General features: G+C 45.9%; 1 pseudogene; it reads left to right on the forward strand.

The window, feature by feature from the left end:
- The first annotated feature begins 30,594 nt into the window (after positions 1–30,594).
- On the forward strand, positions 30,595–30,714 carry LOC136657770 (5S ribosomal RNA; annotated as a pseudogene).
- Positions 30,715–72,089: the final 41,375 nt, after the last annotated feature.

Genomic DNA, 72,089 nt, shown 5'->3' on the forward strand with positions numbered 1-72,089 from the left:
TATTTGCATGAATTGAATGCGAAACAAAATTTGAAGGGGCAATTGTCTAGGATGATGAAGGGGCAATTGTCTAGGAAGATGAAATGTATACATATTTGTTTTGATACAGAAACGAAATAGCATGTTATTTTACAGAAAAAAGTACTGTGAACCGTCATCTGTGGGCTTGGGGTCTACAGATCTGAGGGTTGCCTTTCAGACAAGACCAGTAGTCACTTCCAGTTCATGCCTGCAGCTTCTGGTCATGTTTGGGAAGTGTTCTGAGACCAGAGAAGGCCCGCAACCCACTCCACAGGCCTTCCTAAGCTTCAGAAGGCCTCCCGGATGTGACTGGAAGTCGTAGATGTGAACCAGAGTGACTTCTGGTCCCTTTTAGGAGCTGTTCTGGGACCCTGGGAGGCCTATGGAGCACGATATGGGCAGCCACAACCTCCAGAAGGTCCAGCACACCCATCAGATAAGCAATTGCATGCCAAGCTCCAGTATCTGTGGAATTTGGTGTCCACAAGGGGGCCTGGCACCAATTTGCTGTGGATCTCAAGAGACGACTATATATTAGCCATCACTTTAGTGTAGGAAGTAATTTACATTCTATATCACTTTACCCCACAATAGATTAGCCTCAAAGGAGAGTGCTGTGTCATTCTGTTGATACAAACAGTGAACAAGAGCAGTACTCTGCAACTGGATTCCAAGGACTTCTTCTGTGAGCAGAAGCCTGGCCACCTTCGGACGAAACCCAGTCATCCTGGGTTTTAGGCAGAAGGAAAGGGAGCGACTTGCCTACTGACAGATAGCCAGTACATCACTGAGTTAGATGATCAGGGGTGTCAAACTCATTCTATAAAGCAGGCTGAATAACATTCATGGCACCTGCTGAGGGCCTGAAGTGATGTCATTAAGCAGGAAGTGATGTCATTAAGCAGAAAGTGACATCATTAAGCAGATGATGGCCAGAAATGAGCACTTTGCTATCGCATAGAATCTCATTAACTGCAAATGACAGACAAGAAAATGTACAGATCTTGTTCATAATTTCAAGATATGAGAGAGCCCAATTATCACACTGGGAGAGTCCAATTATAACAGGGGGGTGGAGATATTGCTTCCGGGGGCCACATCCGGCCCACAGGCCTTATGTTTGACACCCTTGATCTAGAAGGCCAATATGCTGTCTGTGGTACAAGACTGTGCCCAGCATTTCAAGCAATTTTTCAAAGGTCCTGGAAAGGTTAAAGATGTCTCATTGCATCGTGAACTAGCCTGAAATGCCATGCACCATTTATTCTTCCCTCTAATACATTTAACACTCGCATGTTAGCCTCAAAGTGGAAGAGAGAGCCGCTTTCTGACCGTGTTCTCCTGCAACCATTTTTTACAATTTTGTGAATGCATTTATTGGCCTGAAGGCAAAACTACCCAGAGGTGATCAGGTGGTTTCTGCGGTTTGCTCAACCCTCTGCTTCTCTGCTTTCTCCAGAGAATGCTGTTTGGTTGTTCACAGAGAGATACCTTAATTGTTTCTGCATGTGCTGTTCCCGTGCCAGAACTGCTTGTGTTTTTTGGCTTGGCCGCGGTCTTCGTTTCGATTCAGAACTCCTGTCTTCTGCAAAACATGCCGGACGGAGCCAATGTCTTTTGCCGTCTTCTACAGATGTCTTTTATAAAGATTGGTGCTTTTCCAGGTCATCCCATTCAACAGTCCTGAAAAGACGAGGCCTGACTCTGAACGTTGCCAGAATTCTTTGGGTGCAAAAAAAAAAAAAAAAAAAAAAAAAAAAAGATCACTCCTGGAGAATGAGATAGGGTGAGAACTTTTATGGAACCATCTTTTCTCACATTATAGGGAATAGAAGAATTGGGTTTTCACACTGTCTGCAAAACATGAAGTCTTGTATTTGCTATTAGTAACAGAAGGTGGTTAATTAAAAAAAAATCTTTGAAACGAACATGGCTAATCTCAGCTCTGATGGCTAAGATTGGGCTTGATGTTTATGGCTTCTGTTTTTAAAAGCACCCCAAATCCCATTTTTGATTCAGCCTACAGCATAATTCTTCTCTGCTGCCGTAACAACTTTTCTTGATACCTTCTTCCATGTCCAATGCATTTCCGCTCATCGATTTTTCCTAACAGACTGGTTTAATAATAATAATAATAATAATAATAATAATAATAATAATAATAATAATAATAATAATACAGGTATTTATATACTGCCTTTCTTGGTTGTCAAATTTCTCCTCAGACTTTAATTCAAGGTGGTTTACATAGGCAGGCTGTTCTAAATCCCTGTAGGGATTTTTAGAATAGAAGAAAGGTTCTACCTTTCAAGAACCGCACATTTCAGATGGATCTTTCATGGTTTGGTGTCACATTCTGGCCTCCAGTTCCTCCCACACAGGCTGACAAGCAGCTCCTTCATCTCTCACTTGAAGGGCGGCCAAGACGCTTCTTCGCTCACACCAAAGAGCAGGTGGAATAACTCCACTCAGCTTGTCAGCTGCTTCAAGGTCTCGCCATTCATGGTGCCAGTGGCCTTGAACTGGCAATCTTCGGATGTTATCTTCAGGCAAATGGAGGCTCTACCCTCTAGACCAGACCTCCAGACCAGAATACCATAAGAACATAAGAAGAGCACTGCTGGATCTGGCCAAAGGTCCATCTAGTCCAGCTTCCAGCTAGTGACCCACAAAATGCTTCAGGGAACACACTAGACAACAGACACAACCTGCATCCTGGTGCCCTCCCCTGCATCTGGCAATCAGAGGCAGCCTACCTCTACCTTGCACATACCTACCATGACTTGTAACCTGTGATGAACTTTTCCTCCAGGAATTTGTCCAATCCCCTCTACCACTACAATGCAGCTCAGGTGTTCCAAAACCAGGCAACAGAGTACTTGAGTACAGTGAAATGGAAGCTCACCACCTACCCCCAAACTTCTGTGCTTCTCCCTCCAGCAAGCCACACTCTCAAATGTTTTGGAGTACAGGATCTATGTGCCATGGAAAATACTGTAGTAGGCAGTGGCAACATTAGGGTTTGCAACCCCCGCTGTGGGAGGCCAGTGTGTTACCCCCATGATGAACCTCCTCCCATGCAGTGGGCATGGCAACACAGGGTTGTGGGCGTGGCAATGCAGTATCATCCCACCCCCACTGGATTTTTGGTTATAACTTTTAATAGAATAGAGATACTTCAACATGGTTTGTTTCATTGCATTCTGCATGAAATAACACATCGAATGATATATAGCATGATGGTATTATTCCTAAAGACAGCGATTTTAATAATTTTGGTCAGTAGTGGTGTCACCCCCCACCCCTCTGCACATCACCCAGTGTGACCCCACACCCTGCAACCCCCTAGTGACGCCACTGGTACTGGGGAAGAGCTAGAGGATGTAAAGATCTAAAGATCAAGAAGTTGCCATTCAGGACAACAGCTCTTCACGTTTTTGTTTTTGTGGACGGAAAATCCTCCTCTAATCAGTGCTTTTGCTTTACGTGCCACATTCCGTGGGTTCCATCTGAACCCATTTGGTTGCATTTGAAGCGGTTTCCAAGCAATCCATTCAAGGCATCAAATAGTCACAGGATAAAAAGAAGAGTTTGTATGGTAGCTATTTTCATAATTGGGAATTTCAGACGGTTTTTACAACATGCAAGAAAGTGCAGCGTTTGTTTCTTTCTTTCTCTCCATGTCACTCTTTGATCTCCAAATTCATCCTTGGTTGTACTGCCTTTCGCATTCAGATACAGAGTCAGGCAGATCAAGTCACTCATAAAAGGGCTAGGAAATGCTTGCCAGGAATGTCTGATTCTGGCTGCACAATGATTTTCAAAACAATTTCATGTAAAACTGAGGTTACCTCAGTCCGTTAATGATTGCGCAGTTGTTTCTGTCAGGTTCAAAGGCTTTTCGTTTTTGATAGAGGCTGATGTCATTATTTTATATGAGGCACTCACAGGGGAATGTAACAAAATCACTTCAGATGTCAGTGGTCCTGCATTTACAAAGCAATTCAATAGCCACTTGGGCAGAAGCCAAACATGGGGGTCTTTCCCACAGAATCAACATACACATACACACGTCCAAATGGCGTAGTGACTCCATAGTTGGGAAATGCACCAAGTGGCTCTCACTTTCGTGGCATTGTCATTCTATCTATCTGTCTGTCTAAGCAGTGCCCAAACGTGTGACCATCGTGATCTGCAAATGCAATCCCTGTTCGAACCATGTCCAACTATTTGGCCCAGGCTCTGTGTGAACTTCCCTTCAATCGGTGGACAGAGACACTTTGGGTGGTTGCGTCTCCTGCCTAGCATCCCAGAAGGCCATGCAACAGGATGTCTGGGCAGACACAACTGCCCAGAGCGTTCCTGTCCTCTCATTGAAGGGAACTTTGCACATTGCTAGGGCAGATGGATCTACCCAAACTGGCGACGGGCCAGGGTTCAAGCAGCTCTGCTCTTGATCAACAATTTTCAACCAGTGTGCTATAGCACATTTGTGTGCCGCAAATGATCCTGGGGTATGCCATGGGAGTTGGGGGGGGGGTAGTCATTTATTGGTACGGCCATTGGGGGGATGTCAGCCACTGGCAGGGTGCCATGTCAATTGTCAAAAGACTGATAATGTGTCTTGAAAATCTAAGTACCTTGCCAGTGTGCCATGAGATGATAGAGGTTGAAAATTGCTGCATTATAGGTTTACAAGGATAGACATTTGTAGCTGCTATATTTCCAAAAATGCAATTTTAGCATAACAAGCTAAAACATGAACAGGAAGCAGGACAGGGGATACCTGTATAGGAATGTCACTCACTCACTCACTCACTCACTCACTCACTCACTCAGAGTTGGGAAAACAGGTGGGAAAATAAGTTTTAGGCTAAGACATGTGGCTATCTGATTTTTTGAAACATGTTCTATTACAATAATGTGCAGCATTTTGTGACATTAAAAGGCCACTTGGGAATGGATTTTTTCAGTTACATATTTAGTTTCGATCAATATTTCTATCCTTACCAAACTGAAATGAGCCTATAAATCTTTCTGAAGGTTGACCCTTTCAGGGTCCTGTCCAATCATGCGAGAAAAAGAGTTTACACCAAAAAGCAATTACAGGGTCACCTCGTTTGTCTGTCAGCCTCAGTGGGAATTAAAATCCCTGAAAAATGGCATTTACAAATCAATTATTTAAGCAGTGGGTAACACTCTGCAAGTATTTATTATTTTACAAGTGTCGGTAAACTGAAGGGCAACTGCAGTAACTGCCTGCTATCATGTCGGTATCCTTCCTTCTAACAGTACTGTGCTGAATCTAAATTTAAACCTGGATTTTATGAATCTGAATTTAAAGATTTAGTCCTAATTATTTCCTAGGATGCTTCCTCGCCTTCTGCTAATTTTTTCTATCATTCAAAAATACACACCGGTGCACTAGATATCACAAAAACTTGCCATAGGATGATATATGGCCATAATTAGATATCAGATCTGAGCAGTGACTGCATTTGTTATACATGCAAAAGGACATTTGTGTAGCACAGAGATGGGAACTGACAGGAAGAAGAAATTTTGTTTCTTGCAAGCGTGACAGAAGAGAGGAATGCCATACATTAAAATGGTTCCACACTAATGGCTGGCAACCTTCAGTCTCGAAAGACTATGGTATAAGCCTACAGCACATGGTATTCCCAGGTGGTCTCCCATCCAAGTACTAACCAGGCCTGACCCTGCTTAGCTTCCAAGATCATGGTATAAGCCTACAGCACCCGGTATTCCCATGCGGTCTCCCATCCAAGTACTAACCAGGCCTGACCCTGCTTAGCTTCCGAGATCATAAAGTAAGACTTATGGCCAGTGGTTTCAGTATGGGGGTCAACCAGGTGATGTGCATGGGGGGGAACCACTACTGACCAAAATTTTTTAAATCTTGGTATTTTTGGATAATGCCATCATGTTATATATCATTCGATGTGAAATTTCATGCAGAATGCAGTTAAACAAACCATGGGCGCAATCCTAACCCCTTATGTCAGTGCTTTCCAGCACTGGCATAGCGGTGCCAATGGGACATGTGCTGCATCCTGCAGTTGGGTGTCATTCACGGAAGCCTCCTCAAAGGAAGGGAATGTTTGTTCCCTTCCCTCGGAGCTGCATTGCCCTTAGGTCAGTGCTGGAAAGCACTGACATAAGGAGTTAGGATTGCACCCCATGTTGACATCTCTATTCTATCAAAAGGTATAGCTAAAAAATCAGAGGGGGCAGAGTGATGGGGCATCACCACACCCACTGCCCGGCGCATTGCCCTGCCCACTACATGGGAGAAGGTCAGTCATGGGGTCAAGCATGGGTTGCATGGGATGAACCAGGTGATGCAAACTCTAGTGATTCCACTGCTTATGGCACAAACCAAATCTACTCTTTATGCCACTGTACTGTAAAACACATTGCCACAGCGCACTATCTAGGCTCACTATCTATTTCAGAAATATATATTTACATTCTGTTATGCAGAATGTTTACAATGCTTCCATATGTGAACATATAATTCAATCTCTCATCCCCAGAATTATTTTATGCTGCAAGAGAGAAGAAAAAGTTAGTGAGCCAGTTGTCAAAATAACTGTGAAATTTTAAAAAAATCTTTTAAAAAATCATGGTGGTTTTAAATGAATTTGGAGTGTTGATTCCAAAAATGGAATCAGCTTTGCCCTATCATGTCTAGTTTGGGAGATATGGCATAGTGAATGGCACAAGCAGCTTCCTTGTGAAGAAGTTATTGTGTAGGCTTAAAGGTATCTAAGCCAGGTTTCATCACCACATCCTGTGGCAAGGAGGGCAGGACACAAGTTGAGTACTTCTACCCAATTTTTGCACGGCACTAACCAAAGCTGGGTGAAATGAATCTGACAGAGCAGCTTTTCCAAATGAAGTACATCAAAGGAGTACTTTCTGGAGAAATTTATTTTTCATACCACCCTTCCTCCAAGGAGCTCCAGGTGGTGTACATAGTTCCTCCCCTCCTTTTGTTCTCACGACAACCCTGTACATAAGAACATAAGAACAGCCCCACTGGATCAGGCCATAGGCCCATCTCGTCCTGCTTCCTGTATCTCACAGTGGCCCACCAAATGCCCCAGGGAGCACACCAGATAACAAGAGACCTCATCCTGGTGCCCTCCCCTACATCTGGCATTCTGACTTAACCCATTTCTAAAATCAGGAGGTTGCGCATACACATCATGGCTTGTACCCCATAATGGATTTTTCCTCCAGAAACTTGTCCAACCCCCTTTTAAAGGCGTCTAGGCTAGATGCCAGCACCACATCCTGCGGCAAGGAGTTCCACAGACCGACCACACGCTGAGTAAAGAAATATTTTCTTTTGTCTGTCCTAACCCGCCCAACACTCAATTTTAGTGGATGTCCCCTGGTTCTGGTATTATGTGAGAGTGTAAAGAGCATCTCCCTATCCACTCTGTCCATTCCCTGCATAATTTTGTATGTCTCAATCATGTCCCCCGTCAAGCGTCTCTTTTCTAGGCTGAAGAGGCCCAAACGCTGTAGCCTTTCCTCATAAGGAAGGTGCCCCAGCCCCGTAATCATCTTAGTCGCTCTCTTTTGCACCTTTTCCATTTCCACTATGTCTTTTTTGAGATGCGGCGACCAGAACTGGACACAATACTCCAGGTGTGGCCTTACCATCGATTTGTACAACGGCATTATAATACTAGCCGTTTTGTTCTCAATACCCTTCCTAATGATCCCAAGCATAGAATTGGCCTTCTTCACTGCCGCCGCACATTGGTTCGACACTTTCATCGACCTGTCCACCACCACCCCAAGATCTCTCTCCTGATCTGTCACAGACAGCTCAGAACCCATCAGCCTATATCTAAAGTTTTGATTTTTTGCCCCAATGTGCATGACTTTACACTTACTGACATTGAAGCGCATCTGCCATTTTGCTGCCCATTCTGCCAGTCTGGAGAGATCCTTCTGGAGCTCCTCACAATCACTTCTGGTCTTTACCACTTGGAAAAGTTTGGTGTCGTCTGCAAACTTAGCCACTTCACTGCTCAACCCTGTCTCCAGGTCATTTATGAAGAGGTTGAAAAGCACCGGTCCCAGGACAGATCCTGGGACAGATCCTGTGAGGTAGGCGAGGCTTAGAGAGAATGCTTGGCCCAAGGCAATTCAAGATATTTCATAGCTGAGCGGGGATTTGAATGTGGATGTTCCAGGTCAAAGTCTGACCACTACATCATCCTGGCTCTCAAAAATGGTGACTTGTTCATGGAACAGTGGATTCATTAACTGCTGATGCTCGGACAGAGGAACACTGCTCTGTAGAACTACCTTTTTTTGCCTTCTTCTTCTTCTTATGTCCGTGGTATTGATGGAGTACTCCCAGCTGCCTGCCTCGTCTGCCTTTTATCTTAGGAAAGAGGAAGCTTTCAGGGAACCTGTTGGCTGATCAGAGCACATTTCCTCCTAAGGGTCATGTGTAAAATGTAGGTGTCATGCTGCTATTGTAAACATTCTAGTGAAGTCATCAGGGATGTTCAAAACAGGCTGGCCTTCTGCAGCTGCTTCTCCTCCCATTGTTCCTTCTTTGATACTCGCAGCTCGAGTGCCAAGAGGTTTCGTTCGTGTCGACCAAGCTGCTTTGCGCTACGCTTCGGCAAGAAGCTGAAAGGAAACAGCTCCAGGACGTGGTTGATATCAGTGATGCTCTCATCTTCCTTGGGTCCTGCTATAATTAGATTTTTCCCCAGGATGAGTTTTCTGTCTCTTTTTTTCCTGCTCTGTATGTTGTGTGTGTGTGTGGGGGGGGGGGGGGAGGATGGAATATTTATCAAGCAAAACAATTGGTTTTGTCAGATGTCTCCACAACTTCTCTGCTGCCATTCCATCATTATATTCAAAGGTTTCCAAAAACTAGAATGAATATTGTTTTGTAGCTGGGATGATGACGCTGGAATATAAACAAAAATCAGACATCCAAGCTGAATAGCAGCCAGTTTGCATGCAGTGTAAGGCAGGCAGGGGCTTTAGGTTGCTTTTCTTTATATTCTTCATGGAGCACAAACCCCATTGATTTACCCCCAAATTAGTAATATTCAGAGAATTTCAGAGAATTCAGAGAATTTCAGTCTCATAAGAACATAAGAACAGCCCAACTGGATCAGGCCATAGGCTCATCCAGCTTCCTGTATGTCACAGCAGCCCACCAAATGCCCCAGGGAGCAAACCAGATAACAAGAGACCTCATCCTGGTGCCCTCCCTTGCATCTGGCATTCTGACATAGCCCATTTCTAAAATCAGGAGGTTGCACATACACATCATGGCTTGTAACCCAGAATGGAGACCATTGGCAATTTTTCCTCCAGAAACTTGTCTAATCCCCTTTTAAAGGTGTCCAGGCCAGATGCCATCACCACATCCTGTGGCAAGGAGTTTCACAGACCAACCAGACACCAAGTAAAGAAATATTTTCTTTTGTCTGTCCTAACTCTCCCAACACTCAATTTTAGTGGAAGTCCCCTGGTTCTGGTGTTATGTGAGAGTGTAAAGAGCATCTCTCTATCTACTCTGTCCATCCCCTGCATAATTTTGTATGTCTCAATCATGTCCCCAATCAGGTGTCTCTTTTCTGGGCTGAAGAGGCCCAAACGCCATAGCCTTTCTTCATAAGGAAGGTGCCCCAGCCCAGTAATCATCTTAGTCGCTCTCTTTTGCACCTTTTCCATTTCCACTATGTCTTTTTTGAGATGCGGTGACCAGAACTGGACACAATAGTCCAGGTGTGGCCTTACCATATATTTGTACAACAGTCTCAGAACGTTAGGGCAATTTATACAATCAATGGTCACAGTAACATGTCACAATGGTAATGTCATCATAAAATACAGGTGTTTTCCCCCACCCCATATCCACACGGGATAAGTTTCCATTCCCCACCCCCGGATATAGAAACCATTGATACAAGAGAATCCCACAATTTGTCCGAAGGTGTATGCCATATCCTGTACTGCTCTGAACGTTGCTTCCAAAATGCAGGATTGGGTTGTATGTGAGCTGGCATGACAGAGCTGTTAGACTGTTGGATGAAGGGTGAGAAGACCCTTGTTCAAACCTTCACTCAGCCATGGGTCACTAAGGGCCAGTTGCAATCTATCACCCTGACCAAAGTAACACGGCTGTCATCAAGACAAAATGATGGTGAAAATCATAAGCTGGAGGTAATCATAGATGTTGCCCTGAGCTACTTAGTGAAAGGGTAGAATATAAGAATCAAACACACATCAAATGGCATTACAAGCATTACAGAAGACCCCAAGACACTCCTTAGAAAGCACCCAAGACACTCCCAGTTACTGTATAGGTCTCAGTATTGCATACTAGGACTGCCTCTTTTTTAGATTGTGAGCCCTTTTGGGACAGGGAGCCATTAGATATTTGATTTTCTCTGTAAACTGCTCTGTGAACTTTTTGTTGAAAAGCGGTATATAAATACTGTTGTTGTTGTTGTTGTTACCTCGGGAAAGCGGGGAACAAAACCACTCTGTTTAGACCAGGGGTGTCAAACATAAGTCCTGGGGGCCGAATGTGGCCAGCGTACGCTTTTTATCCGGCCCTCAGACTCTCAGCGGTTGAGCAGTGCTGAGATGTTACTGCTATAAGGGCAGCCCACATGAAAATTGGCTCTCCCATGTCTTGAATAATGACATCACTTTCTGCTTAATGACATCACTTCCAGCCCTCAGCAGGCATCTCAAATGTTGTTCAGCCCTTGGTATGAAACTAGTTTGGCACCCCTGGTTTAGACTTTCAAACTCATAATTCTTTCCCTCCCTAAAGGTTCTGAAGGATTTGATGGAGAATAATACCAAGTCACACACAGAAGACCTAGGAAGAGTCACACTGTACCTGGCAGCCACCAGAACTTCCACACTCAAAATCAATCTGAGCTCCTGATTGAAATGGGTGAAGATCATCAGTTTCCCCCATACTTTGCTCCCCCCTGTGAGAATTCCACTCCAACCCCGCCCCTGACAATAACAGCCCTTCTCCCTCAACGTGTTAGCTGTTGGGTTTTCTCGGCCGCACTCAAAACCGCTTTTGAAACAGCTCTCTGAGTTGCAAAGCAGCTTGGGGTGCCACCATGGTGGTCACCATTAACGGGGAAAAAAAATGGCCTGCTGCGTTGACCGAGGTCGTTGTGTCACTAGATGGTGGTCGTCGTAGGCACAGACTTCAAATTTCATAGCAACAGTGTCCAAGCATGCTTAAGAGAGGCGAACCCTTGCAAAATTCAAGCCTGAAACCCGGTGTAAGCATTTAAGAGGGCTCTGGCAAACACAGATTGAAAACAGAATGTGTTCTTCCTTTTAAATGGCACCCCAAGCATCTAACTCCCAGCCTTCTGCGCAGTGACTGGAATGGAGAATTAAATGCAAATGTTCTCCTTACAGCTTTATCACTCCTTCCTTTTCAAACGGTTCCGTTGTTGCTTTTACATACTCCCCCCCCCCAAAAAAAAAAGTCTATCTAGAGGCATCATGTTAAAGCATGTTTTTTAAAAACCCGCAAGATAAAAGATATAACCATTGTTCTTGGCTGATTTACGTTAGTCCCATTTATTTTTCACAGAGCTACTCTGGTGTTGATAGGCAGAAAATCATCCTTTTGTGCCGGCTGCGAATGTTCACTTCGAGGCCTGGAGACAAAACAGATTCGACAACAGAATGCTTGGAAATGTTTTCCATTAAATACATATTAATTAAAACAAATAGCAGATGTTTTCGTTCCTCCTGCTTTTTGCTCAAGCAATTTGGGCAATCAACCTTTGTTCCATGAAAATGTGTATGAATCTGAATTCAGTTCCTGCCTATACCGCACATCCATTCCCAGTTTCACAGTGGGGCTAATTGTCAAGAGCGGCACAAAAGTGGAAAGAACACGTTGTCGAATACAATTTGGTGTTAAGTGCATGTCTTGCTGAAAGAGATTGACTCCTTCAGGGGGTTTTAATACCTTATCAAGAATACATTTATGATTACCACCTCTGTTTCCATTCTTGTAAATTGGTGCCGAGCCAATTAATCCATTTTAATGTTTGCTTCTTTTAACAGTCCCTTTTTGCCATGTGGAATGTTAATGCACCTTTTTCGGGCCCCCACCTTTGTCAAGGCTGATAGGAGCAGGAAAGAAAATTGTCCTTGGCACAGATCCAGTTGCAATTTATTATGTGCATTTATAGGGTGCTGCATGGAGGACTGGTAAAACTGTCAAACTCATGGGTTACCAGTGGCTTCATCCTATCCAGGACTGGTCCAGAGTGCGCAATGGCGCCAATGCAGCCTGCACTATGTGCTATGGGCCACAGCAGCTGAAAAGTAAGTAAAGAAATTTTGTATTTCCCTATTCTGCTCCCTGATCCCCAATGGGCATGCTCAGATCTATGCCAGTTCTTTTGCATGGGCATGTTGAGCCCAGGTTGGGGGCACAGAATCTCAGCACTGTTGGTGCTGTCAAAATCCACCCATGACCTGCCCGCAACACACCCCATCCCTGCCCAATCCCTGCCCTGACCCTCACTTGAACTGCCCCCTCCATTGACTTACCCACTGCAGCAGGGACTTGATAGGTTGTTGGCCTATACAGAGCTCCCAGTCAGTTGCGCTGACAGCCCTGACCAATGTAGCAGCAGCCCAGGCCTTGTGCTGATGGACTGCAAGATCCATCAGTACAAGGCCTGGATAAGATTGGGCCACTAGTCTAAACTGCTACTCCAAAGCACAGGTAATTTGTATGAACAGCATCCCTATGAAAGCCTGCTTTAAAAAGATCCATAGAAGCCAAAATTCTCAATGCCACAGTGTCTGTCCCTGCTGGAATCATTTATAAGTTTATGACAATCCTGATAAGGCTTAACCTTAACCTACAATGACTTCCAGTTTGAATAACTTAAGTGATTAAGGGTACAATCCTAACCTGCACTGGAACAGGCAAGCCAGGAGGCTTGCACTGTATCCAGCGCAGCATTGTAGCCAGAAGCGGCTCAACCAGAGGTAAGGGAAAACATTTCCCCTTACTCCTGGGAAAGGGCTGCTGGCCACAATGGATCTCCTCGGACTTGCGCCACCTCTGGAGGTGGCACAAGCCTGAGGAGAGCGGAGCAGCTTGAAGCCGCTCCGTTCTCCCCAGGAACAGGGGTTGGGATCCAGCGTAACTGCCCATTGCCCGCCCTCCCCCTGCCCAGGAACGCCTCCCTCCCTCCTCTCCCCCGCCTCTCCCATGCCTACCTTTTCTGCTTGTGTTGGCGCAGGTGGGCCGACACATGTGGCTGAGGGGAAGGCGGCGCAGAGACTTATGTCAGCCTCCTCAGGCCGGCGCTTCTCAGGGCACTGGCCTGGCTTCCCCTCGAGGAGGCGCAAACGTTAACCTCCTAGGCCCTCCTAGACCCCAAGTCCCTTGGGCTGGCCTAACTGCAAGTTAGGATTGCGCCCTAATATTATAATACAAAGCACCTATACTTCATATTCTAGATTCAGGATTCAGGATAGTCAGCCTTTCAGCATTAGGGCTCCTGTGTGTTGGAAAGGATGGGGAAAGCAAAGCAGTCAGCCAAAGCACACCCGTCCTATAGTAAGATATGCCACCCAGTTTTCACACCTAAAATGCTCACTTATGGACCAGTGCTATCCAGCTCCCTGCACGGTGATGCAGAGGTGCCAGGTTGACTTCCACTGAATCCCACAAAGGAGTTTGGGCTTCTGGAGGTCTCCTTGAGTAAGGGGACATTTGTGCTTTATATTATACAATTCCTTGCATTATGGGGACAGTCCTCTTGTTGTCAGTGGCATAGCCAGAGGGGGTTCAAAGCACTAAGTTTTGCAGGCGCCTGAACGTGCCGTGCAAGCGGCCCCTCCCCTTCGAAGCCATTCCAGGTGGTGGGCACAAAATGGTCGCATATGCAGGAATGCCTCTGGGAGGGGCTGTTTGCAGGGTGCATTCAGGCACCTACAAAACTGAGTGCTTTGCACTCCCTCTAATAATGCCAACAGTGGTTGAAAATGACTGGTGTAGACACAGGAAGTACAATGTTTGATTTCTTATTGAGAGGAAAGTCCACAAGGCATACCAAATACTGTTGGCATCCTTCAGTCTCAGAAGACTATGGTATCGCGCTCTGAATAGTGGTTCTGGAACAGAGTGTCCTCTCCAGTGCGCAAAGCCTGGTTAAAGTAGGTATGGAGGATAGACTGTTACCCATGCAGCAAATCCCCCCTCTCCATGTCATTGAAATGGTCCAGTGGAAAGGCAGAAGCCAATACGGTTGGTTCCAGCGGCGTCGCAGGAGTTGCCAGAACGTGACTGTGTTCAGCCATGAACTGCCTCAGGGTCTCCGGCTCTGGATTTTGCCTCGAGGTTGACTCCTGAAGCCTTTTCCATAACTGGATGTAGCCACAAGGCAGTGGAGGTTTGGGATCAGAGTTTTCCTTCTCTCAGATGAGCCGCCTTCCCAGGCTAACGAGTCCCATCTACCCAGTGGCTGTTTAGTCGCCTCTTACGACAAGTACAGCCAAACTGAGGGCCTATTCTTATCCCCCAGCCCCCAGGGGTTCATACCAAATACTACTGTTCAAATTACCCTCACCATGCAGCATGGGGAGTTGTGGTTCACGATACACAAGTCTCTCTTGAGTGTGCAGAACTCATTTTGCAGTACTGTGGATGCAACTCAGAGATGGCATTTGGGTCTTTGGGTTATTGCCAATAACCCTCAGACCTACTCCAGTGATTTAGCTGGTGTAAATGTGAAGAGACTCAGGGGGTGGGTCTGGGCTGGGAAAAGGGGATAGGACCATGGCATGCCCTGCTGCCACCAAGATCCATCCCCTCCTGCCCCTGAACTGCCTCTGGTTTGGCCCAATCCTCTCCCTGATCCTCTCCTGAACCACCCCCTCCAACACCTTACAGGTTCCGCCATGGCATCCAGGATGGAACAGCCATGACATAAATCCCTGTGGAAACAGAATTCATGGAATGGGCAGTCTTTTGCAGAGTTATTTATTGAATGCAGATGCCAGCTTCAGCCACTGTAGATTGGTCAACTTTGTCTGCAAACAATGTGAGAGTGTTGCTAAAATGAGCCTGAAAAACGGACTTGCCTCCTTGGGGTCAGATCATAGATGCATATGCATTTATCTTCCAGGGCAGCGGTCACCAAACTTGCGACCGCTGCACAACAGAAAACCGGTCCCTGTTTGGACCGCAGCTTACCATTTTGCTGTGTCACCGCATGACTTCCAAAGAGATAGGGAGACAGGGATGCTCTGGGCAATCTCATCTATTTCTTGACATCCCAGAAGGCTGTGCAACAGGACATCCAGGCAGATGCAACTACCCAGAACATCCCTGTCCCCCGATCCCACTTAAAGTCATGCAGCGACATGGCGGAATGGTAAGCTCCACTCATGGGGTAGAAGGGTTACTCCAAACACTGGATCTGGCCCCCTGGGCTGGGGTTTGAAGGCCCTGATCTTGGATAGAAACTGAGATTCCACAGCAAACTTTGCAAAACAACATAACTGCTGCCGCCCTCGTAATTACTGGGGTTTTTTGCTACATCCAATTTCTCCAATTACAGGTTTTTTTTTAAAAGCCCTTGTGCATTAACTTGCAAGCTCTTCCTTTGTGGATAGGTATGGAGCACAATGCAAAGTGTGATTCTGTTTGCCATTAACATTTGTAGAAGGAAACGGCTGTGCGACCAGAATACGGTATCCATTTCTTCCCGGAGGACCGACTATTTCAGTGGGGTGATGGCAGACAGATACTGATTGACAGGACATTGTAATGCACGGCAATAAACTGTATCGCTCCCTTGGTTTCTGCTGTTTTACCAATGGGTTTGTGGGGAGCCTTCCGTACACTCCCTTTGGAGATCACAGATCATCTGTTTTCATTTCCTTGACATTTCATTCATTATAGTTTTTTTTGGTGCTTCGGGCAGTTGCCATTTTTATAAATTTGCAAATAAACGTTGGGACAAAACAATGAACAAAGGACTAAAGGCAAACAAAAAGGAGCCACTCTTGGAATCCAAGGTCACAGACGAGACATGTGTCAAACTGACTGTCTTGTCCAGTAAAAATAAATGGAGCACATTTAAACAAATGGGAGCTTGGGGAAAAAAGAAGGGAGAAATATTAGTGCAGTTGGTTTGTTCTCAATTCAGCCCACCACATAAGAACATAAGAACAGCCCCGCTGGATCAGGCCATAGGCCCATCTAGTCCAGCTTCCTGTATCTCACAGTGGCCCACCAAATGCCCCAGGGAGCACACCAGATAACAAGAAGACCTGCAAGGCCTCCTGGGAATTGTAGTTTAAGAACAGCCCCACTGGATCAGGCCACAGGCCCATCTAGTCCAGCTTCCTGTATCTCACAGCAGCCCACCAAATGCCCCAGGGAGCACACCATATGTCTTCACACTCATCCCTTCTAGAGAACACACAGGCACATGTTCTTGAAGGGGCTGGAAGCCACCAGGGGCTCCTCTGTAGCCAGGGCAGAGCCTGAGGGCAGTCATGCACCCCCCTTGGAGTAGCGCAGTGCCCCTCAGGTTCTGCCCTAGATATGCCTCTGGTGACACTATAGCAGCTCATCCAATGTTTGAGAAAAGTGTCTGCCTACCACATAAACATATTCCTTCCAGTCTCACTATCCACACCAACCCTATATTTTCTATCTTTCATCCTCTTTCCTCATCCATTCAATTCCCCCCCATCCCCTGTATGTCTACATAAAAAGAGTCCATAGAGAAAGACAATGTATCTGGGCTGAGCTTTCTCACCTTGAGATACCTTGGTCATCGATCTCATTCTGCCAAGTAGCAAGATACTAACACGTGGTGGAATGTGTGCTGCAGTGGTCAACTAGATGGGCTCCATGTTTCAGCAGGACCAGTGGCATAACTGGAGGCGGTGCAAAGCACTAAGTTTTGCAGGTAGCCTCACCGCAGCATGCAAGTGGCCCATCCTCCTTCCCTTTGGAGCCATTCCAGGCAAAGGACTCCATTTTGCTTCCAATGCCCAGAACGACCCCAAAGGGGAAGGGGAATGGCCACTTGCACCAGTGGCATTCCAGGGGGTCCCTGCACCTGGGGCAACCCCCAAAATGCTGCGCCCGCACCCCATTTCGCCCCCTTCTCTGCCCCCATGCACGTGACCCGGAAGTAATTGCAGAAATGTCATCATCACTGCAATTACTTCCACGCAGCTACCTCCTCCGTTCCCCCTTTGAAAACAAGGGGGAACAGAGGAGGCAGCCAAGGCCCCCACGGAGCCTTCTGCACTATGGGGGTCTCCATGGCAGCAATCTGGGGCTGCTTCAAGCAGCCCCAGGCCGCTGCAGTGGAGACCTCCTCACAGCTTGTAAGCTTCACAGAAGGCTCCGTGGGGGCCGGGAAGTGGCGCACGTCCCCTCCAACATCAGAGGGGGAGCACATTGCTTCCGCTTCACCCCTGAGGGATGCCCTCAGCAGCGGAGCAGGGGAACCCAGCCAGGAAGCAGCACGCATCCCGTCCGACGTCGATGGGTGTGCACGCCGCTTCCGCTCTGCCCCTGAGGGACGCCCTCAGAGGCAGAGCAGGGGCATCCAGGAGCGCTCCTCGGAGGCAGCTGGACACTACCTCCCAGGCAGCATCTTGGCGCCGACTGAACCACCCCCCTCTCCCCTCCTCCTTTATAGGAGGAGACGAGATGGGCACCCTAGAGCATAAGTGCCTCTCTAGGGCGCCTAGCTCTGTATTGGAAACGTGGAAGATCTGACAAGGAGGTAGATGTTTTATCAGCAGTGGCCCCTTTAAGGGTAAGGCCTGGGCATCCAGCTGCGTGTGCTGCACAGCTGCAGCCACTTGAAGGCAATAGGGCCCTCAGGCAGAAAAGCACCTAATGAAGGGAGAGTTTGGTGCCTGTAGCAGGAGGAGGAAAGCTTGAGGAAGGACAGACTGGATTAATGGACTGAGGAATTGATGGCTAATTGACTGCTGGAACTGCTGATGGACTGATGTGTGAATGGACTTTGAAAGCTGCTGGAGCAGAAACTACTGGAGACACTAAGACTGGAGTTTGGCTGCTGTGCCCAAGTCCTGCTAAGGACCAAGGGGCTGCTGTAGTGGCGGGAGGCTGCTGGCAGGAAGGAGGACCTCTGTGGGTTAAACAGGCGAGCTACCCTGGTGGTGGGGTCCAGCAGTACTGCAGGGCAGAACCAGGGTCATTTTTTGAGGAAAGAAGGGGAGCTAATTAGCTAAAAGTGGGCATAATTCTCCAGGCGGAGCTTGGACTGGGAATCTGGCAGAACAGTCTCCTATCCTCTTATAAAGGAGGAGGGGAGGGGAGGGGTGGCTCAGTCAGCACCCAGGCGCTCCTTGGCAGCGCTCCTTGGCAGCGCTCCTTGGCACTCCTCCTGGCGGGGGCGGGGCGAGTCTCCAAGGCACCCCTGGAGGGTCGGCACCCGGGGCATTTGCCCCACTTGCCCCCCAGGTACGCCAGTGACTTGCACACTGTGGTGAGGCTTCCCGCAAAACGTAGCAGTTTGCACCCCGTCTAGCTACACTACTGGACAGGATCCCTTTTCTAAGGTGCTGGGATTCAATAGTCTCTCTGAAAGTCATAAATTCTTCCCAAGCCCAGATTTACATGGCATAACTATAATTACACAATGGTGAATAGAAGACACTTCCCCTTCCTCAGTTGCTCGCTGGTGCAAGGGCCTGGCCAAGTAGTGCCTGGCTTGAATCTCCGGGGCTGCATCAAATGCTTTCTGGCCTGGACTGGTCTGGCTGCCTATGCGCCTTATGGGGTTGACTATGATAAACTTGTATGTCCCTGCCAGAGGGCGCAGCTTTGGAGTCAGGTTGGCAATGCCCAACCTGTGGGTTGGGCAATCAGCTGACACCCCTTCAATGAAGCAGCCTCCACACTACAGTCTCTCATTCTTTCAATTGCTGCAGGTCTCATTTTCCCCTCTCTCACCATTAATAAAACTGGCCCATTTACCCACATCTTTGTCTTGCATGTTCGTTGGGGAGGCAAATGCATGTCTCCTGCATGTCTTGAATGGAAGAGAAATCAAAGGAAATAAAACATATTGAACATATCAAAACCTGCAACCACTGAGCTTGAAACGACGGCTCACCAGCGGCCAGATCTGAATCAAACACTAACTGATGACTGACAGAACACCAGAATCAAAGCAGATCTTCCCACAAATCCAAGTGAATTATAGCCCTTTGCCGATCACTGAAAGCCTGTTATGAGATCAAACAATGCATCTACAACATCCCACCTTCCTATTTCAGTGTGCCTGTCAATGTTTTCTGATATCAGGTGCAAACCTATTGCCACACGGATGCAGTTTTATTCCACCGATACAGTGTTCTGCTCTGCCATCATTAAGATATTCATTTAGAGAATCAATCATATCCTACCTAATGATCATAATGCAAGAATGCAATCACTCTAGAATTGATTGTGTTGCTCAAAATGATCATTTTTTTCTTTTTTCTTTTTTTGCTATGGAGTTACCTAGAAAAAGATCCAAATAGCATCTAAAAGGTTAAAAAGGGCTGTGTGTTATAATCAGTGGCATTGCTAGGATGTGTGGAGGATGAGGGCCACACCTGGTGATGCACGCGGGGGGGTGGGTGTGTGTGACACCACCACTGGTCAAAATTTTTAAAATCTTGGTACTTTTGAATAATATGTTATATATCAGGGGTGCTCAGCACATCGATCGCGATCGACTGGTAGATCACGAGGCAAAATGAGTCAATCGCAGAGCCCTTAGTCTAGACTCTAGTAGTCTATATAGACTACTAGAGTCTAGACTAGACTAAGGGCTCTGCGATCGACTCATTTTGCCTCGTGAGGTTGCTGCCTTGCCTGCGGGGTCCATGCAGCAGCGGCACCACTCCACGCACACCATGTTTCCGTCGCAGGGCAAGCCTCGTCCCTGCCTGCCTGCCCAGCTCAGTGCCTGCCCGCCCGCCTCTTGCCCACTAACTTTATTTATAGCGCACTTGCAGCGCCACACTTCAAAGGCACAGGCAGGCGCTCATCACTGGCTGAGTGGGGAGAAGCCCCTCCCCTCCCCTCCCGAGAAAGAGGGCTGCCTCTCAGCTCAGCTCTCCAGGCTGGTCTCTCCCCTACTCTGCCTGCTGCCCTTTCAGCAAGCAGCAGGGCAAACAGACTGCTGCCTTTCTCTCCTGCGGGGGGGGGGGGGAGAGCCAGTGCTGCTTTCTCCAAAGCCCAAGGCTTGTACATCAAAGTTGTGCAGAGGCTCTGATCCAGACAGCCACTTGCTGGAGGGGCTTTGGATTGCTGTGTGACTTCTGGAAAAGGCTGCTTGCAAACCTAACAATGTTGTTTGTTTTTTTTACATTTAAAAAATATTTCAATTGGCAGCCTAATCCTAAGCATGCCTACTCAGAAGTAAGTCCCATTAGAGTCAATGGGACTTACTCCCAGGAAAATGTGGATAGGATTGGGCCCCCAGTTTCTTCCTCATACATGCCTGCGCACATACAGAACTAAAGAGTAATGTTCTTTTCCCCACCCCTTAACAAATATTTTCCCTGGAGATCCAAAAGCAAAGCCCCCACTCTTTCAATTTGCTCACTTGTTTTCCTACAGGATGGGGGGGGGGGGGAGAAACTGATTTCATCTAGGATAATTCTGTTATGGCAAATGCTATTATTGTAAAAAAAACTCTGGTAGATCTCCCGGCCTTGCTGGGTTTCAAAGTAGCTCTTGAGCCAAAAAAGTGTGAGCACCCCTGTTATATATCATGATGATCAAAGAGATATATGTTATATATCATTTGATGTGCAATTTCATTCAGAATGCAATGGAACCATGTTGAAATCTCTATTCTATCAAAAGTTATGGCCAAAAAACCTGTGGGGGGGGGGAGTGGTGCATTGCCAAACACACAGCATGGGAGGAAGTCCATCGTGGGGGTGACGTGCTGGCCTCCCAGAACGGGTGATGCAACCCTAGTGTTGCTACTGGATATAATAGTAGCCTGGTGATCTTCAAGAATCCAGACATTTTTGTTTTATGGAACTGACAATATCCTGGGTATTAATTCACCTTTTTCATAGTTCCCAGGCCTTCTGTTTAGCTTAACTAGGACCATTCGTTAGCAGGTAGTGATAGAGAACTGACAAATGTTAACTGACTGACACCTGGTACTGGTTAAAAAAAGAAGATGTATGCCTGTTCATTAATCATTTCACTTTTTTTTCCTCCAGCTAGAGCAGGTATATGTCAAAAGAAAGAATTTTAAAAAATACTGAGGAACAAGCTGTCAGGTTTGCCAAATGAGATTGCTTTTCTTTTATAGAAGCAATCTTGTGAACAGTTTCCCCACCACAGCTCTAAATCACTCTCTCCTAGGGGACTGTCGTTCAACGAGTTTTTAGAAAGTTGAAACTGAGTTGAAACCTGACATGCCAACTCAAAGGACACTGCCAATTTGTATTTTAACACACACACACTCCTCCCTCCCTCCCTCCCTACTGTTTCAATTGAAGGTTTTAAACCCACAAAGTGATGGTTGATGACCTGTTCGTAAGTTTGGTATTCTGAAAATCTGAAGGTTTCTTTGAGGCTTGGTCGATGGACTTACTGCTCAATCCTATCCCCTACCACAGTGGTTCTCACGCATTTAACACCGGGACCCACTTTTTAGAATGGGAATTTGTCAGGACCCACCAGAAGCGATGTCATGACAGTGGTGTTGCTAGGGGGGGTGCGGGCCACACCGGGTGACGTGCACTGGGGGGGTGACACACTAAAATCGCGGTGGTTAGGAGTAACCCCATCATGTTATATGCCGTTGGATGTGGAATTTCCAGTGGAATGCAATGCACAAACCCAGAGTGAAAAATTTCCTTTTTGTCAAAAGTTATGGCCAAAAAACCGGAGAACAAAAAATGCATGGATCCCTGTGGAAAGTGAAAGTGAGCCGTATCGCATGTTTACTCGTGAGTAGGCAAACTTAACTTAGTCCGTTGGAAAGGGCAGGCTGAGGGGAATCCAACAACACCAGAATGGTCCTGATTCAATGAATGCAGCCCCCAAAAACACCTGAGAAGAAAGTCCCTCCCTCCAAGCAGATGAATGTATTGAGCCCTATGGAATGCGAAACTAAGCCATGCAGTCACGTTTACTTGTGAGTAGGCAAATGTGCCTTGGCTGGTGTGGAAGATCAGGTGAAGGAGAGTGCAAGGCTACCAGAATGGTCCTGATCCTATGCACCTGGAGCTAAACAAGTGCTTCAGAAGGCAGCCCCCCCCCCGCACTAAAAGGATCAAAACAGAGGCTTCAGCTGATAAGGTTAACTTTGAGACTTGCAAAGCCACAGGTAGATCCTGACAGTGATCTGGTTAAATTGAACTGGGCACTGAGTAGGGCTGAAAACCTTACTGATTTTGGAGGGAGGGTTATTCAGGGTAAGTGAAGAGGAAATTCACTTGGTGGACCAGGGCTGGCTGCTGCTTATTTAATTATTTGTTTTACTTTAATTATTTATACTCATTTATTTTAATTTGCCTGATGATGTCACTTCCACCATGACATCACTTCTGGTGGGTCTTGGACAGATTGTCATTCTAAAAGTGGGTCCCAGTGCTAAATGTTTGAGACCTGCTGCAATAAGGTGTTAGGAAGTTGACACCCTTGGGGTGTGTGTGTGTGTGTGACACCACTAGTGACCAAAATCACTAAAATCAGTTTGGAGGAATAATACCATCATGTTTTATATGAATCAATGCATGATTTCATGCAGAATGTGTTCTGCAAAAGGTACAGCCAAAAAACCAGTGGGCATCTATGCCTAATAAAGGTTTATTCATTCATTCATTCATTCATTCATTCAAACCAGTGGGGGCAGAGTGATGGTACATCAGCACACCCACCACCTGGGGTGTTGCCCGACCCACTTCATGGGGGGTGATGCGCTGGCATCCTGCAGTGGGTGACGTGAACCCTTGTGATGCCACTGTGTCATGACCAAAAGAGATATCATCAAGCAGGAAAATTTTTAACCTAGGCTGCAATCTTACCCACACTTACCCAGGAGTAAGTTCCATTTACTATCATTGTTAAAAGAATATACATAGTAGCTTGTTAAAAGTACAGGTCTGTCACATTACCCCAAATGCAGTCACAGACCATGATACACAGTTGGCAAGCTTCAGTCTCGAAAGACTCTGGTATCGCGCTCTGAAAGGTGGTTCTGGAACAGCGTCTAGTGTGGCGGAAAAGGCCAATCCGGGAGTGACAATCCCTTCCACACTGGGAGCAAGTGCAGTCTGTCCCTGGTCTGTCTCCCTGGCTATGGGCCTTCCTTCTTTGCCTCTTAGCCTCAGACTGTTGGCCAAGTGTCTCTTCAAACTGGGAAAGGCCATGCTGCACAGCCTGCCTCCAAGTGGGCCACTCAGAGGCCAGGGTTTCCCACCTGTTGAGGTCCACTCCTAAGGCCTTCAGATCCCTCTTGCAGATGTCCTTGTATCGCAGCTGTGGTCTACCTGTAGGGCACTTTCCTTGCACGAGTTCTCCATAGAGGAGTTCCTTTGGGATCCGGCCATCATCCATTCTCACGACATGACCGAGCCAACACAGGTATCTCTGTTTCAGCAGTGTATACATGCTAGGGATTCCAGCTCGTTCCAGGACTGTGTTGTTTGGAACTCACTGGGTTTACCATACGGCCACCAACATACTGTATATGGAACAGATTCCATACATGAGTTCACAGCTTGGCCACACTCACAATATTTTGATGGACACTTAAAAGATCTTAGGTGTCCCCCTATCATGAAACTCTTGTTTCATGTAAACTCTTGTTTCATGTGAACATGAAACTCTTGTTTCATGTAGGTCTTTACTTCTTGCATTGGTGTTAGAGTAGTTGGGACTCCTCAGGTATAAAAGATCCAGGTGAGAAGGGTTGGGTTTATTAGTAAAGGGGATAAAAACCTTTAGAGAAGAGAACTTTGCTGGCTCCTTGGTAGATGAGATCTGAAGGAGAGTTAACTTCATTCTGGTAGTGTGAGAGAAATTGAACCAGTTCTGGCTAGTCAGAAAAAAGCTTTTTTATCTTTGTAGTTGTTTTCTTTAGCAAGTTCATAAAAGGGTTTTGCCTGGAAGTGGGGGGGGGAGTCCTATAGGTTTGGGAGCCTCCTCTTATTGTAGTGCTTAAGCCATCTACATATTTGGGTTTATATTAAAGCCTTTTATTTGTTAATGGATCTAAATAAATTCTGTGTTCCTCACTCCTTTTTGTTCGGGCCTTATTGAGAGATCTAGGACTGTTACTCTCTTCCTCTAGAGCAATGGTTCTCAAGTGTTTAGCATCGGGACCCACTTTTTAGAATGAGAATTTGTCAGGACCCAACAGAAGTGATGTCATGACCAGAAGTGACATCATTCAAGCAGGAAAATTTTAATAATCCTAGGCTGGAATTCTATCCACACTTACCCAGGAGTGACTATCATTGTTAAAAGCATATACATAGTAGCCTGTTAAAAGGACAGATCTGTTAACATTTCCCCAAATGTAGTCACATACCAGTCTAATATATTAAAAATAAAATGTTGAAATGAATGGCGACCCGCCTGAAATTGGTTCACGACCCACCTAGTGGATTCCGACCCACAGTTTGAGAAACACTGCTCTAGTGAGTAAGAGAGGAACTAAAGAGTACCTAAAGGAACTAAAGAGAGGCCCACTAAAGAGTTATGTTATAAGGAAGGGGGATTCAGCCCAGGGAATCCCTCTAATGATCCTGGCTCTTGGGCTGGTGGTAGCAAGGTAGCTGCCCCTCCTGGACCCTGATACCATCTATAAATGAAGTATGTGAAGATGATCCTCAATAGTAGGGGAAATGATTACAGCATAAATTATCCGTGGAGGGGATGAACCCTGATTTATACATAAGGCCTGATTCATACTAAATTTCCTAAGCCACAGTTAAGTATGAATTATGCATGCACAGATAGTGACCTGGAAAGATGTTGGTGGCCTAAAGTGACCCAGGTAGGGGGCGCAAGACTTGAACACTGGAAGCAAAAATACACATTAGGAATAATTTTTCTACCTTTACAACCCAAGTCGGTTAATCATGGCAATCTATATGCAGGTGCCCTGAGCCTGCTAATCAGGAGCCCAATTAAATCTCACAGTTATTCTTGGTTCCATTTTTCAAGCAGAATTCTAATTGGGAAACTTTTTTTTGCTTCCTCCAAGAATAGTCTACCACACTGAGTAGTCTGCTAACAGCCACCAGTTCATAGAGGCTTTCGACACTTGAACCCAGGCAGGGAACACCTCTGGATGTCTGTTACTTAAAGCAAAACAAAATCAGGCGGGACAAAAGAAAAGCAATAAAAGACACACAAACAGAGAGAGAGAGAGAGAGAGAGAGAGAGAGAGAGAGAGAGAGAGAGAGAGAGAGAGACTGTCATATGCTACAATATAGCAGCAGGATTTTATTAAGCTGAAGGTCACAATAAGGTTGTTATTAATCATACCCATATAGTTTAAAGGAACATTATGCTTCCAGATGTTCCTGTTTGCGGTGTAATGCTCAAAACAGATCTGTAACTAAAACGGCAATAGCTGGTGAGAATTTCGCAGTTGCAATATATCACAATTATAGTGTGCCCAACAGAAGAGAAAATATTCTTTATACCTCTACATTGCTCCTTTCACAGAACTTTCCATATGTATTGCACTTATCATTTCATAAATATAACATCTGGTTGTGCTGCGGTTGTAGAGCGGCATTGCGCATGGTACGCGGAACTTGTACAGTGAAACAGAAACAAACTGGCCAGAATTAATCCTTGCATTTCCTTATTCAAATGTCTGTTAAAGAGCACCAATCATTTCCTGGCTCAGCCTTTATGACTGAAAAGGCACAGAATGCAGTCAGCATCTCATACATTCTTGATTAACTTTGGCATCACTTACATCACTCGCAAGGCCCGTGCAACCAACTCCACTTTGTGTTGTATTTGAAATCCCCAAGGGCAGGATCCAGTCAGAGTTAAGCACATTTAAGTCCTATTGATTTCACTGAGAGGAAGTGAACCATGTGTTTAATTTTGGCTGGATTATTCCCCAAGGCTGCCATCCTGCAGGTGCTCAAGTTTGATGTCCTCTACCTCGCTACGCCACCTCCGTGCTTGCTGCCACATGGCAAACAAGATGCTTCAAGGCAGTGGTGTACCTGAGGAGGGGTCAAGGAGGACCCCAAGGCAGAACACCATGGGGGGGCGCCCCTGCACCACCACCCATTGCCCCCATGGCTTTTAAGTGGCCTCTGACTTCCTTCGCTTAAAAAAAAAAGTTAAAAAGTGGGTAGTATGCTCAGAGCAGTGTGCAACTGCTGGAAATAATTGCAGTGATGTCACCGTGTCACTACAATTACTTCCTTGATGGGGGTGGCATTTGCATTCCTGACCCCTGGGTGGCAGAATGACCAGAAATGCCAGTGCTTCAAGGCAAAGCCATCCTGTGCTTTATTTTCCTGCATCCAGCAGCCTGCGAATGACCAAATCCCACATGTGATTTTATTCCTGCTTCTCCCTGGGATCTTTGAAATAACCTGTCTTTATGTTGAGAGAGTTCTTGACAAAGGTTTTTCAACGAGAGTTTCTTTTTTCCTGTTATCCCCTCCCAAAATGCTTGGGGGCTGCCGGGGTGGCGGGAATCAGCGTTGCCTTTGAGAACAGCTCAGAAAAATAAATAAAACCATGTGCAATTAACGCTGAACGTGTATAAGAAAGCAAGGTATTCTTCCCATTTTCAGTTTATGTAGAGTTGTAAACAATGAAGCTGTACAATAAGTACAGTACAATAGCAGTAACAGGATGGTTTGCCCTTTATATCCTTGGGGGGGATCCATTCCAGGGACTCCCCCCATCCACGGATATAAGAATCCATGGAAACACAAATCCGTGGCCACTTCCAGCTTGACAAGCAAATTGGAAGTGGCTTTCTGAAAAATCCTCAGGCCTCAGAAAGTGTCCCAGAGGTCTCATAAAGCCATTTCAGGTTGGCTTGTCATATTGGAAGTGGCTTTCCCCAGTATCCATGGCATCCTCTGTGAACAAGGGTACACTTTAATTTTGTAAAATTCCATGTAAAATGTAATTCAAAAACACTATAAGCAAATGCAAACCATACGTGATATAGAAATGCCTATCAAATAATGACACTAGCTGAGGTTACAAAAAAAACACTGATATACAGGCGAAGTACCAAAGCATACTGTCATATATAGATCTGCATGCAATATCAGCCTGTCACGTTACGATCTCAAGGTGACCTCTTATGGGTACGACCTTCATTTGACATAACCTGCAGCTTAATGTCAAGTCAGTGGAAACTCAGCTGCTTGATAGAAATCTAGGAAGCTGGAGTTGGAATCACTGGATCAACATTTGCAAAATTTGCCCCAGGTAAGCAGGTGACGTTATGCATTTTGTGACCTTGAGATCAAAAGCCGTTTTTACACATTTTATGATCCATGAAGGAAAATATTGTATAACCTGAAAATCTGACTTGTCTGAGTGTGTAATGTTGTGGTATATATGTCTGTATGACGTGGCTACTATTTACATCAACTTCTTCTCCTTGGGGATGGAATCCCATTAATTAACCGGCTGATATTTATAACCTCTTACATTTTTGCCGCCTTCTTCTTCCATAAAAATCCTTCATTTCAATATAAATGAAACCAAAGCAGAATCAGCAAGCTAAGATTCTCAGTGAAAAGAAAATATACCTATCCTGATATCTTGGTAGGAGACGGGCAGCCCAATCCTGAGAAGGGCTACCACTGAATCCTGCGCCTCCCAGGCTACCGTGGAAAGTGCCTCGGGAAAAGGGGACTTTTGTCCCCTTCCCCTGAGTAAGGTAAGCAAGTCCCGCAATGGGGCTACTCACTTTACGCCAAACAAAAGTTTGGCGGTAAGGTGAAGGCACTCATGTAGGGCACGGAGCCCTACACGAGTGCCTTGAATCCTACAGAGAAGAGCTCCGCAGACCCGCCTCCCTCCCTTCCCCCAGCACACCTCCAGCCCACCCCCGGCATGCCTCCCCCCACCCTCTCTATGCCCCCACCGGCATCCCCCCTCCCCGGAATGCCTCCTCCCTGCCCCCACCCCCATTTACCATGCCGCGGTTTGGCGGTCCCGGAGACTGCTGAGCCACAGAAGCTGGGCAACCGCCCCACAGTAGCCCAGCACCGGCCGGCGCTGAGGTAGCATGGGAAGGAACCCAGTGGTGAGCCTTGCAAACGTGCCTTATGACACGTTTGCGACAGTACTCAGCGACATGGAGCCGTGCCACCAAGCACAGGATTGGGCTCTCAAAAAATAAATAAAAATGGTAACAATGACAAACCAGGTGTGAACAGGGGCCTTAGGGCCCAATCCTAGGGGCCGTGGCCAATCCAGGCTGTCGCAAAAGTGCCGCAAGACATTTTTGCGCCAGCGCTGAGCAGAGCACCAGTTAGCTCTGGGCTTCAGTGCCCAAAGATGGACACAGAGAACTGACAGCAGTGAGTATGGCCACTGGCTGGCAGCAGGGCTTTTTGAGGCAGGGGAAAGGCAGGAAGGGGGAAGAACTGGACAGGGAGAGGGGAAGATCGGGCCCAGGAGGGGGATGGAGATGGTGACAGGCTCTACCGCCGCATCCTAACCCCCTTCCTGGCCAGGGGTCTTCTCAGTTCTGCTCCCATTCAATAGCAGGCGCAAATTTGAAGAGATCCATTGGGGCCACCTGAGTGTTATGTGGGGTAAGGTAATGTTTGTTCCCTTATCCTAGGGAGACCTGGTGCTGCTTTCCTGGCCCTGGTTCCATAGGATACAGTGGTGGCCATTTTGGGAGCTACAGACAGATAGGTTTAGGCTGCCCGTCAATTTCGTACCATGCTCTAAACTGCTTTAAGCTGAGGGAGTGTGCCACGTTCTGGTCCGATGGGGATTTGTTTTAAAACAAGTTGTGAAATTTACCATATTGTCCCAAAAATGAATGCAAATGAAATGGGAGCCTTCTATAAGCATGAGGCCCAGACCAAAGCTCCCTCTGGCCCTCACTCTGATTGGTCCTACATATGACAACCCATGAGAACTTTCTAGAACTCATGATACTGCAACTTATTACTGGAGGACATGTCCTGTGGGTATTATGAATGGTACTAAAGTATTTGCATCCTGAACGATTGTGTCCTGGTCAAATGTGTCCCGGTCATTGGCGTCCCTGGATGTTTGTATCCTGGCCAGGGGCCCAATCCTAATGGTTCTCAGCACCAGCACTGAGCCCTACCACTTGTACTCAGTGCCATAAAAGTGCTGTAAAGCATATTTATGTCACATTGTGAGGAAAGAGCGCTAGCACTGGGCCTGTGCCAGTTAGGTGCTTCCTGGTGCCCACTGGTAGCCGTTTTGGTGCCACTGCTCCAGCCGGTGCCAAGAAACTCAGGATTGGGTTGTAAGGGCCCAATTCTATCTAACTTTCCAGCACTGATGCAGCCGCAATGAAGCCATGAGGAAGAGAAACAAGTATTCCCTTACCTAGAAGAGGACCCCGTGACTGTCTCCCCACTGCTGGATGCAGCACACGCTCCATAGGTATTGCTGCATCAGTGCTGGAAAGTTGGACAGGATTGGGCCCAGTAAAATAGCTGGTTTCGAACTGAGTAGGTTCATTAGGGACTATTTATCTTCCAAAAACTACTGAATAGGATCCAAAGGTTCCCTTCCTCCAAAAGAAAGAAGCCAAAAAATGGGAACCTTCTGGATGATGAGGATCTTTGGATTCAACCCAATATCAAGCACATATTGAGTACTACAACTGATGAATATTCTTTCCAGTTGGCAGTCTGAATTGCCTGGTAGACATTTGGAGCTCTTACACATTCAATATTAACTTCCAGTTATTTTCTCCCTTTCTCTTGATCATATAAATTTTTAAAGATTGTATCCATGCCTATGCATTTATTCGAGGAGAAAATTGCAGTCCTCTTCCTCAGGCAATTTTTTGAACATTTATAGGTGTATAGACTCATGAAATGTAGGTGTAAAGGATTAGTTAAAAAATTAGTTTAAAAAAATTGCACCCTGCAAATAGGGTTGGCAGCTGCCAGTTTCCTGAAAGCAACATAATTAGAAAACCTGGCAGCAGTGCCCAATCTCAGCAATCAGAAGCCAAATGCAGTCCTTTTTTTTTTTTAACAGCAAAGAAAGGAACAGTAAATATTTAATATTTTAATTTTTAAACAGAGTATTTATTCTTCCCATTTTGAACTGGCTCCAAAATTGATTTTTTTGTTCCTCTCCTTCTAACATTTTACACACACACACACACACACACACACACACACACACACACACACACCGTTCTTTTGGTGTTACAAATCATGGTAGCTGCTGCTGAAAATGAAAACAGTAGACTCATAAAGAGAAGCTTTAATTAAAACATTGTTTTCAAATGCAGCAATTGTTACCCTGCACATGCCCGATCTCATCTGATCTCGGAAGCTAAGCAGGGTCAGGCCTGGTTAGTACTTGGATGGGAGACCGCCTGGGAATACTGGGTGCTGTAGGCTTATACCATATTCTTTCAAGAATGAAGGTTGCCAACCATCATGTTTTCAAATGCAGTGGGTGATTTGAATGCGGTGGGAACGTTATTGGAGATCAAGCTTCTCTGACACTTTTAAAAGGTGTCTCAACCAATGGGAACACAGTGTCTCGGTGCCGCTCTCCCCGAGCATTGCACCAAATTTGGAACAAAAGGATGAAACAGACGGCCACACTAAGCAGGAGCCAAACTGGTGACTTGCTACAAAGAGAAGGAGCTTTCATTTCAGAATTGCTTCAAAAATGTACAGAGCTGGCCCACCTGATCATGGCAAAGACTACTCTGACAGGTGCAGGTCACCTGGACAGTCTCATTTGGACAGACCACAAAACACCAAAGGGATGAAGTCACAGATTGCATGAATGGATCCTTGTATACTGGTCCAGGGGCAAGCTCTACAGAGATATTATGTTTTTCTGCAAACATATAAATTTTTTTTTAATGCATCTCTTGTCCAAATCGAGATAAAAGGCAAGGATGAAAGGGTTTATAAATGCTCCTGTAATTATTTCCTACTTGGTTCTGTTATGGATATTAGTCACTGAAAAATGATGTGCAAATCTCATGATTTTCCTAAGTGTGGAGCAGCAGAAACTTCAAAGGCACAGAGCGTAAGGGGGCTGTATTGCTGGTAGGGCTCTACAGGTTGTTGCTGGTGTTTTCTTCCAAGCATGGGCCTAGATCCAGCTACATTTGTGCACAGGAGCTGGGCTGCACGCGCATTGCCAGTCATGCAAACATCTGTTTGACATGAACAGAAGAGAAAGGGATGACGAAATCCACTCCTTCGTTTGGCTTGATTGCAGCATATTGCATAGGACCCATGGGAGATTGGATTAGATTGGACAATCACATTCTGGATATCCGCTTGCACGTGGAGTCTAACTATCCCCTAATGCCCCGCGTAGACAAATAGGCATCTAAATACGTCCATGTATGGCCTTCTAGATTGACTGGAGTGGTAGCAGGAGACTCGCTTGTCATCTTTGAAGAAAAACTGAACATTTGAGGGAAGTGTTGCAATGGTGTTTGAAAGATTGGGTGTGGGAGGGGGGTCTGGAGAGTCTAGGAGCCAACAGTTGCGGACCTGGCCCCTGTACTGCCCTGGGGCACAGAATTGCAACGTTTCCCCCCTCCCCATGGAGAGGAGACTTACCTGTGATATGGAACCTGAAGCAACATCCACTGGTGCTTTGAAAGCCTTCTGAAGCCCCCAGAGAGCCATTAAATAGTACTTCCAGTTTTCCAAAAACCAGAAGTACTGTTTAACAGCTGTCCAGACGCCTCAGAAGGCTTTTGGAGTGCCAACAGACACAGAATGGGGCCTCCCCAGCCTGTGGAAGGGCTCCGGAGGGCAATCGAAGGTGGCAGCAGCTGTGCGGTAGGCATGGCGGTGCCACCCCCTCAGGCCCCACAGGCATGGCGCCCTAGGGATTTTGCCCCCCTTGCCCCCCACAGGACCGCCACTGGAGCCCAGTCCTATTCCCCTCCATCTATGCATGTGCTGAGTTTGTGCTATAATGCTAGAGCATTATAAGTAAAAGTATTTTTACTGACCTCTCGGTAAGTTGCCCACGGGTAACCTACAGGTTTCTTATGTAGTTGGCGCAAGTCCGAAGAGAGGGAGGGGGAGAAGTAGGCTGGAAAATCAGGAATAGCTTTTGGCATGCACCTTTGGTGCCAAGATCCACCCTCTCCAACCTACTCCCTTCCCCCACCCTCCTCCCCCCCACCCTGAACCTCCCCCTTTCTGCGTAGAACCTACACGTTCAATGCCTTACCTCCTCCAGTGAAGCATTATTGGGCCATTGGGTCATGCAGGCAATCACCAGCTGCTTCTTCTGGTGCCAGGGCCTAGGATAGGGAGGTAAAGGGGTAAATTTGTACCCAGGCCCAGGGTCAAAAGGGGGGCCCTAGAGCCAAAGGAGGGGCCTCAGAAATATCCTGGGATCTTACGTTTTCCTATCTATTCAGACTTGTTACCTGCACGGGATGCTGGGGACACTACCGTGACTGGGGTTGCTGGGGACACTACTGATGCCACATAGGTTGGTAGACCTGGGCTCCAAAGACTTATCCAGCTGTCTCTACCCTCCCCCTGCCCTGTTTCACCCCTCCCTACCCCTATTCTGCTTGCCCTTCACCACCCTCCCCTGCTCTGTTTCACCCCTCCCTCTTTGCAAAGGGGCTCAAAAGAAACTTTGTACCCCCTGGTCAAATTCCTCCCAGAGGCCCTGGCTAGTGCCTCCCTTGTGCTCGGCCTTTCATTTACAGAGGCTCTATTGCATTTACAAGAGCGAAAGGTGAGTTCTGCTGTCATAAAGAGATGATAGGATTGGATTTTTTTCCCAGCTTTGATTTCTTGAGGGAAGGCTCCCAGACTGAGCCCAATGGTGGGAAAAAGAGCTGGCATGTTTCAAAATCTGATGGTTATCTCAAAGTATCTCAAATGCTACCACTAAGTTCGTCCCAGAGACCTGCTTGAATTCAGGGCTGTTTGTAATGAGGTCCACCCCAGCCGCGAGAAAGTTGCTTCCAGCTAGCTGCTTTCAGTCACTGTTTGGCAATTTATTTTTCACACTTTTATTCCACCTTTCCTCCAAGGAGCTCAAGGTGGCGTACAGAGTTCCTGCCCTCCTTTTGTCGTCACAACAACCCTGTGAGGTAGGTGAGGTTGAGAGATGCTGATTGGCCCAAGGTCACCCAGGAAGCTTTGTGGCTGATCAGGAACTGGAACCTGCATCTTCCGAGTCTAACACCACAACCGTTACACCATCCTGGCTCCCCGGAAGCAAAAACTTTCCCCTTAAAAGGATCAACTCTGGTGGGGAGGGCTTTGCAGATAACACCATTTTCAGTAGGGGTCCAGCAGCGCATGACAGCAACCCAGTTTTTGTGACTCTAGAAAGCCCATGCAGTGCAAGGTGACCATAACATCGGACCTTATGAGTGTGCACTGACGTATCAGAGCACTAAATATTCCTAGCCATAGTTATGAAGTTCACTGTTGCTTAATAAATTGTAAGTCACATTTCAGCAATGAATCTACAAAGAGAAAAACATGAAGAAAGACAATTAGTTGAAACAACACGTGTTCTTTTTTCATTTCTTTGTAGATGGCTACTTCCTAAACATCTTGGCCAGTGAACAGCTGAAAAATTCCTGAAAGGTCTGTGATTAGAAAAGAATTAAAATCTTAACAGTTGTTTTCTTTTAGCTCACAGAACCTTTTCTTCGGAGGAACCGTCATTTTTTTTCTCGTTGGGAAATGTTATAATCACACCATGAACTCAATACCATTAAGTTGTCTTTGAAATGTACTTCATTTTCAAATAGGAAATGTGACTTTTTGATGAAATTCAGATCCTCTTTTGTAAAACATGCTCTTTAAAATAAGAAAGTTATACAAATTAATTCAGGAAAAAAAATGACAATTTTTTTTCTGGCAAACTGTTAAATCTCTCTCTCTCTCTCTCTCTCTCTCTCTCTCTCTCTCTCTCTCTCTCTCTCTCTCTCTCTCTCTCTCTCTCTGTGCGTGTGTGTGTTTTTTCCCCCCAAAGTAATTCCATCTCAAGACCTAGGAAAAAGTAATTTAAAACCATGATATACACCAAAATAATGGGCTTGCACCATTGAATGTTAATTCTTCTTGATTCCATAAATACCTTTAACACTATAAGTATCCCCAGGCTAGATGAAACCAGTAGTGGAACCAGAGGGGGGTGCAGAGCTGTATGTCCAGCATGGCTCCGAAACTCGCCATGTAAGTTGCCCCTCCCCCTCACTCTAGAGGCCATTCCAAGGAGTGAAGGCATTGTGGAGGTGTCTCCTCTGAGTTGCTTTCGTCGCCAGGTAGACTCTGGGGGTAGCTTACACAACGAGTTTTGAAACCGTGCATGACTTACAGCTTCCCCCCCCCCCGGCTCTGCTACTGGGTGAAAATGTAGTAGACAGACAGTTTTCAAGTAAGCAAACTTGTATTTAGTGGAAGCTTCTCTTGTTTGGAACAGAATTAACTTCCTCTAGAGCATGATTAATGTTATTGCATGCTTTAGCTTTATGACATGTACAAGCAATTCAACCTCAAGCAACCAATTTATCCGTGCATTTGCTGAGAAGGAGCACATTTCATTAATTGCAATTTGCACTTGTTAGTGATGTTTCCAACTAAGGAGTTGGATAGGATGTGCCATGAGTGATGCTCAAATCACGATGGAAGTTCTTGAAAGGAGGCAAAAACCAAAGGATATCCGCTTGGATCCAAGGAACTGCTGGAAAATCCAAGGCAGCCTAACTTGTGCTGGGGTTTGTTTTTGTCTGGGACTGGGAGATCTTTCCTTTCAAAGGCAGATTGATTTCCTGTGAGTCATTTCACCAGAACCAAGCTACGAGTTAGTTAGCAGGGCCTCCATGGCAAACCATGGTTTATAATTTAAGAAGTGCTCAGAGATATACGAGTCGTACATGTACTGACCAAGTCTCCAAGAAAGATGATTTCCCATAGGATGCTTAGTGACTGATGAAAACAAGATACCCAAGAAGAGGAAAAGGAACTGAAGGGAAACTTAACAGCCCAATCCTATCCCCAGCAATCCCAGAGTGTAAAGCTCCACCAACAGAGTGGTATGGGCTGGTAAAAATGAACAATAGTACTTACCTCCTTGTAGGCTGCCTGCCCTCCAGTGGGACTCCTCAGACCTACACAAAGTCTTTAGATAGCTTGTTAGCCAGCAAAGCCCTGAAGAGACTCAGATGGCAGGTCTGGGCCAGGCATGTGTGGCTGATGAAAAGTTCCTCCCTCCTCCCCAGGGGTGTATCTGCCCTGGGGCAAGACAGGGCAAGTGCCCTGGGCACCAAATGGAGGGAGCACCAGTGTGTGAGCTCCAGTCGCCTCCCAGTTGTGGAGCAATTCTCCCAGCAGCCAGCTGGGCAAACGTCTCCAACATCCTGCGTGTTGCCGTCACTGCCCAAAATGGGCTCTAATAGTGAATGGGAGGGGTTGCTCAAATGGCACATTGAGAAGCCTGCAATACTTACCATTCCTTACCATTTTATCCCCCGCCAAGCTATGCTACTGGGGCTGGTTTAGATTGTTTCACCTGCACTGGTTCAGAATGACCGTTATGATCACTCCTAGATCTTGTTTATGGTTGCCAAAATTAACTTTTTTTTTTTATCCAGACCCTCGGGGTAGATTGTTTCTTCAGCTATCACATTAATCAGCAGTTTGAATAAGAACTAATTTCATCTTGGCTTACTTTCTCTGAAGGCCTGATATTCCTAGAAAAGTGTCCTTTCCACTTACAAAAGTTAAATGACTTTAACTTCACACAGAAAAAGGGCCCCCCATTTTTAATTTTCTTCGAAGTTGAGCTTGGTTGAATTTTGCAATGATTATATATAAACAAGCTGGAGAAATTACACAGGTCGAAACACAGAACCAATCTGAAAACTAAATACAATTACACGTTGAAGTGTTTTAAAACTGAAGGCTGTTTGAAGTGCACTGAATTAGAATTCATGATTACAAAAGAATAATTTAGCAAAAGCGATATGAGTTTGCGGCAAAAAAAAATGTATAGCATAAACAACAATGGGTAAAACTGGACAGTTTCACTATTGGACTTATGGAACAAGACAAGCGGAATTGGGGGGGGACATAGAGTAAATATTGGAATATGAACTACACTGTTCCTGAAAGACCTCAACAATGGCAAGGATGCCAAAATGCAGACTGCAGACTGGGGTGGCATACATTCTCACAGAGTAGATTTTACTTTATATTTAGGGTCTTTTGATACAGCATATTGTCTTGATTTAAATGAAGCTGTTGCTTTGCTTCATTTACCATAGCCAGACATGAGAAATGCATTATATTTCACTTCCCAAATACAACCTTGTTGAGATTCAGTGGAGAGTTATTACGGTGCACCAGTGGAACTCTTGGTGCAAAGCTACAATGATTTGGAGGATTAATTTGAGACAAGAGCTAAATGTCACTGGAGGCACATGGATGCTACCAAGGAGAAACTATCCTGTACCTTGTCTTCCTATTTGCTTATCTAAGTATAGCAAAATAAAACTTGTCATAGGGCAAGACAGCATCATACTCCAACATTCCCCATTTCTTCTCCAGTTCGTCGGGAGAGTTCCACTACAGGCAGGGGGTTGGACGAGATGACCTTGTTGCTGGGTCCCTTCCAATTCCATGATTTCTATGGGTGGAGAGGCAGGGAAAATTAGGATGTGAGAAATTCATTGTGAAGAGAAGGGAAGATCAAGTGGGGTTGTTTTCAATGGCAGTTGGAGACCTTCTCCTTTGTGGGAGTTCCAGTTGTAATCCCAGTTCAGATCTGGTGGGGAAGGATGCTCTGCTAGGCCTGTTCATATGCCTCTGCCTGCCCCAGACTAGGTTTCATGGGTGGGCTGTCCAACAATTGCACTGAGCATAAGAACATAAGAACAAAAGAACAGCCCCACTGGATCAGGCCATAGGCCCATCTAGTCCAGCTTCCTGTATCTCACAGCAGCCCACCAATTGCCCCAGAGCATCTTTCCTTGCCATAGACCTGGGTCTTCTATAGTGATGTTCAGAGCAGGCCTGCCTATGAAGTAGGGTGAAGCAGCTGGTATATGGTGGGCTGGGGTGCCCCATGCCCTGCTTCCCATCCATGCCCACCTTCTCTATCACCCCTTGGTTGCTTAATCTACTGCCACTCTGATCCTCTTCTTAGAATCCAATCCTATCCTTTCCACCTCCACCAACGCAGCTGCACCAAAAAGGAACACTCTGTATTTAGTGGGGGTACAGACTGGGAGGCTTTGGAAGGGAAAGGAAAATTGTTTTCACCTCCATCAGTCTCCAGGTCAGCAAGCCTCTCAGCCCTTTAGTTGGCACACTTCCGAGGAGAAGAAAGGGATGAGGAGATTTGAAATAGAGGGGGATAAGGTCTGGCGTATTCCATTGCTGACAGCTTCCCCCCCGCCGCTGCCTCCCTACCACCCTGCCTTCTTGCCACCCATTCCTCCCTTTCCCTGCCTTGTTCTACCCTTCCCATATCCCATTCCACTTCCCCCAGCATCTTACTTGAGACTTACTTTTGAGATTGCCAATGGAGTCTCATCACGTATGGAATGGCTGTGGCCTTCCCACGAGTACTCACCTTCCTTGGGCCAGGTTTGCTCTGGTTCCAAGCCCCTGGTGGCAAACAAGGATGCATCTATCGGTTGGAAATAATAATAATAATAATAATAATAATAATAATAATAATAATAATAATAATAATAATAATAAAACAACTTTATTTATACCCCACCCTTCTCCCTAAAAGGGACCCAGGGCGGCTTACAACATGTTAAAAACAAATCAAAAACATAATTTAACAAACAGATAAAAAACATATTAAAAACACATTAACAGATATCATAAAAACAGTAGTCAGATAAAAAGGCAGATAAAAAGAGCATGAAGCAGCAGATTATAGAGGAAACAGGCCTGTAAAAAATACTAAAAGATGTAAAAAAGGTGTTAAAAAGGCCATGAACTCAGAAGGCTTGTTTAAACAGAAGGGTCTTCAGGCCTCGCCGAAAGGTCTCAAGAGAGGGAGCCATTCTCAAGTCAAGGAGAAGGGAGTTCCATAGCGTTGGTGCCACTACTGAGAAGGCCCTGTTTCTTGCCGCCGCCCCACGTATCTCCTTAGGCGGCGGCACTTGTAAAAAGACCTTCTCTGATGACCTAAGAGGACAAGCCGGATTGTACGGGAGTAGGCGATCTCTAAGATACCCTGGCCCAGAGCAGTATAGGGCTTTAAAGGTCAAAACCAGCACCTTGAATTGGGCCCGGAAACGAATGGGCAGCCAGTGCAGCCCCCGGAGAAGCGGGCTGACAGAGTCAAACCACTGTAACCACTGTAAAGACCATCAGATCGCAGCAATGGGGAAAAGGAGCTTTATAGGAATAGCCACACCATCGAGGCAGGTGCCACAGAAAGCCATTTTAAGCAGCTTAGGGGTGATAAGCAGAGAAGATGCTTTTTTTCCAGCACAGATTTCACTCCTAGATTGAAGGATTCAATCCATTGTGTGGATGGAGAAAAGTACTCAGAATCTGACAGCTCTGATGAACAGACCAGTGAATCAGCACTTTTGGAGATTCCCCCCCCCCAACCTCTTACTAGTTCTATTGTTCAGACCAATATAATGTAGCTTTTAGAGGGTCATCCACAGTTCATCCCATTCTTTGTTTTAGCCTCAGCAGTCCAAGGCAATCACAATCAAGCACAAGGTCAATCCTTGTCTTCCATGCTGAATTTGCAACGCGGACATGGACCCATTCAGGGCTCACTGCCCTCCGTCTCATTTATTTTCGCAAATACTCTCTCTGAATGAAAATCACATGTAGGCACATTTTTGATCTAGCCCCAGCCATTTCTAGTGTAAACCAGAAAGTAGTCTGAATGTCCTTCTCGTTTTTCTCTCTGCATCATCTCTCATGCGTTACTTATTTGCAACTAATTTGCCCGAACAGATTTGGCCAAAGATGGAGGAACGTACCGAAAAAAAACAAATTACTGTAATCTTAAAACATTACTATGAAAAAAACAAAACCGTAATATTTATTTTACTTAAAACAAATAACTAATGCACTGGGGGACTGATTGACTAATGCACTGGTAAGGCATTTATAGTTAATTTAGTGTCTGCACCATTATAATAATGATTTGTCTCCTTTGAATTCTACCATTATTTTTTATTGTGGTTCTAGCATTTATTCTATTTTCCCATCATTACCTCCAGATTGAACTGAATCCTGCTTATCATGTACACATAAACAATTCAAACAGAGCTGCCTGAGTCAGACAGGTGTTTATAATTTCCCTCTAGCCCTGCTTATTGTTACAACATGAAAGGCTGTTCAAATGCTACATGGCAGTGGCATAGCTAGAGGGGGGTGAAAAGCACTAAGTTCTGCAGGGAGCCTTACCCTAGGGTGCAAATGGCCCCTCCCCTTTGGAGCCATTCCAAGACGGGGGAGCAAAAGGAGATGGGGAAGCAAATGTCTCTGTTTGTTCCCCCTGCCCGGAATGGCTCTGAAGAGGAGGGGCTGCTTGCACCCTGTGGTGAAGCTCCCCACAGATCTTAGTCCTTTGCACCCTCCCTTGCTACGCCACTGCTGCTCAGTTGTGCTCTGTATGGGAAGGAAGCAATGCAATATGAAGAGGTGCACACCAGCCTTCCCTCTAAGTCAGGGGTCTCCAAACTTTTTGGTCAGAGGGCCACATGAAATATCTGGCGCAGTGCTGAGGGCCGGGAAAAAATTTAAATATAAAATTTAAATAAATAAATTAGAGATGGAACTTAGATGAATGAATAAATGAATGAGTGGGCTCATTCACTCAACCTCTCTGGCCCTCAGAACACCCTCCAGATGCAATCAGAGCACAGCTCTGGTCATGTTCAGTCAAGTGGGCCAGAGGCTTTCAGGGCACAAGAGGCTGGCCACGGGCCGGATAGAGGCTTGCTGTGGGCCTCATCCGGCCCCCGGGCCGGGGTTTGTAGACCCCTGCTCTAAGCTGTGCAGCCACACAGCTATGTAGCTTGAAAAGCAGTCCCATGCAGCTTCTCTCTTGGTGTTCCAGAGTTTGAGGATGATGACGATGGTGTTATCAGCACTCTGAAGTCACCCCTGTGCAACCACAGTAGGGCTCTATGCATTGCCTTCAAAACTTAGAGGTAACATTGGTGCCCGCTCGGGCTTACATTAAGACCTGGATGAAGACATAAGGGTCTGGAGGCCATGCATCTGAACTGCATGCCTTATGGCCCAAACCTATCCATGATGCTAGCAGAATGTGTGCTCCACTGGTGCAGGTTGTCACAAAGCAGCCACAAAGCACAGTAAGTTCCATGCCTAGCAGTGTAGAGGAAGGACAGGGGAGGATGGGGAGAGAGTGTAAAAGGGCAGGAGAGGGCAGTGATGGGCAGATTGGGCCAGAGAGTGGGTGCGATTGGAGGCAGTGGCGTGTGTCAAATCCTGTCCCCCTTCCTGGGCCTGATTTGCCAACACAGGTGAATGCAGACTTGCCCCAGCTATGGAGCTTGTGCAGGTCCATGTAGACTCATTGTACAGGCTACAGCTTTCCCTAAAGCATGGGGACAAATGTTCCCTTACCTCATGGAGACCTCCATCCTGCAAAATTCCTGCACAGGATGAAGCACAGGTCCCAATGTGTTTGTGTGTGTGTGTGGGGGGGGGGGGAGTTGCACTGGATTGGGCTGGTAGTGTTTCCAAAGCAAAAAAAAAAAAAAATCAGGAGAAGCAAAAAAGCAGATATGCAAATGAGGATTTTCCATACTTCCTGGATGCCTTCACTTGGTATTTCAGTTGTTTATTACAGAAGAAGGTGGAGTAAAGGAAAAACAGATGTACGTCTGCTGCAATCTCCGAGTCGCAATAACAACTTGGGATGTGAAGAAAAAGGAATCTGCCCCTCAGATAAGAAACATCTGTCTTGGGCTGCTCAAAAGAAGCACACATCAAGGCGACATGATCACGAGCCACGGACATTTATTATTTATGGCTTTCCCCATGTGAAGAAGAGGCAAGAGGACTTTTCAACTTTTGAGCTGCCTCTCCCCTTTCATGTGCAGACATTGAAACATTTCATCAGATTCCCATTGTTTAGACTGGGGCCTCTCCTGGGGCTCTCGTGAACTTTAGAGCCACTTCAACTTATGCCAAACCAGCATCTTCCCCTTTGTCCAACAATACGGCTGAGCAAATGTGGCCAACCACCCTCAGTGTATGACAGAGAACCACCATCATTGGGTTCTGCTGGGGGAAATTGGATCACATTGGTTTGTGCTAGGGCCTCCTCACCCAGCAATTACCATTGCCACAGAAACACCAGTTTACCCACCACAACAACAGCAAACATTCCACATAAACTGTGATACTATTACGAAGCAGTATTTGTTTGCTCTATGTAGCCCATGTTGAGAGCATAGACCTACAGGATGCAATCGCAACCCCCCATTTGGCCGGCACAAGTCCCGACCGAAGAGTATCATGAAAGTGTCACTCTGAGGGGGCCACTCTGAGGGGAGATAGGCTGGTGCACGGATGTGTGACAGCCTCCCCGCGCCAATACGGGTCCCAGGAATAGGTGTGTTCATGCCAGCCGAGCTCGGCTGGCGCAGATATCTGAGGGGGGCATGAGGAGGGTGGCAAGGAGGCAAGAGGGAGACATTTGGGGCAGGGGGAAGATGGGCAGCATGCGTTCCTGTGGGAAGGCAGGCAGGGAGTGGGAGATGGGACCAGGATCTGGCAGTTATGCTGGATCCTAGCCCCGTTCCTGGTCAGCCCAGAGCAGTGTCTGGCCGCTTGGATTTCCGCCACCTCTTCAGGTGGTGCAGATCCAGTAGACCCATTGGGGTTGCTGCAACTTTCCCTGGGGTAAGGGGTAAGCCTCAAACTTGCCCTGGATACAGCAGGCCCGCCAGCCTGCCTGTTCCAGCGCATGTTAGGTTTGCGCTGTTAGTCTCTGTTGAACCTGTAATCTTACAGGGATAAATAAGCTTGCTCAATAATGTCTTCTTTACCAAAATAAAAGGGAAGAAATAAAATAAAATAAAATAATTAGTTGCTCCTGCCACAGCCATGTAGTGGGATATCCAGCACAACTAGGCAGGCTGACATGGTAAATCCATTCAAATGCTATGTCTCCCCACCCAAGACCTCCTGGCACCTGAGGTGGCATACCTCCACTTATTTGATGATATGCCATCCTCTGCGCCTTCTGCTCTCCAATATTCTAGCTCAGCGCTCTCCACAATTGCCTCTTCCTCTCTGACCCCCCTCTTCCTTTTCCAGTCCTTTTCCTTCTTCTTCCACGGAAGGAGGAACAGGAGGAGTGAAGGCAAGTAGGGTGCCCTCCACCGATCTGCTACCTGAAATATCTGCTTCAGTTGGCCTTATGGATGGGCCACCTTTGTCCCCACCCCATACGAAAAGCTCCACCATAGGCATATTTACTTGGTGGCCTCCATGTGAGAAGGTTAATTAGTTCCAAAAGGTGGAAGCAGAGTCACCGCCAGGTGTTAGCCAGATCGGGCAGTGTCCAAGATGGCCCAGAGTCCCCATCCATCAGAAGAGCCACCCAACCCTTGAATGCTTCAGCACTTATGGCAATGGTGACTAGAGTCAACTGCCACTGCTCCTGACAGTGGGTCTTTAAAGGGTTTCTAGTGAATGTTTCTGTTGACTGGTAGGGAGGTTGGGAGTAGTGAGCTTCTAGGTTACTGAGGCCAGTAAACTTGGGCAATGCAGGGTTTATTGCACCATAATGGGGGGTGGGGGGTCAAGTATAGAGTTTTATCCTGGGTCCTGACACTGGCACTGGGTGAAAATGTCATCCCAAGGAGAACTTGCCTAACAATATGCCCATGATTTAGTGTTCTTATGAAAGAACCACCAGTTGTGGGGTCACAGCAACTTACAGGAGCAAAATAGGTTGATGACTACTGGACTAGAGCACCACCAGGTAAAGGGGGAGGCATCTGGTGTATCCCTTCATGTACCAGGAGATGGTGTCCCAGTCCTGCTCAGGTTCTTAGCAATTGTGCTAAAATATCTTTCATGAACTTTTTCTGCTATCTCTAATAAGAATATTTAGTTACAGTGAACAGTGTTGGAAGGGTATATCAGGGTCACGGAGTGGATGGATAGGATCTGGGGTGGGGGAATGGAATTGACTGTGGGTCCCCAGCCTCATACTTTTGATTGATTGATTGATTGATTGATTGATTGATTGATTGATTGATTGATTGATTAGTACTTGGATGGGAGACCGCCGGGGAATACTGGGTGCTGTAGGCTTATACCATAGTCTTTCAAGACTGAAGGTTGCCAACCATTTTTGATTGATTGATTGATTGATTGATTGATTGATTGATTGATTGATTGATTGATTGAGTGCACAAAAAAAGTTGAAGATCACTGGGATGCAGCAATAATTGGTTCCCATGACCTGAAAAATTACATAATACAAACCTCCAAAGTAGGAGGATAAGGACTTTCCAGAGAAAAGCGGGACCAACCACAGTTGGGGGAAGCTTTAGATATAAGATGTTTTGCCTCCGTAATCAACTGGGTCCTTTCCAACACTAGTTCTGTAATTATATGGCATGCTTTACGCAAAACAGACCCTGTCTTCATCGAAGATGCGTGGTCAGGTAATTCTTTAGCATGATAATGCTAACTGTCCCAATGAGCTCACAATGGACTGATGATAAATGAGTTTCTCCTTTATCCTGCCACTAATTGGTGCAACAAGAGATAACCCATTAATCTTTCAGTATAATCCCCCAGTGATTTTCATGTTCTCGATTCACCGAAAATGTCTTCAAAATGGTATGTGAATTTGTATTGACATGGCATGCATGAGCTCACTTGTGCTGAAAGGACAATTTGCTGGTTGCAAGTGAAGCCATTATTGCGATGTTATTCCTATTGAGCTTTCTGTTTCTATTGCTATACAAGGAAACGTGACCAGATTCAGTGGCGATTCTGGCCCTGGTACCCCCAGGGCCAAGACTGCAGGCTGCCACTCCCAGCCAAGCTTCCGTCCCCCCCCTTGGGCTGCGACCTCCTGCCTCCCTTCTGGAGGCCTAGCGAGGCAGTGCACACCCTCCCCAACCCTCCAAAGGCCTTGTAAAGGCCTCAGAGGGCCGAAAAACACCAGTTTCACAGAGAAAACCGCAAGTGATGTTTTTATGCATTAGAAGGTCTTCTGAGGGCTGGGGAAACCTCCCCAACCCTCAGAATGCCTTCTAAGGGCATTAAACATCACTTCCAGTTTCAAGGAGGAAACTGAGGCATTTACAAAGCCTTTGGAGGGTCAGAGAGGCAGTGTGCTGGTTCCCCAGCCCTCAGAATGCCTCAGGGTAAAAGGCCCCAGGTGGCGCATGGGGGTGTTGTAGGGGGTGGATGGCAGCAGCGTTCACCCCCAGCAGCCTGTCACCTGGGGTATTTGTTCCCTTTGTCCCCCTCAGGTATGCCGCTGAGCAAATTTGCCCACACATTTGAATTTTCCACAAAAAAATGAACTTTGTCCTATCTCCATAGCTGAAGTCTCCCATATACATCGTGATATTTTGATAATAGCATTTTTTTCCCAGGACAGATTGCTAAAATGTTTAACAGCATTCCAGCACTGTCCAGGAAAATTAGCATAGAAATTGTCCCTTTAATAACAAACTAGGCTTTATTTTTATCTGCATGAAAATTAAAAAGCTGAAGAAAACCAGAAAGTCTAGAATTACCTGAAATTTAGCATATTTCTTCATAAATGACCTGGAGACAGGGTTGAGCAGTGAGGTGGCTAAGTTTGCAGACGACACCAAACTTTTCCGAGTGGTGAAGACCAGAAATGATTGTGAGGAGCTCCAGAAGTATCACTCCAAACTGGCAGAATGGGCAGCAAAATGGCAGATGCATTTCAATGTAACTAAGTGTAAAGCAATGCACGTTGGGGCAAAAAATAAAAACTTCATATAAAGGCTAATGGGTTCTGAGCTGTCTGTTACAGATCAGGAGAGAGATCTTGGGGTGGTGGAGGACAGGTCGATGAAAGTGTCGACCTAATGTGCGGCAGCAGTGAAGAAGGCCAACTCTATGCTTGGAATCATTAGAAAAGGTATCGAGAACAAAATGGCTAATATTATAATGCCATTTTACAAATCGATGGTAAGGCCACACCTGGAGTATTGTGTCCAGTTCTGGTCACCGCATCTCAAAAAGGACATAGTGGAAATGGAAAAGGTGCAAAAGAGAGCGACTAAGATAATTGCTGGGCTGGGCACCTTCCTTATGAGGAAAGGCTATGTGTTTGGGCCTCTTCAGCCTAGAAAAGAGACGCCTGAGGGGGGACATGTTATGCAGGGGATGGACAGAGTGGATCGAGAGGTGCTCTTTACACTCTCACATAACACCAGAACCAGGGGACATCCACTAAAATTGAGTGTTGGGAGGGTTAAGACAGACAAAAGAAAATATTCTTTACTCAGCATGTGGTTGTTCTGTGGAACTCTTTGCCACAGGATGTGGGGACAGCATCTGGCCTGGATGCCTTTAAAATGGGATTGGACAAGTTCCTGGAGGAAAAATCTATTACGGGTTACAAGCCATGATGTGTATGTGCAATCTCCTGATTTTAGAAATGGGCTATGTCAGAATGCCAATACAAGGGAGGGCACCAGGATGCAGGTCTCATCTGGTGTGCTCCCTGGGGCATTTGGTGGGCCACTGTGAGATTCAAGAAGCTGGACTAGATGGGTATTTGCCCTGATGCAGCGGGGCTGTTCTTATGTTCTTTTGTTCTCACGCTCTGACATATCTACCATGTATCCATTTGTACACCATGAAGCATGACTCATTTTGTAAACTGAGTATCGTACACTAGAACAGTGTTTCTCAATGTTTGTCCTCCTCTATACCACTTCACATGATCCACCAATTTGAAGTAACACCGGAAGTAACTGGTAATGACATCATCAGCAGTTACTCCTGGGTTGGGAGGCCAGATGTGTCACTGTTGTGACAAACAACAGTAAGAGGCTCAGGGTGGATGGAAGGGCTTTTCTGAGAGCAGAAGAGCATGCTTTGGAGCTCTGGCCACAGAGCTGAACCTCCTACTGCTGTTGGTTGTGTTAGTTGTGTGGCGTTCCTGGTCTCAGTGACAGGGGTGCAGTAATCCTGAAAGTACAGAAGAAGATAAGAACGAAAGAAGAGCCCCACTGGATCAGGCCAAAGGCCCATCTAGTCCAGCTTCCTGTATCTCACAGTGGCCCACCAAATGCTTCAAGGGAACACACTAGACAACAGACACAACCTACATCCTGGTGCCCTCCCTTGCATCTGGCAATCAGAGGCAGCCTGCCTCTACCTTCCACATAGCTACTATGACTTGTAACCCGTGATGAACTTTTCCTCCAGAAATTTGTCCAATCACCACCTCAAGTTCCACTAGTGGTACTCATGCCACTGGTTCAGAAACACTGCACTAAAAAGGTAAAATCTACATAAATTCAAAAATCGTATTAAGGGGTCATACAAGCCTCTTCTTGAAATTCAACACATTCAACAATGTAGTCAAACTTAACAGTTTTCATAAAGTGGATTTTGAACACACTGCGTTGTTGTCTAATACTATACATTACCATTCACGTATGGTAATGTAGTATAGTAATGTAATATGGTAATGTAATATAGAAGCAATTGAAATATATAGACAACCAAACAATCTGAATAGGAAAGAAGAAACAATGAGAGCTAATAATGCAGGGCTACCAGTCCTGAAAAATGTTACTCAGAGAGTAAGGAGCCAGTGGGGCTAACAGCTGACAACGTTTCCTAATTCCATAGGCAATCAATTACAAGCTGTCTAAGAACAGCACCAAGTTCCAGTGCTTGAGAAAGACTGTGACCTCTGAGGAAGCTCACCACAGCTGTGGGCGAAACATCAGGTTTCAGTGTTTAGGTTTCGGTTTTTAGCTTCCTATTCCAGTCTTTTTAGTCTCTAGTTTTATTTGATGTTTAGTTTCAGTTATAATTCTTAATTATTTTAGCTTCAAGTGCCTTTGGGTTTTTAGTCTTTAGAGTTTTCAGCTTGGTTTTAGTTTTAGCTTTTTAGGTTGAGTTTTAGTTGTTGTTTTTAGTTTTCAGTTTTAAACTTAGTTTTCGTGTTGGTGATAGTTAGCTCCCCCCCCCCTTCTTCTAGAATTGGTTTAGGGTCACTAGATAAAAAAGCTGGACCACGGCACCCAGCCCAAAAAACTGTTAAGTTCAGTATGGATTCTAGCCATGAAAGCCTTAGCATGTTTAGCAACTAACAGCCCAATCCTATCCACACTTTCCTGGGAGTAAGCCCATTGAATCAAATGGGGCTTTATTTATTTATACCGCCCTTCCTCCAAAGAGCTCAGGGCAGTGTACACAGCTGCTCCCCTCCTTTTGACCTCACAACAACCCTGTGAGGTAGGGGAGGCTGAGAGAAAGTGACTGGCCCAAGGTCACCCAGGAAACTTTGTGGCTGAGGGGGGATTTGAACCTGGATCTTCCAGGTCTAAGTCCACCTCCCAAGTCCACATCTACTTCTGAGTAGATGTGCACAGGATTGGGCTATAAGGCTGCAATCCTAACCACTCTTTCCTGAGAGTAAGCCCCATTGAACAAAATAGGACTTACTTCTGAGTAGACCTGGTTAGGATTGTTCCCTTAGTTGTTTTTTGGTGCAACAGAATAGCAGTTACTTGTGTTGAAGCAAAAGCAGCTGTGGCTAGCATTCTAATTAGAAATTTAATTTTAATGCATTGCAATATATCTGTTTAATTCTAACATTTGACCTTTTTATTTTGCCTTTCTAGCTGGTTCAGAAAGGCACCAGTATGTAGTAAGTATGTAGTATGTACACAGCATGCTACTCTTATGCTTCCCATATTGCAGATGAGGTCTTGCCGGATGGTATCTGATAAGTTTTTTTTTTAGTGGAGGAGATTTGCGGTTGTGAATGCCCCACCGTTAGCTCTGATACTCCGACAACCTGAGCCTGTAAATGGTTATAAGCCTGTAAATGTTTCCAAGTAAACACTGCCTTTAATAAACAACATATTCAATGGGCAGGAGGTGTGGTCTGTCAATTGAGCTGCCATATTGCCTGAAGAACTAAGGGTGCAATCCTAACCCCTTATGTCAGTGCTTTCCCACACTGACATAAGGGCAATGCAGCTCCGAGGTAAGGGAACAAACATTCCCTTACTTTGAGGAGGCCTCCATGAGTGACACCAAACTGCAGGATGCAGCACATGTCCCATTGGCACTGCTATGCCAGTGCTGGAAAGTACTAAGGGGTTAGGGTTGTGCCCTAAGTCAACTGTGGTCTGGATGGGAGACAAAATGCCATACTGACAAGCTTCCGTTACCTGTTGTGGCAGAACGGAGTAGCTACTGAATTGATGAGCCACTGCAGAGAGAGAACGGGGGAGAGTGTGTGAAGGTGGGCCAGCCAAGAATGGAGAACAGCCTTGGGGACCTGTCTGGGCTTGATATACAGTTGCTTGTGGAAGTTTGATGGCACACAACCAGAAGAGATAACCGTACCATGAACGGAACATCTGGGGAACCGAGGGTTCTGTGAGTCTTTTCCACAGAACATACTATAGAAAACCCCATTGAAAAATGGTGGTTTAGATGGGCCTGTCTATGTAAACCACCTTGAATGCTGTGTAAAAACAAAGAAAGGTGGACATAATACCCCCCTCTGTGTGTGTGTGTGATTGAAACCATCCTTCCATGCTTGATTCAAGTCTGCACAGAGGCCTCCTCAGTGCCGACATTCACTTAGGCAAACTGCAGACTCCTGGGGCTCTCTGACCTTTTGCTGCCCATCTTGTTTGATGAGAAGTTCCACAGGACTTAAGAGCTTGACATTTGGTGGTTTTGTGCTTTCCGGTTGAACGCAAATAAAAGCATCGCCTTGCTGCTGGCACGTTCACACCCAGGTTACTGTTTTAAAATCAAACTGAGTTCAGGAGGGCCACCAGTTACCTATCATGGCATTCACAGAGTGCCAGTATGTCCCAGTACCAGCAGATTGGTGCAGGTGAAGAGGAAGGAAACTCACGTATCCCACTCCCAGGAGATGTATCCCACGTATCCAGAGACCAGGAGATGTTCAACCCAATCCTAACTAGGGCTGTGCTCCCTGTAAAATGGTTTTTGGTGGTGTGTTATATGTTACACCAATCTATGGGTGAGCATCACCAGGTCTAATTAAGCCAGGGTGGGTGCAACTAGCGCAATAGTCAATGCTAAATACTGGCACTAATAGACAAAATTGACATCGCCCTAACCAGGAGCATGGCTGGATTCAAGAGCATCTCCAAGCTATGAACCTGTTCCTTTAAAGCAGGGGTAGGCAACTTATGGTCCATGGGTTAGATCTGACTCACCACCCAAGTTCATCTAGTCCATACTCCCAAAAAAATATACCCACCTGCCCCACAGTGGTCCTACAAAAGAAGTCATATTTGTAATTCTATCTGTGTAAGGTTTACAATGTCAGCAGACCAAGGGCAGAAGCCGACTTTGAAATTCAACAGCAGCTTTGGACAAGAGGGGCCACTGCTAAAGCCACCCAGACTGTGGGTGACGGGATATGAAGAAGGGACAGTCCTTAATTGACTCTGCCTCTTTCCCCTGTAATGGGCCGCCCCCCTTCCATTGTTACACCTCCCTGTGCTCATTACCATACTAACACAGCTAACAAAAAAAATGGTTGGCAACCTTCAGTCTCAAAAGTCTATTGTATAAGCCTACAGCACCCGGTATTCCCAGGCGGTCTCCCATCCAAGTACTGACCAGGCCTGACCCTGCTTAGCTTCCGAGATCATGGTATAAGCCTACAGCACCCGGTATTCCCAGGCGGACTCCCATCCAAGTACTAACCAGGCCTGACCCTGCTTAGCTTCTGAGATCAGATGAGATCTGTAGTACTATAATCTAACAAGCCCATTCCAATCACATCGGGGAAAAGTATGGTCCCCCATAAAAAATGAGAATTCAATAAATCAGATAAATAAAGCCAAAGCGCCACTAGGGTTAGTGCCACCCAGTTCTAGAGCTCATTGCATCACCTCCATGATGAACCTCCTCCCATACCGGGCCATACAGAATAAATTACAATATGCACAATCTAGATGCAGTGGCATCACTAGGGTTGGTGTCACCCCCTTAGTGATGTCACTGAATAAAGGGACGTGAATTTCCGCTCCTCTCCCTACAGCCAGGAAATGCTGTCTTGACAATCCCCAGACCTCACCCCTCTCCCGAGTAGGCCACCCTTCCCACTAACGGTTATTCCCAAGTAGACAAAAAAAATGTTCTCGCCCTCAGTGGGAATCCAGAGGAGTGAGCCAAGGGGGAACCATTCAGTGTCACCCTTTCTGGAGGTTAAATCCCACTGCAACTTAACCTCCCAGAAAACCCTCCTCTACTTGGAAGTGCCCAGCTCAAGACGAGAAGCTGAGAAGTCTTTCAAGGGTGAGTTCAAGTCTATTATTGGGCAGAGCTTGCTGCCCTGCCCTCATTCTGTCTCTCCAACAAAGTGGCTGATGTCCGGCAGTAGAAGCTTGCAACATATTTTTTTTTCCCCCACAAACCCCATATTTACTATTTCATTGCAACCGCCTATGTCACATTTGATGTTTGTACTAATCAGAACATTCTTATTTTTAGGCTTCTACTGATTTAAGGCAGAGTTAAGGACAGTATTTATTTTAAGACCTACACATGTACCAGTTGACTTCCAAAGGGGGTGGGTGGAAATTTCTAGAGAAATCTCAGAGACCCATAATTTCTAGGGGCCTTCATTCATTCCTGCACCTAATCTTAAAAATTTAACCAAATGCAATTTAGGAAAAAAAGATATAAGATGACAAAGCGATGGGGAGTGGAATGCTAATTTAGTCCAAAGTCTATGTATTATCCTAGCTGTATAGAAATCTTTCTGCATCCCATAAATTCTTAACATTCACTGACTTCAAATTGCCCTAGTTCCACGTTGAATAGTTGGTAATATATTACTTAAAAAGGAGAGGTAGTCTGATGAAGTTGTTTCTGTGACTTTTACTACCTGCACCAAATGTTCTTGCCTTCGGGAATCCAATTTAAAAGGAAAGAAATGATACATAGTTCTCCATTTAATTCTTGAATTCTTCCTTTAACGCCTTTGCCTAAATAATTATGCAGGATGTTACGGGGTAGCTTTCACAAGGTCATGATGAATTAATCCAGAATAAATCTCATCCCCATTTCTTCTTTCCCGATCAATAGGGGAGATTAAAGACACCCGACACGTTTCTCAAGGTCCTTAAATGAGGAATAATGAACATTTAACTCTCTTTTTTGTCCACATTATCAAGGTAGTTAGATTGCAATAACATGATCTATTTCCCCCAACTTTTCAAATGCAGGTTTGTGCAAGGCACAAAGATGTGCGGTAACACTCACCTTTAAAATAGTATGATTGCATTTATTTATGTCTTTGGGGTGGAGGGGGGTCAACATTTGTACTAACACTTCCCAAAGGAACAAGCGTTTTTAAAACCACCATCAATTAACTTAAATGTTTTCACAAAATCTATTACAAATTAGAATTACCATTTTTATGCAGACCAGAGAAGATGGGAGCACCTGCATACTCATGTTCTTTAACAATCCCAATTGTACGTGAAGGGGTAACACATCCACCCAGTTCCAATGATGGTGGCAGAGAAGCACCACCAGGATGAATCAAGCAAGGGAAGGGGTCAGGCATAGGGCCAGTGAGTAGACAGCCCTTGAGGGACACTCCCTATCAACCACCAGGAAGGAGCGACACAGTAACAGGTATCACAGCCAGCCATAGGGAGATGACCACATAAACAGGCTTGCCCCCTTATCTGCAGTGGTTCCATTCCGGAACTCCCCCATGGACAGCTGAAACCACAGATACATGCGAACACCCATCCCCATGGCCTGGACCCTCCAGGGGCAAGGGGAGCCTGGCTCTTCTTCCTTCCTGAGGAGCTTCTGATGACCTCAGACTGACTGTTTTCAGCCGAAAAATGTCACTTCCAGTTTCAACCAAAAACTGGAAGTGACAATTTAATGCCCCTAAAAAAGATTACTGGGGCCAGGGAAACCCCAGATTACCTGTGTGGTGTGTATTATTATAAGAGGTGGGGTGTATTATTAGGGCAGGAGGTCTGGTCTAGAGGGTAGAGCCTCCATTTGCCTGAAGATAACATCCACAAGGTCGCCAGTTCGAGGCCATCGGCACCGTGCAACCTTGAAGCAGTTGACAAGCTGAAGCCGAGCTATTCCATCTGCTCTGAGCATGGGAGGATGGAGGCCAGAATGTGAAACCAGATCAGATAGAAACACCTGAACGTTGTGGTTCTTGAAAGAAAGAACCTTCTGTCATTTGTAAAAATCCCTACGGGGATTTAAATAAGCCTGCTTATGTAAACCGCCTTGAATAAAGTCTTGAATAAAGACCAAGAAAGGTGGTATATAAATACCTGTATAAAAAAATAATAATAATAATAAATAAAAGATGGTCTTCTGGTTTCTTGGATATAGGGATGATGATGTTCTTATGGCCCTTTTTCTAAAATTATGACCTGTTGTATTTGTTTCTTTAATTGTTGTTTTATAATTCTGGGGGAAGAAATCATTAAGAGCAATACATAATTCCCATGTAGAGATAGGAGAAAGTATACCCCTGTCTCGATTTGATTGTTAAGAGAGAACTTGGACAAAATGGATGGTATTGAGTCTGGATCCTCTGGATGATGACTTGGGAAATTGCCACTAATGAGATTTATGCCCAAATCAAACTCAAATTAACATTGATTTAATATGTTCATTCTTCAGCTAGAATGGGGATCAGACTGAGAAGTGACTTAAAGTGGTTCAAGGCCAGACACAATGTACAGATTCAGCTTCAGATTATGCCTGCTTCATAATGTACTCACACTAGCTCCATTGTAACATCAGGCAGCCTAGTCCTACCTAACTCCCATCGCTCTGATGCAGCCATGCCAATGGGGTGTGAGCTGCATCCTTCAAGGGAGTTTTGAGCCGTGAAGTCATTCTCAAGGTAAAGGGACATTTGTTGCAGGAGGTCTGGTCTAGAGGGTTGAGCCTCTGTTTGCCTGAAGATAACATCTGAAGGTCGCCTGTTCGAGGCCACTGGCACCGTGAATGGCGAGACCTTGAAGCAGCTGACAAGCTGAGCTGAGTTATTCCGCCTCCTCTTGGAGAGATGAAGGAGCTGCTTGTCAGCCTGCATGGGAGGAATCTGGAGGCCAGAACGTGATAACAGACCACAAAAGATTCATCTGAAATGTTGTGGGGTTCTTGAAAGATAGAGCCTTCTTTCAGTTGTAAAAATCCCTACGGGGATTTAGAACAGCCTGCCTATGTAAACCGCCTTGAATTAAAGTCTGAGGAGAAATCTGAAAACCAAGAAAGGCGGTATATAAATAGCTGTATTATTATTATTATTATTATTATTATTATTATTATTATTATTATTATTGCCTTGCCCCAGGATAACCCCTCACCACCTTGGTGGGTCTACTCAGATCTGCGTCAACTATATAGCTGTTGCAAGTCTGAGTGAACCTGGGAAGACTGATTGAATTTGGGAAGAGGGATAAGATATTGGTAGCACCATTCTTGCCAATACCACCTTCTTCCCAACCTCGATTCACCTTCCTGCCCTCCCCATTCTCCTCCATTCCTCCTCCTCCTCAACCAGTTCTGCCCACCCCACCTCACACCCACCCACCCCACACTGACTTACCAGTGGCAGGGCTCCTTTAGAGGCTGCTAGCATGTAGACCTAGTTGCTTGCACCTGCAGCAGAGGACAGGCCACACTATACAGTGGGTCACATTTAATAACAGCCATAACGGAGCCTACACTGCCAGAACGCTAAGGCCCTGTTAGAATTGGGCCTATAGTTCCAAATCCCAGGTCCTTAGCTGAGTCTGGTGTTGTCACATAGAGGAGGCTTAATGAAACGTTCCTTGATATTCTTGACCTAATGGAACAAAATTCTTTTCTCTGGGGATTTGTGGTAGCTCAAATTATGGAGATTTGTTTTAAATGCACAGATGTGAAACATCTATTAGTGGCCTTGAACAGAAACCGTAAATTATGGACATGAAATCCAGACCAAGGTAAGGCAACTCAGCCATTTATGAACTCAGTCACCCAGTCCCTGGGGAAATAACACAACACAATTTGTACAGGTGGAGCCTATTTATCCACATTAATTCAGTTCTGTGACTCGGCGTGATTAACAAAAAACGCATTGTGCTAAATTCCATAGAGTTACACAAATACACTGCAGCCTGACACTTCCAGATGGAAAGAAACTAAGGCAGCTGTTATCAATCCCCTCCCCTCCGTACTCAGCCCTCCCGTTGCCAGCTGCCCAGCTTCTTTCACAGTTGGGATGCTGATTTTTTAAGAGTCCAGCCCTATGCGTTTCTACTCAGAAGTAAGCCCCATTCCAGTCAATGGGGCTTACTTCCAGGAAAGTGTGGAGAGGACTGTAGGCGAAATCTCATGCTTTGCTTGGTGGGAAGGCTTGCTTGTGTCCATGATAGCCTGCACCATCTCAGTGGGGGAGGGGAATTTGACAAACACTCCCTGGGTTTTTTAAAGCAATCCCCTCTATTGCTACCACATCTGCCCCTGTGTGTGTGAGTGAGTGAGAGAGAGAGAGAGAGAGAGAGAGAGAGAGAGCATGTGTGCAAGTGAATGAGTGAGCTACACCTTGCTGCATGTGTTCGGGCTACAGAGATTTTTGGCCCCCCCTTCCCCTCTTCAACCTCTTTGTTGGCTCAGGGGCTCCAGGAGTGTTACTGTTCCTTTGCAAGGGGAACCTCTTCCAGGGCTCCAGGGCTATTTCCCTGCCTGGGCAAGGCAGAGCCTTTTTGCAGTGTTTTGGGCTGCCTGGAAATGGATCAAGATGCAAGCACAGGGCAAACGAGGCAAAGGAGGTGTGACTGGTTCCCCCACCCCACTGGCACTGAGACAAATCTGCAGATAAAAAAAAAATCTGTGGATAAATAGGCTGCACCTGTACTTTCAAAAGTTCATGTAACTTTAGGTAATTTTCCTTGACTATTTACTGCTCCCTTCAGTGGAAGGGTTTTGCGTAAGCCACATTCAAAACAAAGTGACAAAACCTTTGAAATGTGCCCCACAAAGAAAGCATGGAAAAGAGCATCACTGTTATTAAAGATTTAAAGATTCTTACTGACATATGGGCTTTTTCTACCGAGACATAGCATATTCTTCCAAATAGGCAAAACGCTCTTTAGGTTAGAATGCTGCAGCAGGGTATATTTTTATTGATTTTTAGAAGGACAAAACCTGCAATTTGAGTAAATGGAGCATGTTACTACAAATATTCTCAATTAGCTACAGATCAGCAACAGGTCAATGGCCACACACGCACCGCAAACCGATTACTACAGAAGAAATTGCAAAGTCCTGAAATAGTGTTCCAAAACGATGGCAACTCTGCCATTGCCTACATTGGCAGGCAATGTAGCAGGTGTTACATGCTATGGAAAGGGGAAAAAAAGATATTTGAAAAAATATATTTGAAAAAAGTAAATATATTTTATAACTCAGACAAAAGTTTTTATGTGAGAATTTTCGCGGGAGGAGAAAGGAGATCAAAAGGAGGAGACCAGCATATTTCAGAGACTGCCTTCTTGCATAGAGTCTGGTCTGTTCCCTGGTGACCCTGGTCATCCGAGAGGGTCATTTTGGTTAAGAGAGGTCAGGGGGATGGCGGCCAGAAAAAGGGTCTTCTCAGTGGTGGCGCCTGTACTATGGAATTCCCTCCCCTTTGAGCAGACAACAGCTTCCTCATTTTAATGTTCCATAAAGGGCTAAAGACATTTGTATTCCAAATTCTCCGTGGTCAGAGGCAGAGGTATAATTAGGGTGGAGCCTGAGGAGCATGTGCTCCAGGCGCCATGCCAGGGGGGCACATGACTGCCCACAGGCTCCTCCCAGTCACGTCAAAGATGGGACACTGCAGGCTTTGCAGCACCTCCTCCTGGCTTCGGGAATGCCAGGAGGAGGCCTGCCCTTGGGAAGAACATAAGAACATAAGAACAGCCCCACTGGATCAGGCCATAGGCCCATCTAGTCCAGCTTCCTGTATCTCACAGCGGCCCAGAACAGAGAGAGAGAGAGAGAGAGAGAGAGAGAGAGATCTTAAATTGTTATTCAGTATTTTCAGTATTCAGTACGGCAAAAAGTAGAACTTCAAAAAAACATTAAATTTCAATCATAGAAAAAAGTGTTCAAAGAATTTGAAGACATCCAAAAGCACCTGAGAACCATCAGTGATAAGGCCAAAACAAATAGATCTTGTAGCTAATGAGAAAATATATGATCCATTCCAGAACCCCCCATGGAAACCAATTTCCACAGATAATCAAATCCGTGGTGGGTCCTCACAGGACCTCCCAGGCTTGACTGGAAGTGTCTTCTGGTCATTTCCGGGAGGTGTTCTGAGGTACAGGAAAGCTGCACATGGTCTTTCCAGGCCACAGAAGACCTGTTGGACATGTTTGGAAGGTAGTTCTGGTTTTCGCACATGGCCTCTCCAGCCTACAGAAGGCCTTTCAGACCTGTTTGGAAGGGAGCCTGGGTGTGCGCTTCCGAATTTCTGCCTCCCGGACATGAACACAGAGCCTTGAGGCCCTCCAGCTGCAGGGTGTAATGGAAGATCATCAGGTGGATGATGTGGTGTTGACAGCGATTCCCTGTTTTGACAGCTGTTTGACAGCTCTGGGAAGGGCAGGGCTGGCTCCACAGCTGTAATCAATCAAGGCCAATGGAGACCTGGATGGACACCTGAGCTTCATTTGACCTTGATGGGACTTTGAATGTACATGGACTGAAGGGATGGCTCACCTGAGCCTAATTTGGAGCTAATGAGGTAGCTCACAGCTGAGCTGCATTTGGATCATGAGACACCCAAGGATAAAAGGCAGCTTTGGTAGGAGACAGAGCTACCCTGACCCAGGACCAAGAGCGGGACGCTGACCCAGCTGGAAGCTGGACCCTGACCCAGAGCGAGGAGCAGGATGCTGACCAGAGGGAGGACCCTGACCCAGAGCCAGAAGCGGGATGCTGACCCAGAGGAAGCCGGACGCTGACCAGAGGGAGGACCCTGACCCAGAGCCAGAAGCCGGACGCTGACCCAGAGGAAGCTGGACGCTGACCCAGAGGGAAACCTGGATGGACCCACACTGGGAGAAGGGGACTGCCAGAACTCTGCTGGAGGACACAGAAGAGAGGACTGCCAGGACCCTGCTGGAGGAGACACTCTGCTGGAGAGAACACTGCTGGAGAGGAGGAACTCTACTGCAGAAGATAGGACTGGGAATACTGGACTGGGAAGACTGGACTGTGTTTTGGAGACTGGATTGGACTTCGACTGGAGGCTTCAGACCTCTACCCACTAAATTAAGTGGAGTTTTGGGGAGGGAAAGCCTCTGGACAAGAGGACTTGCAGGGAGTGTATGTGTTTGTAGCAATAAATTCTTGTTAATTGCTATAGATAAGGAGTTCTGTATTCATTTCTTTGCACACCGCAGCTATTGTCCTTGGGGGAAAAAGGGTGTCAATTAGCCAAAAAGCAGGCATTAGAAGAGAGTTGGGATATTTGGCAGAACACAGGGTTGGTACCCATTGTCATGAATATGTACAGTTTAGGCCTAGTAACATGTAAAGCCTGAACCAAGCTAAACAGTAACACAGAAGTGGCTTGCATTTCCTAGCTGCTAGGAATTTACAACTCAATGGAAGGTGATAATGTAGCACCTAGGCAGCCAGAAAGATGCCCATCAAGGATGGAATGCAAGCTGTAGATCTCCAGGGGGGGAGGGAAGAACTGAGAGGGCTAGCATCCAGCCCCACTTCCAGAGGACAGGGTCTTTTGGTCCTTGTCTCTTGGTGAGATAGGTGGTGGGTGTACATTCTGCCCCACCAGGACCATGTGGCCTTATAGGTAACTGGCCTGAGGATCTACAAAAGAAGCTGACCCAGGTGAGAGTTAGAGAATAATAGAGTTAGCCAGTTAGCTTTGTTGTTTTATGCTGATATGTCTCCTAGAAGTTTTTATGCCTCTAGCATTGGCTGCCTTTTGTAACTTTTTGTAACTCTATGTACTTAATAAAGTAAAAATCCCTTTACTAAGTTGTTCATTGTCTGTTGGGGACAAAGGTTCAGAATCCTGCCTAGCCATTCAGCAAGCTACCAAATCCTCATTGTGGGCTAGTAACTTGAGGACTGAGACTTTAAGTAATTTTCATCCCCCCCCTGTGCATGTCACCCGGTGTGGTCTGCACCCCCTTAGCAACACCACTGACCCATGGACATAGTCCCTGAGCTCACTGAGGTCAAGATTTTATTTTCCTGTGTTGCTTTATGTTTCTTACACACTTGCCATCTGACACTGCAAAAGAAAATTAATACCACTGATAAATCAACGGGCCTTTTATTTGATACACTGAAGCTCATGTGTGTGGGGGGGGGGAATAGCCTATGACTCATTGGCAAACCTGACAGACCTGCCATGTGAAATCATGGGGCTATCACCTCACTCAGGACAACACATGCTCAGCACAGCTGTGAGCCAGCATGCTAGCAAATTGTAATGTGAGACTGGGACCCTGCATGTTTCCAGAGAGAACCAATCTTACCTGGTCCCATTAGTAGCCCAGGCTTGTGAGATAGATATCGTATGATCTCATGGAAACAAAAGGCCGATGCATTCTAAAAAGCAGCTAGAGAATATTTTGTCCATCCTCACGTTGTACGTTCTGGTTTTAATCCACAGCATTGAAATGAGACATATCAGCACCTCGGTTCCCATGAAACTTTAAAAAAAAATGGGTATAGGCTTTCAAGTGATACTGCATTTGGTTTGCAGCCTGTTGAGGTCAGCGAGACTTTACTTATTGATTCTGGAGACATTGGAAGGCCTTGCGAGCCGGAGAGCCGCAGAAGTTGCACCATCATATCTCAGGCTCTGGTGTCTTAAATGGTTTTAAATGGTATTTATCCAGGAAAAATACATTTACAAGATACAATCTTCTTTTTATAGCTGGATCAGGGAACTGTGGAAATAGACTTTAAGAATAATTACCTAGCTGGAAATAATTGGATTTTTGTTCCCAGACAGATTCCCCACTGACAATGACATCCTGTTTCTCATGAGATTGTCCATATCCCTGCAAATGTGGACTGGAGTCATTGGAGAAAAGGCCAACGCACAAGAAAGCCTTACTGGAATCAGAAAATAATAGCTGGTACTTAATGAGCATTTAAGTCAGAAATGCAGAGATCAGTAACACCAAAAGCTGCTTAAAAACAACCCAGTTTATTTCCATGCAAGAATCAAAGAGGTAGTTGCCAACTCACAGCCCAATCCTATGCGTGCTTACTCAGAAGTAAGTCCCATTAGTGTCAATGGGGCTTACTCCCAGGAAAGTGTGGATAGGATTGGGCTGACATGCAGTCTTGGCCGGTTTCCCACAAAACATTTCAGTTATATGATTCCTTGATGAACGATATCGTTGCTGAGAAATGATTTAAACATTTTTGTAGGTTACTGGAGTAGGGGCTGGGGATTGAAAAATATTGCATTTGTGTATTAAAACACTTCTACCCCAGTGTTTACCCTGAAAGAGACATCCCCCACCAAAGGTGGCTTAAGACAGTCCAGTTAAAAAACCCACAAGCAATCACATAAAAGCCTTTAATATACTGGTCCCCAACTGTCACCAGGGCTGGGCCCAGGCGACGCAGACCTACTTGAGAACAAGGGGCTCCTCAAGGGTAAAGGGCTCCTTGGGAGTAAGGGACACCTCAGGAGGAGGGAAGCTGTGGGAGTACTACTGGGATACAGCACCCAGGCAGGGCACCTTCTCGGGACTAGGCTCCAACATCACCTGGCCAGAAGGGGTGGACCCAGACAGGCAGGCTGCTGGGTTCATAAGCAGCCCAGCAGCCAGAGGGAGAGGTTCTTCCTGGGGCTTAGGCTCCACAAGGGTGGCCTGGGAACGCTCAGGCGGACCCATTGCCTTACCGGTACTGGACCCCTCTGTTTAGAAGGTTGACCCAGACCCTCTCCATCAGAGGAGGATCCCCAAGGAACAAGCTGCTCAGAGGACTGAAGGGGTGTGGAACCCTCCTGGGAGCTCCGGGAAGCCTCACGACGCCTGTGCAGTGGGAACAGCCAGAGGAACCAGAGCTGCAGACAGGCAAGCTGGGCTGGGACACCATTGCTACTGTTCGGCAGCCAGCTGAGGGGCTGAACCCAACTCAGCCTCGGGGTCACCCCGTAACCTTTGGGCGGCAATGCTGACCGTCTTACTAAAGCCCCAGCATCTTACCTGGCCCTGCTTATGCTGGAGGTAAGGCCTCTGGGGCTAGACTTGATTCTGTGGGCTTACCTATAGTTAATGGACTTTTGCATCCCCTGCCTGTGGAATTTGTACCTTGCCTGTGAGCAAGACACAGGTCCTTGTGAGGGAACAGAGACGTAATGAATGTGAAGCTCTTGACCTGAATAAACAGGCTTGATCAAGACAGACATCGGTCTCTGTGGTTACTTCCGAAGTGGGGTAAGCGGAAAGTGTCGCAAGTTGACCCCAAACCACCTATAGACCCCCCTGGGGGGAGACGGGATCCTGCAATGGCACAACACCAACCATTTGGTACTTTGAGGACGATCACAACCGTTCAGTTTGTATTTAGAAATGAACCAAATGAACAAATTTGTAGTTGCACACTGCAAAGATGGGGTCCTCACCAAAACCTCTGCTGCAGAGTTTCGCACCAAAGTTTCCCAACAGTTTTTAGAGGCATAGAACCAGCAGCATAGCTAGAGGGGTGCAAAGCACAAGTTTTGCAGGGAGCCTCCTGGTGGTGTGCAAACCGCCCCTCTCCCTCCCCTTTGGAGACCTTGCAGATGCGGGGAGCAAAACGGAGGTGAACCCCTCCGTTTTGCTCCCCCTGGCCAGGATGGCTCCAAAGGGGAGAGAGAGGGGCTGCTTTCATGCTGCTGGGAGGCTCCCTGGACATAGGCGGAGCCATTCTAGGCAGGGGGAGGGGCCTCTGTTTTGCTTCCCCCACCTGGAATGGCTCTAGAGGGGAAGGGGAGGGGCCATTTGCATGGCACTGGAAGGCTCCCTGCAAAACTTAGTGCTTTGCACCCGCCTCTAGCTACACCACTGCATAGAACGCATTGCAGTAGTTTAACCTGGATGTGACTAACAGTGCCGTTATATACCTGCCTACTCAGAAGTAAGCCCCACTGAGTTTAACTGAACTTACTCTCAGGAAAGTGTGTATAGGATCAAAGCCCAAGAAGTGTATAGCAGTGACTAGGATCTGACCTCTTTAGGAAAGGAGGCTGGTGCAGGCTACCTCAGAATGCCAGATGAAAGGGAAGACACCAGGATGCAGGTCTGTTTTCTGTCTTGTGTGCTCCCTGATGACTCGGGGAGCACACAAGACAACAAGAGACCTGCGTCCTGGTGCCCTCCCTTGCATCTGTTCATCAGTCTGTCAAACTAAACCAGGGGTGCCCAAACCCCGGCCCTGGGGCCACATGCGGCCCTCGAGGCCTCTCAATGCGGCCCTCAGGGAGACCCCAGTCTCCAATGAGCTCTGGCCCTCCAGAGATTTGCTGCAGACTGCACTGGCCCGACACAACTGCTCTCAGCGTGAAGCCAACTGTTTGACCTCTTTGCGTGAGCTGTGAGATGAGGGCTTCCTCCACTGCTTGCTGTTTCATGTCTGTGATGCAGTAGCAGCAGCAAAGGAAAGGCCAGCCTTGCTTTGTGCAAGGCCTTTTAAAGGCCTTGAGCTATTGCAAGACCTTCATTCATTCATATAAGTTCATCTTTAATATATTCATTTATGTAAACTTATGTAAATTTATTCAAATTTTAAATGTAAATTAATTATTTCTTTCCCCGGCCCCTGACACAGTGTCAGAGAGATGATGTGGCCCTCCTGCCAAAAACTTTGGACACCCCTGAACTAAACCATCGGATTGGGAGAACGATTGCCCATCTTCCCTCTCACATGAACATGGACGTTAGACCAACACGTATTATCAAATCATTGCTGAGAACAGGTCAAACTCCATGACTAGTTCTTTTTCAGATGCATGTAGTCAGACAAATAACGGCTTGTTATCTGAGTCACAATTCACTCATGCCAATATTTTTCATTGTTTATCCTAATGTGTGTACAGCCTGCCTTAACGACCCTTAAATCTGGCATCTGTTTTGTGAAATGGACTCCGTGCTGCAAGGAGAACTTGGACTGTTCCCCACCAGCTTGGTGTCTTCCATCTGAATCAGAATGTGGATTTCCCTTGGCACGCGGTGCACTGCTATTACAGAAGCTAAGAGTCATATCTCATTGCGGTTGAAACTTGTTGCTCTTTCACTCCCCTGGTTTAATTCCAGAAATATGATACAGTTTTGTTTTTTTTTTCATCCTGAGGTTAAAAGAAAATAATGAGGCATCTTTTATAATCACCATCGTAATGATATTTATGGATGACAAATTTTCCAGCATTATCCACATTTAAATGAACACCCGTGCCTTACAAAAATCATTTGTACAGCATAACATTACAGCTTGAACACTGATAATTAAGATGATAGATCATGTGCCAAGGTGTGAAGAGCAAGAACTAAATCAAACTAAATACACATCGCATCAAATTGCAAGAACATGATTCACTGATGGCTTGTTCCATCCAGCGGTGGCACTGGGGTTAGTGTCACCAGGTATGGGAGACCAGTGTGTCACCCCCATGATGGACCTCCTCCCACGCAATGGGTGTGACAACACTCCAGGTGGTGGGTGTGGTGATGCACTATTGCCCCACCCCACTGTTGCTGGGCTATAACTTCTGATAGAATAGAGAAACACATCCAACCTTGTTATACACTGATTTTTTTATACACAGATTTGACTCAACACGAATGGCCACTGCAAATGAGAAGGAATGTGCAGATCCCTGGAGAAGGGGAAATGTGCATCCCTTTAAAGTCACAGTTTAAAAACTGCTTTTCTTACTGTTGTAGAGAGATAGTCATGCAAGTGATCATTCCATTCTTCTGCTGACCCAGGCAAAGGAAAGGGACCCTTTGCATTTCTGCCTCTCTACAATAGTAAGAAAATCTCTTTTTAAACCACAATTGTAAAGGGACACACATTTAATTTTTTTATCTGCTTTTATTTAACATATTTTATGGTATCAGCAGGGAGACCCAGAATCAAACCTCTGTGGATGTCAAGGCAAGACCTTAATAGGAGCAATGGGGGGGCAAGAAAACTGGAAGTGGGTGTTTAAATCTATTTTTCCACTGGTTTTTTTAATCCACTAGGGAAGGGGTGTCAAACTCATTTCATACGGAGGGCCACATAACTTTCATGATGCCTGCTGAGGGCTGGAAGTGATGTCATTAGGCAAGAAATGATGTCATGAAACAGGTCATAACCAAAAATAAACACTTTTTTCTCACTTAGGAACTCATTAGCTGCAAATAACAAAAGAGAATATATATGAATCTTGATCATATTTCAAGATACGGGAGAGCCCAATTTTCACGTGGGCTGCCCTTTCAGCAGTAACAACTCAGCACTCAGCAGCTGAAAGCCTGAGGGCCGTATAAAAAGCTTCCGTGGGCCGCATCTGGCCCCTGGGCCTTAGGTTTGACACCCCTGCACTAGGGAACGGAACCCCAGCAGATAACGAGGGACAACTTGTATTTCAACACAGTTTTTTTCATTGCATTTTGCATGAAATTATGCATTGAATCATATATAACATGATGGTGGTGTTCGAAAATTCCAAGATTTAAAAAATTTTTTGGCCAATAGTGGTGTCACCCCCACTGTGCAAGTCACCTGGTGTGGCCCACATCCCCTGCACCCTCTAGTGGTTCCATCGAACCACTTCTGCTTCTGGGATAATTCACACCTGGCCCTCTGAATAAGCGGATCATGTGAAGTGGTTCAGTGGAGGACAAATGTTGAGAAAGATTGGTACAGCTTGACAGCATTTCAGTACAATTGAAAACAGTTTTTAGTAGCACACAGAGGAATCAAGGAGATCTGTGGTATTTAACAGAACTTCCTGATCTGCACAAATTACATCTTCCAGCTCAATTGACAACACTAGGTGCAAATACCTACTGTCATTAAATTACAAAAACACCAAAGTTCTTGTCTACTGACAACACACCCATGAAAAACAACCAGGGCTGGATTATATTAATTGAATCTCCAGAGACTTTATCCAAGAGTTGGAACATCAATGTCAAACTCACACAAATTTCATCTTCTACTGTCCTGTAGCAGAGAGAGGACCAAACTTCGTAATGGTTGTAGAATCAGAGTGTGTTGAACCCCAAACAGGAAACTAACCAACAAGTGTTAGAATAAAGCAGAGTTATTAGCTCTGCAGCTTTAGATGAAAGATTAATCAAAGACGCTCTACCACAGGTAATTTATGGGTTTGCTGCTTGCCAAGTTTAGCTTCCAGGGTTAAAACGGACCATACTTCTCCGCTGTGCGTCAATGGTATATTATGTTCCTATTACACTAATCAACTGTGAAGGCCCCAAAGGTATTATGTAAGAGAAAAGGGAAGTCTTTCATCAAAAGCCAGTTCCTGTTTCCTGAACTGTGACCCAGTTTCAAATGTTTCTCCCCAGATAACAGAGTTCAGTCAGATTTGGGGGTAAGGGAGAAGGACATAAATACCACACCTGTGCCCACACACTAGCTGTGCTCTTCACGCAGAAAGAAAATTGGCACAGACGAGGTTCACCATATACCTGAACGTGAAGGATAGCATTTCTGCAGAATCACTCCAAAAGCCATAGAACCTCAGTCCTGGATTCCGGAATCCAGAGCAAAGGTGCCATCATTGGAAGAATAATCCAGTTCAGTATTTCCTGTACAAGTGTTGACTTTTGGCAAAGCAGAAAGGTCAAGAGACCAGAAAAGGAGAGAAGTTGTACTTGTGTTGGAATGGAAACTGTATTCTAAATGGAGTCGCAATGAGTTCAACTTGAGCCCTTCCAAATCCCAGCCCATAAAATTAAATACCTTTAACAATCAAGGAAATCTGTGACTTGGTATTACGTTGAGCGACGGTCCCGTCCCGTCCCCCCCAAGCTTTTATTCATGTCACCTTTGGGACCTAAAGTAAACTCCAGCCTGAGAAAAAAATAGCAAATCATTTTCTTTTAATTAGTCCTCCAGGAAATCAGTCAAAGGAGACTCACCCCATAGGTCATATAAAAGTGCTATCACAAATCTTTTAAGTCACACATGGATTAAAGGAGAAAGCTGTCTAACACACAATTGTGGCTGCGTATCAACGTCATCCCCGGTGAACTTTCTGCTAATTGATTAAGCAAAGCAAAGGTTATGCTAGGGGGAAAAAAAGTTAGTCCATGTGCCGACATGGTCTTTTACTCCCATAATTCAATGCACAGAGTCCTAGAGTTCAAAAACACATGGGCGATACAGTCCATCGCTAAAGACCCTTGAAATCAATGCGACTCTAACACATTTAACTACACACTGACTTGAGCCTGTTAACTCTCCACCATAATCAGTTTTGTTCCTCTGTGCCGAATTGATTTATTTCAATTCAGAATTCTTTTTTTTGGGGGGGGGGGGGGAGAGAGAGAGAGATGGGAGGAGATCAAAGAACAGGCACAATATCAAACAGGACAAGTTGCTTAACAAATTGTTAACAGTTTCATTTTATTTCATGCAATATCATCTAATTTCCCAAGGAAGAAAGTGAATACACTAGACTAGGGAGGAATTTTCTGCATGAGGAATTAAGTTACAATACTGAATTCAACCACTTTATGTACATAGGTAGAAGATCATAACTTTATGCCTATGAATCACATCTTTCCATTAGCCAGGGGATATGTGTAGCTGTAGATATGTGAAAGGAGGTCAAAATAATAATTTTGCATGGGTGTTTGCACAGGTCAAACTTTCCTGGGCTAACTTTTGTGGGTCAACTGACCTTACAGTTTAGGAGTTCAGGGGAATTTTCAAGCAAAGTTAATTGTTATTCGACTATTGAGAGAGCTTTTCTCCCCAATTGCAGGAAGGGTGACCAAAGTGCGAGCAGTTGTACATGTGTTGACTCCATGCAGACATTCCAACACACACACACACACACACACAGAGAGAGAGAGAGAGAGAGAGAGATTGTTCTTCTATGCATGTAAACTCATTTTGGGTGTGTCTTGAGAATAAACCCCCTGCCAAAAGAGGATTCAGGTTCTCTTGTGATACCACAAATTCTACACAGGCAGTGCTTAGAAGAGTGCAGACCAAATGTTTGCCAGCAACAATTGTTGTGAACTCAAGAGAACAAAACTTAGCTAAAAACAAGGAGCTAACGATATAAGGCTGAGACAAAACCCATAAAGGAATACCGGAGCAGTGATTTTTAACTGGGACAAAAATCTCATCACAGTGCCTGGAACAGACAGAAGGAATTTCACACTGAGAACTCCTTGCAAACGTCAGATAATAGATGCAAAATGAGTTGCATGAATCACTCTGGTCCTTCCCCTGGCAAATATATCACAGGGAGCATGTTAGGAGGGAGGGGAGCAGAATGCGAATGAAATTAAGAAGGCAGGAAAATCACTGGACTCATCATCTGAACATCAGTCCCCATAAAAGATTTAATAAATGGCAGAATAAAAGAAAAGGAAAGGAAATGAAGTGCTACTTTAGGATTGCCTTTGTTAGATTGCCAAGAAGGCAATCAAGCTGAGTTTCTGCTGGACATCCCAGAGGAGAGACATTGGAAGTGTCGAGGATATAATGGCATATCTACACTAACGAATGTATAATGAAATTGAGAATCAAGTCGACATAGAGAGATCATGGATATCTGAAGGAATGTCACTGTGGATAAAGTGACCTCAGAGAATGGGCTTTGAGCCCAATCCTGTCCTTTCTCTCCTGCTGATGCAGCTGCACCCAAAATGGCCATGTTTGTATCCAGGGATCTGGAAGCTTCAAGGTCAAAGGGGATTTCAATCCCCTTACACCTCTGTAAGCTTCCTGCTCTGCAGTGGGTCTCCTTAGACCTGTGCTAGAGATTTTGCTCCCACAAGCCCAAGAAGAGAAAGGGGTTGGGGAGGATACAGGAAAGGGGGATAGGATCAAGAGGGCACCAATGCTGCTGGATCCACTCCCTCCAATACCCTCCCTGCCCCATGGTATGCCCCTTCCCCAACCCATTCTGCTCTTCCCCACTGTCGATCACCTCTCCCGCTGACTTACCTGCTCTGGCAGGCAGCTGGAGAGCCAACAATGCAGGTAGGAAGGCTTCAGCTTCCCCCCAGTGTCCCTGGCAGTGCCCTGCTGGAGCAGTTTTACAGCAGGTGGCACCAGCAAAAGAGGAGCTGGACCATCGGCTGGCCTGGATAGGACTGGGCATTTCACTGTTGGAAATACATGCTGAAAATCATAACAGAGACCAGAAAGGAGGTCAAGTTCCTGTTTCATTCCAGACTTTGATATTAGTCTGGAAAGACCTTTATACACATTCCAGACAATTTTATGATATTCCCAGGGATTCTACAAACAGTAATACACAGGGACAGCAGTTGTCCAATTATTATTTATTCTGTTTTTGCAATGGCCCTACGGACATGTACCTAAATCTGGATTAAAATGCCATTGTGGAAGTGACTGCAAATATAGGACCTGGCTGGAAACATGCAAAAAAAAAAAAGTTCCTACATCATAACATTGATTCATGTCATGATTTAAAAGGCTTTCATTAAAAACGTGGGAATGTCAGGGATTATTTAGGGAGTCACTGCTGGAATGTTTTCCTTCCCTCTGCTAACATTATATTTGGGTTGCTAGGGGGGCAAAAAGTAGGATTTTATACCTACCATAACTTAGGCTGAAGGGTTGAAGCATCACTCTGTGCAGAAGACATTTTGTCTACGAGTCCAAGATTTAGCAACAGAAGAGAGAATTTTTTTTTCCTTGTCCGTGATGGTAACTTCCAACCCATCCTTTTGGGTGCTGACGGAATGGTAATTATAATTTGTATAACACAATGACATGAAAAGGTGGAGGCCTTCCACTTTTATTCTGGGTGCCATTCTAGCCCTGTTCACAGGACATATCCTGGGTATGAGTGAAGACACGTAGAAGGGTTATCTACATGGGTTCAATTTAATGTCTGTGGGGTGTGTGTGTGTGTGTGTGTGTGTGTGTGTGTGTGTGTGTGTGTGTGTGTGTGTGTGTGTGTACAGTTGGGCCTTTTTATCTTTAGGTAGTGTTGCCAACCATTCAGGACCCACTCAGATACACGAAAACATGGTTTCGCGAATCCTGGCCACTTCTGGTTTGATTAGCAAACCAGCTTTCTGAGGCCTCTGACAGGCCTTCTGAAGCCCATGGAGGCTTCCGCAGACCTCAAGAGGCCTGCCAGTGGCCATAAAAAGCCACATCCAGTTTCCCAAGCAATCTGGAAGTGGCTTTCCCTCATATCCACAGCAACTGTTACCCTGCATTCCTGATCTTGTCTGATCTCGGAAGCTAAGCAGGATCAGGCCTGGTTAGTACTTGGATGGGAGACCGCCTGGGAACACTGGGTGCTGTAGGCTTATACCATAGTCTTTTGAGACTGAAGGTTGCCAACCAACCAACAGCAGAATCAAATCCATGTTCTGCGGATATGGGGGTCACACTGCACACACAACTGTATGTATTCTAGTCTTTTGGCAACACTACTTTTGCCAGAGCTGGGTAAAAAGAACCCTACATGCTTACAGTTGTATATGCATTTACACCGTGCAGACATTCAACTGGAATACGTAGACTGGGCTAAGCTCTGCCAGTCTGATCACTGCTGCCAAGATCCACCCACGCCTGCCCCTGAACCACCTCCAGTTCGACCCACTCTCCACCCTGAACCTCTTGTGAATCACTCCCTCCAACACATTACCTGTTCCAACACTGCATCTAGGAGTCTCTGGCATGCACATGGGGTGCCCAGCCGCTTGCGACCACAGCCCCAAAGCACATTATGGTGCCATGGCTTTTGCAATGCTGCAGAGGCACCATGGCACCACTGGCCAAACCATGACGTGGCTATAAAAGAACCATGGGGAAGAACCATGGCACCTCTGGCCAAACCATGACGTGGCTGTAAAATGGGCTAGATTAAAGTTTGGACATTTAAGTAGTACCTGGTAATGTTTCAGAAACAGAATGTGATGGGGTCAGTGGCATCACTAGGTTTGCATCACCCGGTGCAGGAGGCCAGAGCATCACCCCTATGATGGACCTCCTCCCATATAGTGTGTGGGGCAGTGATCCATTGCACCGCCCCACTTTTTTTTGGCTATACCTTTTGATACAATAGAGCTATTTCAACATGGTTTGGTTCATTGCATTCTGCATGAAATTACACATTGAATGATATATAACATGATGGTATTTGAAAATACCAAGTTTTTAAAATTTTTGTCACCCCCCCCCCGTGCATGTCATCTGGTGCAGCCCCCTAGTGGCATGACTGGAAGGGATGGTGCTTCTCGTCTCACCATTAAAACCATGCATGTTACACTTAAAACTATGCATAACTCCTCCCACTCCATTGTTGTTGTTGGCAACCTTCAGTCTCGAAAGACTATGGTATCGCGCTCTGAAAGGTGGTTCTGGAACAGCATCTAGTGTGGCTGAAAAGGCCAATTCGGGAGTGACAATTGACAGTGCAGTCTGTCCCTGGTCTGTCTCCCTGGCTATGGGCCTTCCTTCTTTGCCTCTTAGCCTCAGACTGTTGGCAAAGTGTCTCTTCAAACTGGGAAAGGCCATGCTGCACAGCCTGCCTCCAAGCGGGCCGCTCAGAGGCCAGGGTTTCCCACTTGTTAAGGTCCACTCCTAAGGCCTTCAGATCCCTCTTGCAGATGTCCTTGTATTGCAGCTGTGGTCTACCTGTAGGGCGCTTTCCTTGCACAAGTTCTCCATAGAGGAGATCCGACTCCATATACCTACAGTTTCCTACTGTCCTTAGTGTTTACTTAATTCTTATCTACATGAACATCTCTACCCCAAATCTCTAACAGCCCAATCCTATCCTATGGGATTAAGTCCCATTGACTCTAATGGAATTTACTTCTGAGTAGATATGCATAGGATTGGGCTGTAACTCTGCTATTCCAATCCTTCCTTACAAAAGTCCAAATTCTTTGAAAGTCAGAATTGCATAGCAAATAAATTATGAAAATACAAAATGTAAAGGCAATTTGCTTGATTTACTTCTGACAGCAGAATTTGAATTAGCTTGGCTCTGTTTTTGATATTCTTGGTACAAAATGTGCGAAATCCTGATCCTAGAAAAAGAGTGTTTAAATCCTTACATAAATAGGGTGAATTATTAACTCACGAAAGAATGCAAGGTCCCTTGATAGTTAAGCTTTACATTCACATTCTGGACTAGTTAAATGTGCTCAGAAACCAATCCAATCAAATAGTTCCGGAATGGCTGTACACTTGATGAAGGCCAAGACTATAAACTAGCACATTTAAATTCAGGTGTTAATTTATGATTATTAATTCAGTTCATGAACCACCTGTTGTGGCTGTTATAGCCGGCTACATGCAGAAGGAAGTATTAAAGGATTGGCTCAGACTGGCCAAACCACTTCCTTGCCAAATGTGAAGTCCTGGCAATAATTGAGATTTTTAATGTTGTTGGATGAATAGGAGAGGAAGATGGACTACATGATTGGTAGACCAGAGCATTCTCCGCTTAGATATTGACAAGTTTAGGATTTGTACTCAGGAATAAATGCCCAAGTATTGCTAGTTATGTATATACACATGTATATAAAGCAATGGTTTTCCCTTATATGATGCATAAGCATCAACCAGGAAAGAGCTAGGCCAGGGGTTCCAAAATTTTGCAGTGACACAACCCACCTGGACCTCTATGGTGGGACATGATGCTCCTGGTAGTGCTGGAGGTCTCTCCCCGCCTGGTGACCTTCAGAATGGCCTCAGAAACATCCATAATCCACTTCTGGGTTTTGAAAGCAAACCAGAAGTGGCTTCCAAAAACTAAAAGTGGTTTAAGGAGGGTACTCAGGGCCATTTTGTGGCCCACAGAGGCATGTAGAGTGGGACAGGAGAGAACTCCAGAGGATCTGATAAGTAATGAGGCTTCTGGAATGGCTCCTATCTGGAGCCAAGCCAGCGCAAGTTTGGGCAGGAGGGCCCAGATTCCTACCCACTCTGGATTGGCGACCCACCAGTGGGTTGCAACCCACACTTTGGAAAGAACTGGTCTAGTCTCCATAGTAATACCTCTGATAACATCACCTCCTTTAGCACTCTTTTGTTACAGCACTCTTTGTCCGAAGTTGATTGGTTGGCAACCTTCAGTCTCGAAAGACTATGGTAGCACCTGGTATTCCCGGCGGTCTCCCACCCAAGTACTAACCAGGCCTGACCCTGCTTAGCTTCCAAGATCAGACGAGATCAGGCATGTGCAGGGTAACAGTTGCTGCAGCTATGATAGCCAATGGGAGCAGCAGCAGGTTCTGTCCAATGAGCCCCAGTTTCCTTCAATGACGTCTCCAATCATG

The sequence above is a fragment of the Tiliqua scincoides genome, chromosome 7, assembly GCF_035046505.1.
Source record: "Tiliqua scincoides isolate rTilSci1 chromosome 7, rTilSci1.hap2, whole genome shotgun sequence".
NCBI lineage: Eukaryota > Metazoa > Chordata > Lepidosauria > Squamata > Scincidae > Tiliqua > Tiliqua scincoides.